Source organism: Tiliqua scincoides, chromosome 2 (assembly GCF_035046505.1).
Source record: "Tiliqua scincoides isolate rTilSci1 chromosome 2, rTilSci1.hap2, whole genome shotgun sequence".
Lineage (NCBI taxonomy): Eukaryota > Metazoa > Chordata > Lepidosauria > Squamata > Scincidae > Tiliqua > Tiliqua scincoides.
The window spans coordinates 179937286-180009374 of record NC_089822.1 but is presented as its reverse complement, the minus strand read 5'-3'; the positions used below and the strand labels follow the sequence as shown (position 1 = coordinate 180009374).

At 44.3% G+C, this 72089-nt stretch overlaps 1 pseudogene; it reads right to left on the bottom strand.

The window, feature by feature from the left end:
* Positions 1 to 47691: 47691 nt before the first annotated feature.
* LOC136642400 (5S ribosomal RNA) lies at positions 47692 to 47808 on the bottom strand (annotated as a pseudogene).
* Positions 47809 to 72089: the final 24281 nt, after the last annotated feature.

The following is a 72089-nucleotide window of genomic DNA, read 5'->3' as shown; positions in this document are numbered from 1 at the left end:
GCAGTACACCAACAGAAACTGTTCTATTCCACTTCCCTAGTCTCAGATGCAGGCTTTCAAAACCTAACAACTTCTGGGCAAAGCACGTGGCTGGGGTGGAGGTGGAGTTCCAAAAGACTTTTGCAAGTCCTCCTCCCCACTCGTGGCTGCTGCCTAACACTGAACCCTGCTGAAGAGAGCTGGGAAAGATTCACCACTCTCACCTAACCCAACCAGGTCTCAGGTCTCAGTAACGCAAGCCGGGTCAGCCCTGTCACTCAGGAGAAATGCTTTGAAAGACAGGAAAGAGTCTTCAATTTGTGCCTTCCCTGCCTCCCCTCCCTCAATTTCTTCTGGGGAATGGAGGAGGCACTTATGGAAAATGCAAGAAAAGGTAGAAGAATCCTTCTTCATCATGCCTGCCTACATCCTTTTCTTGCAATGCATACTCATGTGCATATGATACCAAAGAAAGTTGGGGATGGGTGCCTCTTCTCCTTCTACTTCCTGATTGAGAACGAGGGGAGCACGGTGGCAGAGCTAAGAGGACAAAGTTCCCTGAAAGTCAACAGTTGCTAAGCTATTATATTGTGGAGGAATTTAAATGTTGGAAAGAGTTGTGATTTCGGATTTCACTTTTCCCATCAAACAGGTTCCACCTATAGAAAATACTGACATCTAGAAAAGACTGTGAATTTGTGTTCTAACACAAATGGGACAAAGTCAGGGGTGCTTAAACTTTCAACTTTAGGGATGCTGGACCTTTAACAAGTGTATAGAAGCGAGAATTTCAGCAGGTGCAACTTGTCATCCCACAGATGACAAGCTGCACCTGCTGAAATTCTCTCTCCTACACAATTTTAAAGGTCCAGGATCCCTAAAGTTGAAAGTCTGAGCACCCCTGGACAAAGTGATTCGGAATCAATCCACTAAAACAGTGTTTCTCAAACTGTGGGTCGGGACCCACTAGGTGGGTTGCAAGCCAATTTCAGGTCGGTTCCCATTCATTTCAATATTTTATTTTTAATATATGATACTACCATGGGATGTGACTGCATTTGGGGAAATGCTACACACCTGTACTTTTAACAAGCTACGATGTACGAGCTCGTATAGTCTTTTAACAATGATAGGCAATGGGACTTACTCCTGGGTAAGTGTGGGTAAAATTGCAGCCTGGGATGGTTAAAAATTTTCCTGTTTGATGATGTCACTTTCGTTCATGACATCACTTCTGGTGGGTCCTGACAGATTCTCATTCTAAAAAGTGGGTCCTGGTGCTAAATGTGTGAGAACCACTGCTCAAAAAGTAACTACTTCACAGCCCAATCCTATGCATGTCTACTCAGAAGTAAGTACCATTTGAGTCAATGGGGCTTACTCCCAGGAAAGTGTCGATTGGATTGGACTGTCAGTTGACTCACAACTGTCTCTCTTTGGCTGGCAATTTCACAGCGGTAGCAGCATGAGAGGCCCCAATTTAGAAGAGGTTATTAAATGAAAGATATGTGTTTGATCATGACAAAAGAATCCAAAACCATAAATGCAGATAGAACTGTGACTGCCACTTCCTTAAAATTATCTCTGCCCCAGTGGCTTTTTTCCCAGCACCACTGCGAGATGCAGCCAATTTCACTCCAATGGGAGTTTTTAATGAGTGTTATCAAGTTTCAGTGTTGAATCTCTTCTCATCTCTGTGTTGTAATCGGTGGCACGGGCGAGAGATTCTCAGCAATAGGCAAAACCGGTTGGATATGTCCATATGCCTTAAGGCTCCAAAATAATACTTTAAAATGTCTCTGGCATTTCCCTTTAATCTCAGGATTATCTTTGCTCTCCTTCCTTCCCTGCTTCCCAGTTCACATCAGCAACCCACACCATATTCCTTAGGTTTGTTTACTGCTGTTATGCATGTCTTTTTATTGAAATAATTGCCTTAATTAACACTAATTGCTAATTATTAATCTCACAGTTATAAGCTTCCCTTGTGCACATATTTTGCATTATTCATTATGAAAAGCAAGACATGGGGCAAAATGTATAATTACGAGGCACAAAAGACCCAGAGCTAAAGCAATAAAAATCAAAGAGAGAGGGGTGGAAAAAAAATGCTTTCAGCATTCCTGTATAATAAGTAGGACTTCCTGTGTCACAAAGAACTTTATGAGAAGGCAGGGGTAGGATTCCTGACCCCCTATAGGGAGGAATGATGAAATTAAACGCTGCCTTCCAGCGAAGATGGCATTTGAAAACTTATCTACTACATGCCAAATGACTGTTTTCAACAAGCCAAGGAGACAAAGCGAAAGCTGACAGCTCACTTTTGAAGGTAATATATTTTAAAAGTCAAGACAGACTTTGAAAAGAGAGAGAAAAAATTACATAAAGAGATCTGCAAAGTCTATAAACATTCTTTTTCTCCTCCCTTGCCCCTCCAGATGTTTTAACAGTGTCAAATGAAATAAAATAAAATCAGATGGAACTCTTTTTTTATGGTTCCAGGTTGAACACCTGAAATCTAGTAGCACAGTTCTCACACATTTAGCACTAGGACCCACTTTTTAGAATGAGAATCTGCCAGGACCCACCAGAAGTGATATCATGACCGGAAGTGACATCATCAAGCAGGAAAATTTTTAACAATCCTAGGCTGCAATCCTACCCAAACTTACCCAGGAGTAATTGCCATTCACTATCATATACAAATACATAGGAATATACATAGTAGCTTGTTAAAAGTACAGGTCTGTAACATTTCCCCAAATGCAGTCACATCCCATGTCAATATATCAATATGTCAAGTCTAATATATTAAAAAATAAAATATTGAAATGAATGGGGACCCACATGAAATTGGCTTGCGACCCACCTAGTGGGTCCCGACCCACAGTTTGAGAAACACTGTACTAGCACATTGTGACATACTATAGGAAGAGCTGACCTGATATGGTCAGATGGTCTCTGGAGCATGGGGAATTGGTAGTGAGGGTTGAAAATAGGGCACTGGGTATAGTCTGGTGCAGGGAGGTCAGGAGTGAGCACTTGCAGAGATAAACTCATTCCTACAATATACACATTTGATTGATCATTGGTATCTATAGACATCTGTCCCACTGATCCCTACAAATCTTGCTCTGAACACTTATGGTTATCTCTTTCTGGAGAATATTAAGATTAAGTGTTAGGACTCAGTAAATCAAAGTGTTTGAAACCAGTGGCATAGCTGAGGCATCTGCTGCCTGGGATCACAGAAAATTTGGCACTCCCACACAACAAAATCATAATTAATTAATGTATATATACTTTATTAATATATCATTAATTCCAATATATTATTAAGAAGCAGTCATACATTATCAATCTCTTACTATGAAATTCAGCATGCTCTGACCTCACAATATAGACAACTGAGGGAAGAAGTGACATAATATCAACATGAAAATCAAACTGAAGTATGAAAGTTCATATGAAATAGGAAAGAAGATGAATAAATGAACAAATGGATAAAACTAGTAAATTAGGCAACTTGTTCAAAACAAAACTGAATAAATCTGGGCAGTGGGTTGTAAGCAATGAAATCAGCAATGACAAATATTAAACAATGGCGTGAAAAAATGCATAAAACAAAATGGGGGAACTTGCTAGACTCTAGTTACACATTGGAAAGGAGTTCGAGTATAACCAATTCAAAAATGAGTTACCAATGCAATGCTGTTGGGAAAACATTAACTGTCATTTGGGATTGCATTAGTAGACACACTGGCTACATGAAAAGGGATAATATTACCTGCCCCTCTTTTTTAAACACAGATTAAACCTCAATGCAAAGAATATCAACAATGCTTTTTACCAGGATTCCATCCAACGCCATGATTCTGTGTTGTGAAAAGCCAACTGCAGCAATAAAACTAGTTCACCAATGATTTTTTGTATGATTCAAATGAATTACCGTGACACAGTTATTTTCTGCATTAACTTTCCTATAATTTTAATGCTGCCATCATTCCAGTTCTTGGACAATGGGAATGAATGACTCTGGGGCACAAAGGGGTTTCATAAAGGGAAAGAATATGGAAATCCAGCACTTTATAAGAAAAGGAAACCAGTGAACCATTTGCCTGCCCCTTTTAATCTCATGTCGCATTCAAACTATTGGGCACGTAGCTGAATATCTCAACTGTACCTGAAGAAATAATGGAGTGTCCCTACAGTAAAATGAAATGGCAGTAAACTGATGAATTTAATTAAGCCATTTCTGCCCAGTGTTGCATATACGCAGCAGGGATCACATGTGTAGACCTGTGGGCTGGGCAGAAATGGGTTTTAACGCAGCAGAAAGAGCAACTATAAACATGACAATTGTCTGCTATTGGTTTCAGGTTTAATTGCTTTGCACACAGTACCACAGCACAGTGCAGCAGAAGAAAGGTAGGAGAAGGGTTAATGAGTTAAAGACAGAGGGTGCAATCCTAACCCCTTATGTCAGTGTTTTCCAGCACTGGCATAGTGGTACCAATGGGACATGTGCTGCATCCTGCAGTTGGGTGTCACTCACAGAGGTCTCCTCAAAGTAAGGGAATGTTTGTTCCCTTATCTCAGAGCTGCATTGCCCTTATGTCAAAAAGCACCGACATAAGGGGTTAGGATTTCACCCAGAGTGATCAGTAAAGCACAGGAACATGGACCTCTTAAGGGCCTCTATAGCGTTGTTTAAAACTTAGGAGGGCTCTGGGCAAGCACAGAGCAAACACAGAGATAGCAAAACATGATAAGAGGTGGGGTGGCTCTGTTGATGCTGCGGGTGAAGCACCTCCACCCCTGAAAGAGACGCTCGTTCTCACAGGATGCTCCTGACCCTGTGGGAGCTACACTAATATCTGAGACATGGTTCACACCTGCATGTACACCAATTTTCTCAACACTTGGTGACTGGCTCCTGAATGTGTGAACTGGCCTATTGAAAAATCTTGAGGTGGTGAAAGGTAAGATCTTTCTGGGGTATTATAACTGCAGTGGCCCACATGTAAGTCATTACTTGATGCCACAGTCATCAAAGGACAAATGTGAATGTGTAAACTTGACTAGAAAAAATGACTAGGTTCAAGAAACGGAGTACCTTACAATTGATACTTTCTACAAAGAAGCAAACCAAAGTTCCACTTATGCCAATTCTTCATACTTCACAGCAGTAGGGGATGATAAATTTATAGGGTAGTTTCCATTTTTGTAGCTAAGTATAAAGTTACAACAGGTGGCAACTCAATCTGGCCATTCATTTTTGCAGCCAGATGTTCAACCATGTAAATCACCATTGACTATATTAGTAAAATACTGCAAAAGATAATCTCAGGTGAACCCCTTCCTCAATTTCCCACAAAAAACAAAAAAAGCATGACAAGAAGCTTTTCGCTGACAAGAAGTGGTTTCACTGACTACAGAATGTAGCAAAATCAGGGCGCAATCCTGAGGCATCCTTGGGCCAGTGCATGTCCCTTGCCTCCTCATGAGTTGGTTAGACGAATGCACAGAGGCGCGCCAGCCCACGGAGGCTGAATTCAGCCGACGGAGGGACTGAGCCTTGCATCGGCCGATGCAAGACTCTTGGGTGGGTGGGGAGGAGGTGGGGAGGAGGCGGGAGGGAGGCATTCCGGGGTGGAGAGTGGGCAGGCGGGTGGGGAACGGGTGCGAGGGCTGGGATCTGGCAGTTATGCCGGATCCCCACCCCATTCCCTGAGCAGTGTGAAGTGGCTTCAAATTGCTCTGCTCTCCTCAGACTTGTGCCACCTCAGGAGGTGGTGCAAATCCGACAAGACCCATATGGGCTGCAGTGGTTTACCTGGGGTTAAGGGGAAGAGTTTTCCCTTACCTCTGGCTAAGCCACTGTGGTGCCCTATCTCATGTTGGATACAAGCGCAAGCCTCCTGGCTTGCCTGTTCCAGCACAAGATAGGATTGCGCCCTCAGTCACACAACACAGGAAGAAAAAGAGAGTTCAGTATAATTACACTACTAAGGCTGACAGAAAGTACTGCATTTTGTCCTACTGTTATATGTTTTGAGTGGAGGGGAATTGATCACTCACCCCTACACATGTGCTGCAGATTTTCAGATGCTCTCTAAGAGAAATAAGGAGCACTGTAACTTGCAATGTTCGCATGAAAGACTGCTTTATCACAGGAACAATGACAATGCTCCACACTCAGCAGCTCTGGGGATCAGAAGTTATGATTTCGGCACATCTCAACAATATAGTACAGATGTTATAGTAGTACACAACACTAGCAACAATATTTGACTGAATTGTTTCCTAACCCTGGTGTACTAGAAGAAGATCTACACATAGAAAAGCTCCCACCCTCCTCTCTACGGCAGCCTGATGGTCCCTGAAAATACACCCAAAAGAGACCACCAGCAGGGCAAGATGCAGCATGTGGGGTGTCCAAGGAAGGGGTAGATCAGTGAAAACTGTGGTCATCTCCCTCCTTATACAAACAGGAAATCCCTTCCATTTAGGAGGTTCCAGGTCAAGATAAAAGCCACTATGAGTGCAATCCTACCCTGCACTGGAACAGGCAAGCCAAGAGGCTTGCACTGTATCCAGCACAGGACAGGGGCCCAAAGTGACTCAGCCAGATGCAAGGGAAACTTGTCCCCTTATCTCCGGGTAAGGTGCCTTTGCCCCTATGGGTCTCCTTGGACTTGCACCACCTCCTGAGATGGCACAAGTCCAAGGAGAGTGGAGTGGCTTGAAGTTGCTCTGAACTTCCAGGGAACGGGGGTTGGGATCTAGCATAACTACTGGATCCCAGCCCCGCCTCCCGCTCCCTACCCGCCCGCCCCCAGGGCCACCTACCATCCATCCTCTCCCCGCTCAGGAATGCCTCCCTCCCTCCCCGCCCACCCTAGAACTTTGTGTCGACCCATCCGGGCCAATACAAGGCTCACCAAGGAAGTAAGTGCTGAGGCTTGTGTCAGCCAACACAGGCTAGTGCACCTCTGAGCGCCAGCCCAGTTTACTCCCGAGGAGGCACAAACTTGCTTTATGGTATGTTTGCAACCCTCCTCGGCCAGTATAAGGGACTTGTGCTAGCCCATGAAGGGCAGGATTGCGCCCTATGTTCCTTTATGGTGGAATGTGTGCCAGCCCACGAGGAAAAACAACACAGGCAATCCTAACTTGCGTTGGAACAGGCGGGCCTGCGCTGTATCCAGCACAAGTGTGAGGCTGACTGCAGGCCAGCCTGGGGCAAGGGGAAAAAATTTCCCTTACCCTAAGTAACACCGCAACAGCCCAGGCTGCCAAGAAACGGGGCTAGGATCCAGCATAAGTGCCTGATCCTGGCTCCACCTCCCACTTCCTGCCCGCCTGCCTGCCCATGGAACCATCCGCCACCCATCCTGAAACTCTCTGGTGTGCCTCCCTCCTGCTTCCTCCTGCCCTCCCCACGCCCTCCACAGACCCCCATGCCGGCCAAGCTCGGCCAGCACAATCTCACCCTGCCCCAAGGTCTGCGTTGGAATGGCAAAGCTGGCATACATCTGTGCACCTCCCCTGAGAGTGGTGTGAAAGTGCTTTACATCAATTTTGTGACACTCATTGGCCATCGCAGCCAGCTAATCGGACGCTTTGGATTGCGCCCTTAGTATATGTACAGCACTTTCTGTGAATGAAGTGCTGCACATATGTAGTTTTCATGTAGTCTTGACAACAACCTTGGAGGGTAAGCATTATATTGGTCTGCAAAATTGAAGGTCAGAAAAACTGGGTTTATTTTTTCAAAATTTAGGTGGTTTTATATGAATTGGGGGTATTGATTGTGAAAGTGGCGTCAGTTTTGCCCTATCACGTCTAGTTTTGGAGATATGGCATAGGGCGCAATCCTATCCTGCGCTGGAACAGGCAAGCCAAGAGGCTTGCGTTGTATCCAGTGCAGGATATGGGCTCAAAGCGGCTTAGCCAGAGGCATGAGGAAACTTTTCCCCTTACCTCTGAGTAAGCCCTCTTGCACCTATGGGTCTCCTCGGACTTGCACCACCTCCTGAGGTGGCACAAATCTGAGGTGAGCGGAAGTGGCTAGGAACTCCCCGGGAATGGAGGGGTGGGGTTGGGATCTAGCAATGGGGAGGGGTTGGGACTGTTTTTGTTATCAACTGTCATTGCATGGAAACAAAAGCAAGTCAGAAGCAGAACCATTTAGACTCTAAAGTATGGAAGATAGCAGGGCAAGGCGCTTTTGTTTTATATTGAAGAGATCAGCACATCACTATGGAAAGATACTGAGCTATCATCATACTGTCAGCATAAAAACCTGTAAACTGAAACGCTCATGTGCCTTTGTTATGCATTCTCTCATGCTTTGCTATAGGCAAATAGTCTAGCTCAGCTTCAATACATGATAGACAAGGGGAAAAGAAAAGGAAACAGAATAAAGGAAAGTGTCTGGGCACAGCCCCTTCGAAGGTCCCCACTTACAGGCTTAGCAAGAGTTTCTGGTTCATTCACTCAAGCTGGCTAATATCTACAATAATTTCTGCTGTTGGTGTCATGGGAAACAATGCCATACAAAAGCTCTGTGTGTTCACTCACAATAGCTTTTCATTCGCATGGCATCAATATTCTGCATGGAGTTTTTGCCTCTCGTAGTCTAAACGGAGGGAGACATTTTTTTTTTTTCCTGGTACAAGAAGATTTTGAATTGGCATAGCAGCTGAGGGCCAAACTAGATGGATGCCTAATTGTGCAATGTCAATGGGTGGGGTGGGGGGAGTAGCTTCATTTTCAAATAGCAAAGGATGGGCCACGAAATGTAGCAAACCATGTGCAGAGGGATAGGAGGGCATTACTATTTTGATCATGCTATGGTTGTGAAACTGATTGTGCTTCTCTAGCACACTATTTTTTAGTTTTTTCTTCAGCCTAAAAATAGCATGAAGGAAGCACATGATTGGAATAAAAACAGCAGTGGGGGCAAAATACTTCACTCCCTATCCCTGCCATATTTTTACCATATTTTGCAGCCCCTTCTTGCTATTTGAAAAGTTAACCCCCCCCCCCGCATCCAGTGACAACGCACAGTTCAGCACACACTTTCTTTGGTCCTGAGTAAAGCTGTAAATCAAGAAACTCCCAGCTTGAATATTTCTTGTATCTGCCAATACCACCCCTTCCCAGTCCACCCTCCTCCCACACCATCACCTGCCCCATTCTGCTCCCAGCCCCAATGTTGATTTTTTTCCTCTCATGATCCTTTCAGCTACTTGCCCTCATCAACATCTGACCTCTCCGTGTCATATCGACTATGTTGCTGCCTTGGGAGGCCTCTCCTTGCCCATATACTTTGCCCTAAAAGACTCACCAATGGCAGTGGTGTGGGCCTTCTCCTTTCCAAATCCTGCCAGCTCCTGCTGTGATATTGTTTGGTCCATATATGCCAACAGCAAAACAAAACACACACACACACACACCCAGACTGAAATAAAGCACAGCTAAAATGATCGGAGGCCACTATTACAGTAGCCTCAATGCCTTTCTTAATCAAACAGGCCCCAATGGCAACTTAAGGCAGATCATCACATGACTGACATTCTATACAAGGGAACGTCTAATTATGAACTTCAGCTCTATGCCCATTACCCTGACCCCAATAAGTGAAGCACGGGCAATGGGGGTAGTGGGAGGGCTCAGTCCTTGCTATTCAGGTTTCAACATCCCCAAGGTTAGGCCTGGTCCCTCCCCGCCACCCCAGCTTCCCTCACAAAACCTTGGCACAGGTTAACTAAATTTCACATGATGCCACACTGCTCAGGCATGCTCAGAGGCCTCCAGGCCCTGGCTCCACATAGGTGTCTGCATTAATTACAAATCAGAAGAGTAATTAATTTGAAGTGAATTAATTATGAAGTGGAGCCAGCAGGTTCCACCCATCGCTAAAAGGCCCTGCCGATGCTGAGTAAAGCAATACTATCAGTAGATGAGTCAGAAAATTGGCCTTCTGAACCAGAGGTGTACCAGCAGTTGAAAGCAAAGGAACCCGTGATACAGTGTTTACCAGTGTGCCAGCTTTGTGAGGAATATTCAAAGGGGTTGGAGACAGCCTTCCTTGCTAGGTGGGGCAGCCACATTCCTAGGTGGGGCCAGAGTGGCATCAGAACTTGGCCAGGTCAGACACTGGTAAAAGGTCATGCCCATTTGCTGAAGTCAGGCCCTCAATTCTCCAGTGCCAGTCATAGCAATGGCACAAGTCAGCTGAGAGACTCACAGCCCAATCCTAAGCTATCCAGCGCGTGGGGTTGCAGCAGTGCCGAAAATGGCTGCTGTGGCATCCTGCACACTCCAGGCAACCACTGGTGGTGAGCCCAGCATGGAGGCTCCACTGGTCCCGCCTGTCTCCTGCCCTGCTCCCTCCCCCAGAACACCTCCTCCCCACCCTCTCCCTGCCCTCCCTCCACCTCCCCTGTCCCTGGAACGCCTCCACCCTGCCTTCACCTACCTTTCTGCTGCTCAGCAGTCTGCATGACCACCAAGTGATGGAAGTCAGGCTCCCACCCAGTGCTAGCCCAGCGCCAACCAGAGCTGGGCTAGCACTGGTGGAGCACTGGTTCTAAGGCTAGCAATGCGCCAGTGGCAAGCCAGCACACTGAGATCAGGATTGGGCTCTCAGGCTGCCATCCTATCCACACTTTCCTGGAAGCAAGCCCCATTGACTATAATAGGACTTACTTCTGAGTAGACATGCTTAGGATTGGGCTTTCACCCACCACCTAGCACCACATCTACAAATGGAAGCATCTCCCATTGGCCCTTGGATTGGAGGACCTCCCTCTGCCACCAAAGTTTCCTCCCATTTGCTAATGGGGAGATGGGAGGAGCAGTTGCCTGCCCCCCCCCCCCAACCCCACCATCAATCTACTTTGGTTTTTGCTACCCTCAGTAGTTTGGTATCATCTGCAAACTTGGTCACCTTGCTATTTACTCCTAATTTAGAATCATTTCTGAAGAAGTTAAAAAAACAACTTGTCCCAATATAGATCCTAGAGCAGTGATAGCGACCTTATGGGCATGGTGTGCCAAAAATTTGGAAAATGCCTAACTTGACTCTGCTGGCATGTCACAGACATGCCCCAAATAAAAGAGAAACAATTATTTACGCAGCTGCTCTCTGAAATGAACAGGAACTGTGGGCACTGAGAAATACATGCTGCTCCTCACGTCAAAGAGAAGCCCTGGTAAAGAGAGGCTGTTCATAAAGCTCCCATACGTAGTGTTGGCAACCTTCAGTCTCGAAAGACTATGATATCGCGCTCTGAACCTCCCCCTCCGTCCCCCTGGATAGGTGGAAACCCTCCCCTGGCTAAGGATGGGAAACAGAGGCATCCCCACCTCCCTCTTCGTCTACTTACCGGAGTAAGTCTGCACTGCTTCTCTTTGCATTGCAGCAGGAACAGGGGCTGGGAGAGAAGAAGTGGGAAGCTTCTGGTGGGTTGGCAGCAGCAGGTTTTGCTGGCCAGATATGCAAGCATGTGTGCAGGAGAGGGTAGGAGAGCATGAAAGTGAAGGGGAGGAGGGAAACGTAAGAGACAGTCACACGCTGAACTTAAATAGTCTCTGGAGCAGACTCCAGGGCAGGCAAGCAATGTGCTAGAAATGCCAGTTAGCATCTTGTTGATTATCTCATATCATGATCCTAGAACAGAGCCCCAACAGGACGGGCCCCGATTTGGTACAATTGGCAAAATCAGCTTAAAATTGGCCCTGGGAGCAGGGTCACCTATTTCTTGAATTTTTCTTCATTCAGTTTCTTTGGCAGTTCAAACAGGGAGAATAGTTTTTGTCAGGTGTTGGTGAATGCTGCAGTGTCACCCAAAAAATCATAACATGTCACCTTTGACATGCATGTCATAGGTTTGCCATCACTGTCCTAGAAGGAGCTCCCCTTTACTGTGAAAACAACACATTTGTTCTCATTCTTCGGCTTCTGTTCTTTAACCAGTTACCAGTTTATAAAAGGACCTGTCTTCTTATTCCTTGGCTGCCAAGTTTACTCAAGAGACTTTGGTGAAGGGCAGGTTCTTGACTGAATATTAGGTTCAGCTCATGTGTTTGTAACACATTGTCTTAACAATCAAGTTGAGTCACCAGTACTGCAAAACTGTTTATCCTAGTACCTTAAGTTGTGTTTTTTTTCCCCCCACCACCATGATTTCATTTGTTTATCCTGGTGTGTTTAAGAGAAATCCTTAATATGGCAGTCTATGATGCAATTATTGTGTGAACAGAGCAAAATCATCGGTTAACCAAACTCAGCAAGGCTTGATGAGGTAGCTTTTTCTGTTAATGATTCAGTGATTTGGTCTTTTGTTTACGCAGAAAACCTTTGACCCTGTTTTGTTAGACATTACTTGCTTGGCTTGAAATGGAATTCAGTGTCATTTCAAAATATGTTTCAAGAGAACTTGCATCATGGATCCTTACACTGTCTGCTAAAAATTGGGGTTGAAATAGGGGGAATTTAAACAGTTCTGTTTTCCCAACATATCCAAGATGAGTGAACAAGTGTCAAGGGCTGACATTAGCCCTTTTCAACTGTTGTAATTGTGGGTACAGTGAACCCTGGTAGAGGAGGAGTGGGAGCATGTGAGCTAGCAATCCGTGCCCTCCCACTGCACTGATGTGTTCTGTGGGTTCCGTGCACAGCGAAAGTTTCTGTGCATCTAAACCTGGGGATGTTCAGGGGAATTGTAAGAAACACATCAGCATGGAAGGTGCAGTTTGTTGGTGCACTCCTGTTCTTTCTTCTACCCAGGTACAATGTACTCAATTTTAAGAATGTCTGAAGAGGGCTTTATATGCATGCAGTTGAATGTCCACACTGTGAGTACAATCACACAACACTTGCAAGTTTCTCTCCTCACTAGGAATCCTACTTTTCCAGGGTTCTACGCTGTTTGGAGCAAGTGCTACACACATATATATGCACAACTCATATGTGCATACATACTGACCATGCAGGCATTTGACTGAACATATATAGAGGGGGGAGCCTGTCACCATGATCCTCCTCCTTCCTGAACATACATTCACTCACATATATTGTGAGAACCAGGTTCAGATATCTCCACATCCTGGGGCCGGTTCAGACAACTGTCACCTGACCAGATGCCCCACACACAACAAGGAGCTGTATCGTGGAATAAGGGAAGAACTAAACCTTTGAGGATGTGCAGAATGCTTTTTCTTTACCACTGAAAGAGTACAGTATTTTGCTTTTTCCAACACTGAGCATTTAGGGGCAGCTTGCCTCTGAGCATATTTCTAGGCAGGGTTTTCAGTGTAAAACCTGAGCCCACAAGCTCCCCCTCTCAGTTTACTCCTGATTCCCTTCTTCCTTTCTTTCAGCAGCACAATTCAGGAAAGGATTCTTTAAAGGAACAGAAACAAACACTTAACAGTGTGCTGGAAGAGGGCATTTTAGTATTTATTTTAATGTAACAAATTAATTAAGGGAGAAGATGGAGGGCTGAATCAAGCACTTCCCTTGATCGGTTCCTTCTGCTCTCCATCCCCTATTCTCAAAAGTTGGTTTCAGCTCTTCTTACTGATTTTCTACTGGTCTCAGCAAAATGAGAATTAGCCAATAGTAAAAACATCTAATTTGCAATTTCTCCTTTTGGGAGTAAAGTTCAGAAAGTGCAAACAGCGATGTTGAGAATACATTTTATGCCAGTATTGTAATCTTGCCTGGGTGATAATTATATTTGATCGAAGACATGGAGATATCCACCACCTGTTCTTAACTCATGAAACAATACCCCAAAAGCAAGTGAAACAACAAACAAAAATGAATCTTTTAATTTGACCTCAGTAAACTCTTCTTCGTCTTGCAGATTCTGTGATCCAGCTTTAGCTGTGCTGACACAGACATGTGATATACAGTGGGGGAAAAAAAAAAGAAACTGGAAAAGAGTTGCTGGAATGATCAGAGGGTTTTGAAAACCAAAAAATCCCATGACTGTTCTGGCTGAATCATGACAATTGGAGAACAGAGGAGTGTACCAATGACATCACTGTCATGAGAAGCACTAAAGGCCACTGCATAGACTTTGATCCTGACTGTGATTTCCCCAAATGAGTTATTCGGTAGCATGCAGGGGGAGCTCAGTCATATGGTTCTTGGATGCCACCCAACTGCAGGATGCAGTACATGCCCCATTGGCACAGCTATGTCAGTGTGGGAAAGTTGGTTAGAATTTGGGCCTCAGCCTCTCTTGCCCACAAGCACACTATACAATATGGGAACTGTATGTATAGAAGACCCCTATATGTTTCCACATGTGTGCAGGGGCCGAACCCCCTGGGGGCTGGGGATAAGAATAGGCCCTCAGTTTGGCTGTACTTGTCGTAAGAGGTGACTAAACAGCCACTGGGTAGATGGGACTGGTCAGCCTGGGAAGGCAGCTCATCTGAGAGAAGGAAAACTCTGATCCCAAACCTCCACTGCCTTGTGGCTACATCCAGTTATGGAAAAGGCTTCAGGAGTCAACCTCGAGGCAAAATCAGGAGCCGGAGTCCCTGAGGCAGTTCATGGCTGAACACAGTCACATTCTGGCAACTCCTGTGACGCTGCTGGAACCAACCATATTGGCCTCTGCCTTTCCATTGGACCATTTCAGTGACGTGGAGAGGGGGGATTTGCTGCATGGGTAACAGCCTATCCTCTATACCTTCTTTACCCAGGCTTCGCGCACTGGAGAGGACACTGTTCCAGAACCACCATTCAGAGCGTGACACCATAGTCTTTCGAGACTGAAGGATGCCAACAACAAAGCAGGGGCCGAAAGGCTGCACTTGTGCTGGGGCCTGCCTAGGACCAATTAAATTCTATATGTATTCAGGGATAACTTTCTGCAGCAAGGTAAGGGTCCCAATGTACACTCTGCGGCACAATGTACACTCATATGTCCACATGCCAGTATGATACCTGATACTGGTCAAGAAGATCAAGCTGGGACAGGCAAACTTAGCAATGCCTGTTGAGACAAGGGAGCTCTTTGGAACAAAGTGGAGCCTGGAGTAGGTTTTATAAGTGCCTCGAAAAAATACGCAGCAGCACTTCTCCACATGGAAGCCCTAAGTCTAATTTTGCCTTCCACAGAACGTGACTGTGGCTTGAATGAAGTTAAATTTTAGCCAGACAGCTTAAATAAAAAAAAAAGGCCAGGCAACAAATAAACACACACATACATAGATAAATGTAAAAAAACAACAACTAACTATTCCTCAAAAACAAAGTGAGTGGAGTATTGCGATAGGTTGTCTATCCAACAATGAAACCACACTGGGAAAAGTTTACGTTACAAAAGAGTAGGGCTAGCACATATATTTTACTAAAAAGTAATCAGCTTAATTTGAACAGCACTTCAATGGGTGTGGGCGGATGCTAATCAATAGAAGTGATTTAGCTAAGCCCAGATAATGTTAAATTTTTTGGCTGCATTGAGGGTGGTTTTTCTTTTTTTTATGCTTGGTTTCTGCAATCATTATGCAATGGGAATTGAATATTAGGCCATCATGCTATTTTAGAATTTTTTTGTATACCTCCAGGCAATTATTGCAAAACAATCATTATATTGTGGGAATATTTGCCATCTGAATTCATTCTTGTTCCATGATATTCTTAAAGTAGCTTCCAGAGTTCAGACTTACGGGGTAACAGGAAGTGATTCATCCTTCCCGTTTTTGTGCTTTACTGTAGTATACTACTGTATAATGGGACCTCACACATTCCTCACAAAGAGATTTGTGAGCTGTCCCAGTATCAGACACATGTGCATCTCTCTTTCCATGGGGGTGATATGTGAGCTCCTGCGTTGAATAAAGTCTAAAAACAGACTGCAGGAAACTCAAGTTTTCTATTCCCTTTACAAGACTGAACCTCTGAAGCCTCTTCTGAAATTGTTAATGTCAACTATTAGAAATGTTGGACATCTGCCAGTGCAATGTTTTGTGGTCATGGGTTCACTTCTAAATTGCATACATAAGCACAAACACATGAAAAACTTTAGTGGGAACTGATTGATTGTGTTCACGTATTCCTTGTTGGGTTATGTTTACAGATTCAGGCCTATTTGAGGCATTTCCTACCCCCTAGCCATATCACTTATTAGAACTCACTGGAAGAGTTGGGGCTCTCATGTCACCAGCCTGCCACTGAATGATAGTGGAGAAACTGACCACGTGATGACCTGAATTCACACAATGAGTTCTAATAGATCTGGGGTGGCCAAACTTGTTTAACGTAAGAGCCATATACGCGCACAATAAACTTCATGCGTTTGAGAGCTGCAAGAGAGATGTTTGAGAGCCGCAATATTTAAGAAGCATTTAAATTCTTAAATATATTAACTCACCATGAACGATAAACTTGCATTTTAACCCAGTGGACTGTGAGTTTATACCCGGCATATAACTGGCATATAACTAACTGAAAGCTTGAAAATTTCTTATTTACCTTTTATATCAATTGTGATGCAAAAAGGTGCTCAACCAACATATTTCCACAAGTCGCACATTATATGTCAAAAGGCCACACATGGCTCATGAGCCACAGTTTGGCCATTGCTGTAATAGATGGTACAGCTGAGGAATAGGAACTTCATCATGGGAATGCTGATCCCCATGGCAAATATAACATGTAGACCTGTGTGGAACTGCAACTCAGTGAGCAACTGAAGAAGCCTATTGTGTTGCATCTTGAAGAAATAGGCTTGGAAATCACGCGATGAAACAATAATAATAATAATAATAATAACAACAACAACAACAACAACAAAACTTTATTTCTATCCCGCCCTTCTCCCCAAAGGGACCCAGGAGAAGGGTCCTGTGTGTTGGAACTGTCTTTGCTTACATTTTAAAGATTAGCTGCACAACTATGAAGATTAGAACCACTTGGAATGAGTTGGGGTTGGTTATCTGACTCTGTTTGCAAATATGCAAATTTCTCCAATTAAACCTACATGTGTGGAAATGGTCACATTTGAAGGGGTCCCAAGAAATCTATATTGTAAAGAAAGTTGAGATTCTTTTGGAAATTCTTGTCATGTATGACAGTTTGCCTTCTAAGAAGAAAAAGAGCAACCTATAAATCCTGCAGAGAAATAATCTATTTGTTCAGCAGTATCTCTTAAGCTGTTGATAAAGAAAATCAGTAGAAAATCAGGCACCAGAACTTCTAAAGATCCTATACTGGGCACCCTGTGACACCTATCCCCTGATGGTGCATTGGACACACCACCAGCCCTGACAGTTATGGGGACAGCCTAGTGAGGTGGGCTCTCTGATGGGTGCAGGCCCTCAGCCAGTGCTCAGCCCAGCCAATCTTTGATGCAACATCTGATCAGCAGAATGATGTGAACTTTTTTTTTTTTTTACATTCTTCACAGTTAAGGTTTCACAGTTAGGGCTACACACTGTTGCCTGAGCTATAGAAGAATGTGAGTTGTGTACAACAATGATCTAGTCAGTACCTCAACCAAATGAGATGACATGCAACTGTTAGGGGTGGCCAAGCTGTGACTCGCGAACCACATGCAGCTCTTTGACATATATTTTGTGGCTCACTGAAATATGTTCGCTGAGCTCATTTTTGCATGACAATTAATAGAAAAGAGCAAACAAGAATTTTTCAAGCTTTCTGATTACTTACCTGGTATAAACTGAAAGTCCACTGGCTTAAAACAGACATTTAATGTTCATGGTGAGTAAATATATTTAAGAAATGAAATGCTTTTAAAATACTGGTGCTCTCAAACATCTGACGTTTATTGTGTGTGGCTCTTATGTGAAGCAAGTTTGGCCACCTCTGCTGTATATTATACAAATGTACTGAAAGGAAGGGCTGTGGTTTGCTGGCAGAGCATATGTTTTGAATGCAAATGGCCCCATGTTCAATCCCTGGCATTTTCAGGTAGGGCACAGAAAAAATCCTGTCAAAGGCCCTGGTGAGTCACTGCTAGTTGAGTAGACAGTACTGATGTTCATGAGCCAATGCTCTGACTCAGTAAAAGGCGGCTTCCTGTATATGATGGTGTACCGATTAACTTTTCTTTAACAGGAAAAGTCACCTTGGAATGGACCATGAGAATGGAGAAGCAGTGTGGGGAAGGGATACTTAATTCTCTTCCTGTCCAATATTTCTCCACTGCTTCAGTACCTTTTCCCCCAGTGGGATTTCACAAATGCATACTTACAAAGGCTAATATGAGTTGGAAACCCCATGGAGAGGAGCTGTTCTTGGAAGGAAATTGGGAATAGAGATATGGCTTGCAAGAAAAGAATTAAGCAGTCCTCCTCCATCCCTACACACTGTTGTTCCACTTTCAGTGATCCCCTCCTCATTCAACTTTTCCAGGCCAATTTTTGGCCAACTTTTCCAGGCCAACTTTTCCAGGCCAATACTGGTGTAGTTATGCATGTTTTGATGTGATGTATCATTTTCCACTCAGTATGGCTCAGATTCACAACCTTACTGTGGAAGATTGATGCCATTGCAGGGAACACCCAAATATATACTGCTAAAATATTCTGGCAAACCTGAAATGACTTCTTGCTTGAGAACACATTAACCAAAACAGGCATAATCATTTTCATAAAGGCTGATGCAAAGTCAGGGCAGCGCTGTATGCTCCAATGATGAGAAAAGCTGGCTCTTATCTCTATTCATGTTTAATGTTAATGGCTGTTGATAGGAATTTGATTGCTTATGAAACCTGGCATGTTTCTTTTGATCTGCCTTAGTCCCAGGATAGCTTTGCATATATTGGAATGTTTTGATACTCAGTAGTACCAGCATGCAGTGCTGTCATTCAAAAATATTAAGGTGCGCTATCAGATAAAGATTTAAACATAGAATTCCAGAAGTTGCTGAATGATGCCAACATCTCAACCCGGAAGTCCTGCCCTCACCAGAAGTGACAGAGGCTGCACCCAGGTGCAAGGGGCTGCGCCCATCCCAAGAGCAGACTCACAAGGGAGAGGGTGGGTAGCCTGAGCAATGTGGTGGGTAGCCACTTCCACTTATAGCACCAGACCAACCAATTCATTTCATGGATTATACTCCACTACAGGTAACTTATGAACCATAGTCCATTACAGCTCAGGCTGAAATAAATTGGTTACCCTTTAAGGTTCCACAGGACTGTTTATTGGTTTTGCTGCAGCAGACTGAGGGCCCAATCCTATCCAACTTTCCAGCTCCAGTGTAGCCACAACGCAGTTCTGTGGTAAGGGAACACATGTTCCCACACCTTGAGAAGGTCCCAATGACTGCCCCTCCATCACAGGATGCAGCACAGACTCCACTGGTGCAATTGCACCACCACTGGAAAACTGGATAGAATTGGACTCTGAGAGCCCAACCCTGAGCTGTTCAGTAGGAGTGTATTGCCAGGAGTGTACAAATGAGCCATATGGCATGCCTGTGACACCCTGTACCAACTCAGGGCCAATGGCGGCCCAGCACTACTCGGCACCAAGCCCAGAGCTGGCCTGATGCCACCCAGAGCTAGGTAAGAGGTGAAGTCCTCGGGGATGGGGGGAGAGTGGGGTGGGAGCAGAACTCCACTGGATCCTGAATTCTGTGTCAGGCCAGAAGGGTGACATGGAGTCTCTCAAGTCTGCGCCAGCAAAATAGCAGGTGCAGACTAAAGGTGGAGTGTGTTCCAGGGCAGGGAGGAGCCAGGGTGCGACCAGCAGAGCAGAGCTCTGCCAGATCCTGAACTCTGTGTTGGGCCGGAAGGCCCGGCATGGAGGCTCTCAAGTCTGCGCCTGCAAAATAGCCGATGCAGACTTGAGAAGCTCCATTGCGGGGTTTGGGGCTTTCTCCAGGGAAGGGAACGAAAGTTCCCTTTCCCCAAGGAGGCTGCCATTGGGCCATAGGATGTAGCGATAGCCATTTTGGTGCCGCTGCACCCAGCGTTGGTGGTGCCTTTAGGATGCGGCTGTGACCTAGCTACCCCTCTCTGAGATATTTTTAAAATGTCTTTATTTTTATACTTAGAAATAATAATATTAGGTGTTTTTTTTTTTTTTAACCTTCTGGCGAATGATTGATGGTAAACTTTGTCTGAACATTGAAAACTAGTTTTTATTTAGTTTCTGAATTAGCTGCTTTAAAATTATACAGGATTAAAATAAAATACAACTTTAATCAGACAAGTGACCAAACAGCTCCTGTAGCACTATCAAATCTAAGAGGACCCAGTGAATCTAGGGGATGGCATTGAACAACTATTCCCCTTATACTGTTAGTAGTGTTCAGGAGGCATTGTCTCTAAATTATGAACTGTACCCACCATCCCATTTCATCTCAGATACCCCTGTGCAAATGATTAAGAGAGCTTGATCCCCACCAGTGAGCAACCTGCTCAAAGGTCAGATGTGTCCCTCAACACATATTCCCAGGCATGGGGCCAGGCAGGTTTGAAGGCCTCTAGGCCAAGATTCCATATTGATACCTGAATTAATTACAAATTTGAAGAGTAATTCATTTAAAAATGAATTAATTATCAAGCAGAACAGCCGGTTTCACCCACCCCTAAGGGATTATGCTGTGAATGGGATGACATAACTGCAACATATAGCCCATCAGATCTGGCGATGGGACAATGTCCGGGAGGAAAAATGAAACTGATGAAAAGGTCAATGCAAATTAATCGGAGAACATCTTTTTCAAGTAGTAATGAAAAATCGTCAAGTGAGGAGGAGCATTTCAATACTACTGAGAATATTCCCAAGAGACTGAGCTATTTTAGCTTACCCTGACTGTCAACACGAACTTGGGTTGAAGGCAACTGTCTTTCAAATTCTTGCATGTTAGCTGATTAGAATCAAAACTTGGGTAAGCAAAGCGTCCTTATTCTATTACTATGAATCTCCTTTTAATGACTGTCAGCATTAAATGGATTTTGTGCGGATATTATAAGAGCTTAACCCATCACTGAAGGCAGCAATTTAGACATATGAATAGTGAATACTATTGACAAACACCACACACTCATTGGTTAAGTCGTCAAATATTTTAATCCTCACAAGTAAACATACTTTAAATCACTGGTCAAATGAAATACACACACTTAGATTCTAAATAACGTGGATTATATTGTGGGGGTTGTGCATGCAATTATCTGACATCCACATACAGTGGGAGGGGCTGCTGCTCTGGGCAACAGCATTTGCCTTCCAAACAGCAGGTCCCAGGGTCAATCTCCTGATAGGCCAGAGGAAAAAAATTCCTGTCTGAACCCTTGGAAAGCCACTGCCCATCGGTCAACAATGCTAAGCGAAATCGAATAAATAAATCAGCTAGATGAACCGATGGACTGAGGGCCAAATCCTATTCAAATTTCCACTGCTGATGCAGCCACAAAGCAGTCCTGAGGTGAGGGAACAAATCTTTCCCGACCTTGAGGAGGCCTCCATGACTCCATATGCCCCATTGACATTGTTGCATGGAAAAATGGCACTGGAAAATTGGCACTGGAAAATTGGATAGGATTTGGCCCTAACTCAGTACATGGAAGATGAACACTACCTTCAAGTGCAAGGGGAAATAACGTCCAGTTTACTAGTTCCAGTTAATGAACCATGGATTCTAAAGTAGAAGTGCTCTACTTGTATACAGGAGAATGGACTTTGGTACATCTTTTAAAAGACACCCATTTGTAGCTCATTATGGAAGTACAAATTGGTCGTATTTGGCAAAAAAATTGAAGTGCTTTCACCTCAGAGAATATGTTGCCTTTTCATGGCACAATCATGCAAGTGATTATTGTTGACTGGTTACAAAAGCAGCATTTTTAATCAAGTTTCACCAAGCAACATAACCAGTATCAGAATGCAGTTCAGTGCAAAGTATAAAGTAAAAGGCTACCCCAAAGAATAAAACAACCAATGCAGTAAAACAGCCACGTTGAACTGGAATTAGAGATGGGCAGAACTGCATTCACATGATGACAAGAAGTTTATAAAATATTTCCCCTAGGTGTGGAGGAGAATTTCACAAAGCCGTTTGTGTGATAGAAATGAACACCCCCCTGTTTAAAAGCACCAGGCTCAATGCACCCTGAGCCAAAGCGCCTTTGAATTTCAGTCCAATTCGTCAATAAGCTGAGGCACATTTCAATTTGCCCAGTTCCCTTCCATTTGCCAAAACTTCCAGCGATGGAATGGGGGTGGATATGCAGGGGGGGGGGAAGTCTGCTCCTCAGATCTTCATTAGACACTCAAATGTTACAGTATTCCTTGAAACTGTAGTTTCTAAGGGATCAGAAATGATAGCAAACATGATTCCAAGGGATTGTTGCATTTTTCTTGGTAGACCTTCGGTTCCTAATGAAGACTACAGTTGCCAGTTTTCTAAACATGGCTCTGTCTCTCTGGATTTTTTCTTAGGTGCGTGGATAACAAAGGTCAGTTTTGGGATGATGCTGGGTTCCACCTTTCAAAGCCGAGTTTCACCCTGGTACCAGACCTCCCCTCATTTTTCAAGGGTTAGCAGTCTTATGTCATCAGCAGGACCGGACATTGAGACATCACCTAGCCTTACCCCACAAATTATTGTTGTTGTTGCTATTATTATTGCTATTGTTAAAAATATTTAAATATCACTTTTTGACAAAACATTCACAAAGTGGTCAACAGAGCAAAGTAAGTAAGTAAGTAAGTTAACGGTTGCCTGTACCCAAAGGGCTCACAATCTAAAAAGATGCAAACACCAGCAAGCAACCTTGAGAACAGACACTATGCTGGGTACTTGTCCTGTAGTACCTCCTTCTCACCTGGAGGCCAGGGCTGTTGCTCCCTCTATCTATTTCATTTGAATCTTAGTCAAGTGTAGGGAAAGGGGAGAGGTATACTGCACCTGCTACCACTTCTCAGAGAGGCACTGGCGTAGCAGTGCCAGAGGGGGGGCGGTGCACTAAGTTTTGCAGGGGGCCTCCATGCAGCGTGCAAGCGGCTCCTCCCCTCCCCTTTGGAGCCATGTGGGTGGGTGGGGGAACGGAGGTGAATGGCTCCCAAGGGGAGGGGAAGGAGCTGCTTGCACGCTGTAGAGAGGCTCCCTGAAAAACTTAGTGCGCCCCCCTCTAGCTATGCCAGTGCAGAGAGGGCTTCCCAGGACTCTGCCTTCCTCTCCATTGGCTTCCATAGATCCTTCAGCCATACATTATCCCTCCACTCACCATAGGTACAGGCCTCTAAATCTCTCTTGGCTCTCATCACATGTGCTCTGAGAACCTCTCTCCTCCCTGCCACCCATATCAGGTGCCTCTGTTGCTCCAGAAATTAGGGAAGCTAGCCTTATATGCCTTGAGAGAGGTAGAGATTCCTTTTGCTCTTTTGCTCTGCTGAGCCTCTTGCACTGCTCCTTTCCACCAACAGTGGGATTCTTACCCAGAGTGGGGAACAATTGGTGATGCTCCAGGCTCAGATATTAGTGATGGTGGCAGCATTTGATATACTGGGAGTTTGGTTGGCTGTGGCCGTGATGGTGGCCAAGATGTCCAGGGCTATTCTGGCCGTGGGGCAAGGATACCAGGCAGATGAATAGAGACAATTCCTCTTCCCCAGATAGATAGATAGATAGATAGATAGATAGATAGATAGATAGATAGATAGATAGATAGATAGATAGATAGATAGATAGATAGATAGATAGATAGATAGATAGATATTTATAAGCCGCCTTTCTGGTCACCAGATTACTCCTCTGACTTTATTCAAGGCGGTTTACATAGGCAGGCATTTCTAAATCCCTCAAGGGGATTTTTACAATCATAGAGGTTCTCTCTTTCAAGAACCAACAACATTTCAGAATGGATCTTCCTGGTTTGGTCTCACTTCTGGCCTCCAGTTCTCCCACGCAGGCTGGCAAGCAGCTCCATCTCTCACATGGAGGGCAGCCAAGACGCTTCCTGCTCACACCAAGAGCAGGTGGAATCACTCAGTTCGGCTTGTCAGCTGTTTCAAGGTCTTGCCATTCTCAGCCGTTCAGGGAGCTGCCGGTGTCCTCGAACTGGCAACCTTCTGTTGTTATATTTGGGCTAACAGAGGCTCTATCCTCTAGACCAGATCTCCTGCCCTTGCATCACTTGCATTTGCCCAGTTTGTAGAGGGCACTTTAACTGCCTTTTAGGGGGAAAATATAAATCTTTTAAATAAGTAAAATATTTCAGAAATATAAACTTTTTGGAAAGCATTTTGACCCGGCAATCTTCTCTTTTCCTCCGCCCATTCTTGCTGATACAAGGCAGGGATGTGCCAGAGTCACTTTGCCCGAGTCTCAAGTCAAGTCTCAAATCAATGACCCCATGACGCATGTCCATCGTGACTACTCCTGAGTGGCTTACTGAATCATTTTGACTTGAGTTTGAATCGTTTTGAGAAACAAGTTGAGTTCTGGAAGTGTTGGAAAAAAGCAAGCAAGCACACAGACACAAAAAACAGAGTTGCAAGCACACACAAAAGTGAGTCTTGACTCCAGTCTATTCAAGTCATGACTCTTTTCTGAGTCACTGCCATGGGTCACAAGTCACCCCAAGTCATTGGTATGCAGGACTCCAGTTTCCCACAAGTCGCAAAAAACCCATTTTTTCTGTGACTCGAGTCTGAGTCTCAGACTTGAGTTCCCAGCCCTGCTAGAAGGTAAGCTTGGAGGAAAGGCAGAAGGAGGGAGGGGTTCATAAGTGAATTGAGGAGGTCTTCAGACCTCTTCTTCTTCTTAATGACACTGTCAGGAGTACAACAGGAGTTCAGAACAGGTGAACTTTACAATGAGCTCTTTCAGGCCTAACTAAAATCAAGCCCAACTTTAGCTCATTTCAGCAGAACTCCTTTGGAAGCAAGACAGACAGATCTTGCCCATCACCAGTTCCCCATTGCTGATCTGTGATTGGTGTTTTGCTAGCATGGACATTTGCCGTTTTTTAATGAGAATAATGACCGTGTGATTGAGACCAAATTGCTTTCTGTTTTGCTCTTTCAAATCCCATTCTATTCGGAGTATCATCCTGGAGCTCCACAACAGGATACAGAGGATTATGATCTGATTAAGCTTATATGTTGTTGCCTTGAACTGTAACCTCAGCAACAACAAGAAAGAATACACACACACACACACACACACAAACCTCACTGGAAGAATAATCTCTTTCCCCTTTCACTGGCAGCTGATCTGTTGTCACAAATTCCAACCACAATAATTTTTTAATGGTGTGGGGCTGGGGAGCAGGAGCCAGCCGTGTGTAGCACATGTGGATTTGTGCTTGTTCTACTGTCTGGCCTTCCAGAGTGCTGGGATGATAGGACAAATATCTGAAGGCAGGTTTACAGACATTGTGTCTAGACCTTTAATTAACAGTAGGAGAGCGACTATATAATACAAACAAACAAGACGCATCATCGTCAGGTGTCTGACAAAACAAGAATTTTGCAATTAGGGGCACTGAGAAAACGATGCCAGAAAAGAAGTAGCAGTTATTCATTGTGATGTTAATCAGGAGTTCTCCGTCAGTGGTCACCACATAAACAAACATTCTGGTTTTAAAGAAAATCCAGAAATTGAGCAAATGTGTTTACTCCCCGGGTCACAGCAGAGGTTCAGCAAAAATTTGTTTTAAGAAACCAGAAGAACACACACCATATGATTCACAAAGCTGCACACCACATTGTGTTAAAAGTAGTAGAGCAAAAACTGGGTGTTTCTGTGTTTGTGTCATTTTTGCTTTGAAGTGGGACAGGGTGCAAGTATAGCAGCACTTGTGTTGGTTGGGAGCTTTCGGAACCATTCTTGCCCATCAGTGATCTTGGGGAGGGGCTTTGCATCTGAGCGGGCCATTTTGGAGACAGATTTCATGCTGTTTGTGGTGACAGATGAGCCATCCCAGAAAACATCCGATTTGCTTCTCAGCAGTCAGCTCAAATGTTTATCTAGTGAAAATTGCACACAATACCCTGCTGGAGATTGGATTTGATTCTGGCAACCACATTATAAGAATTGATTGAAGAGGAATCAGAGAAGAGCAAAGATGATCATGGGTTCAGAATTTAAGACATATGTTAAGTGATAGGAAAGAGCAGCATAAGTTTATTTCAGCAAAAGAAGATTAATGTGATTAATCATATGTATTTCCATTTCAGTGCTATTTCTCCTATATGGGATATATGTTTGCAACTTTGTTTCATTCAAGAGATTGATGGTATACTCAATCTGTAGCTTTAGGTTTAGGTCTAATGAAAGGTAGTCAGATTTAGTTTAGTTGAATAAAAGTGGTGGTTCCTGGGAAGAAGTATGTTGTTTAGATGAAATGCACTGCCATACAGAAGATGAATAACAGCTTTCCATGCCACAGAGAAAGAGATAGGAGACAACAAACAAGACGTTGAATGGAAGGGTCATAGCTCAGAGGAAGGGCAGTTGCTTTACATACGTAAAGTTTAACCTCTGGTATCTCTAGACAGGGTGGAAAAGACCTCCATCTTTCCTCTGACCACCCAGCAGCAGGGAGAGCTGCTGCCAGTTGGTGTTGATAATACCCAGCTAGATGGACCAATGGTCTGTCTTAATATAAGGCAGTTTCATAGGTGCAAAATAAAGTATCAGGAGCAACTGAGTAGCATTAGGAATACAGTCGATTCTTGTTATTCACTGGAATTAGATTCCTGGAAAATCCTGGGGATGCAGAATCAGCAGATACAGAATCATGGATTCTATGGGATCAGTTGGGTTAGGGAGAGGGGTAGCTAACCTGGTTAGGAATGCCAGCAGTGGATAGCTTCAGAATGGTGCAGGTGGCTTCAAAATGGCCACCACAGATAGCTTCAGGAGATCTGCGGATGCTTAAAAATAGCTTCAGAATGGCAAGAATAGGCTTCAGAATATCCAGGATAGCTTCAAAATGGCCACTAAGAATAGCTGCAGGATGGCTGTGGATGCTGCAGATAGTTCCAGAATGGCCAGGTATAGATGAGAACAGGCAGAAGTTGGCACAACAGTAAATAATTATTGTGTTCCCACAGATAAATGAATCCATGGGAACTGAGTGCCCAGTTACTGGGGACTGACTCTGCAGTACATTGTTTTAGGATGGTTGTGGAGTCCTGGAATGTGCTGGATTCCCTAGCATGTATGCACTGCTGAAACAGAGACGCCTGCGTTGGCTCGGTCGTGTCGTGAGAATGGATGATGGCCGGATCCCAAAGGATCTCCTCTATGGAGAACTCGTGCAAGGAAAGCGCCCTACAGGTAGACCACAGCTGCGATACAAGGACATCTGCAAGAGGGATCTGAAGGCCTTAAGAGTGGACCTCAACAAGTGGGAAACCCTGGCCTCTGAGCGGCCCGCTTGGAGGCAGGCTGTGCAGCATGGCCTTTTCCAGTTTGAAGAGACACTTGGCCGAGGCAAAGAGGCAAAGAAGGAAGGTCCATAGCCAGGGAGACAGACCAGGGACAGACTGCACTTGCTCCCAGTGTGGAGGGGATTATTACTCCCCAATTGGCCTTTTCAACCACACTAGATGCTGTTCCAGAACCACCATTCAGAGCGCGATACCAGAGTCTTTCGAGACTGAAGGTTGCCAACATGAAGGAGGCTGGTATAACTCCTGGAGGAAAAAAGGATGCATAAATCTCACTCTCATGGCTCCTTCAGACTATACCGTAAGAACAACATGGGCCCAGGCCATAGGGAGGTGTCTCCCAGGTTGCTACCGTAACCTACGGTCACCTCATACAGGGTGCACCTCATATGGATCAGTTTCACTTTCCAACTTTAACAAAGAAACAACTTCCTGAGTCCTCAGACTAGATCTGTATTCTGGACATCTGTAGTTCCCAGGCTTCAGGAAACAGGTATTGTTGAAGGGTCCCAAAAAGTGCAAGCTGGTACAGTCAGCATAGGATGGCCTTGTAGATACAACAATCTCTCTAGTCTAGTGACTATTCGTACTTTTACTGGAGCTTCCAGTGCTTGATTACCCCCAGCTTATTCCATTACATAGTCAAAAATATGAGGCGGATTGTTGGGCACAAAGCAAAGGGCTGACTGAAGATTTGGCTGGGGTTGGAGTTTTAGCTCAGTGTAGAAGTTTTGCATGCAATAGATCTCAGTTCAGCTACCAGCGTCTCCCAGCCAGATATCCAAGCCTTGTATATACATTTTTTTAAAAAAGAATGAGAAGCTTGCTACTGCCTTCAGGAGGTCATTGCTCCCAATTGTCTCCCTTTCTTCCCTGCCTGAGGAAGCAGCTCATCTCCTTTCTCTTTTAGAAACATGGCATCTGCTCAAAGCTCTCCCAGTGCAGATTGGTTTCGTTTGTTGCCTTACCTTGCATTTCCAATGCAACTGGAATATTCTGTTAATTGACCATAATAACTGTGTGGGTGATGCGACGACACAGCCGAACGCATGAGTCAGCTGCCTTATCTGTGTTTTAACTTCTCACTCACCGGGTGCAACAGCATGGGCTAATTAAGCAGGTTCAAGAAGTACACTATGGAGCAGGCTCAGATCTCCAGGGGAGATAATTGGGCCTCTTATTTGTCTGCCTTTGTTCTCCTTTGTAGGTAGATTAAAATGGCAGTGTGCGCCTTCACTTTTCCAAGGTAAAGAGACATCAGGGAGCGGTTCCTTAATAGTTTTGCGCAAAATAGCCAGAGAACATAAGAAGTACCCTAATCAGGCCAAAGATCCATTCAGTCCAAACTCTTGTTTTCCAGATGCCTCAAGAGAAAAAATATTGCACAAAGGCAATATTCCCCCCTTGCCCCTCAGCAATTGGGATGCAAGGATATAGAGAAGCTATTTTTCAACTACTGTGCCACAAATGATCTGGAAGTGTGCCATGGGAGTTTGGAGAAGGTCGTTTATTGGTAGGGGTATTTGGGAATGTGAGCCCCCCATCGGCAGTGCAATATGCCTTGTCAATTGTCATAAGACTGATGGTGTGCCCTGAAAATTTTAGCACCTTGTCAGTGTGCCATGAGATGAAAAAGGTTGAAAATCGCTGGTATAGAGCCATCACAACAAATAACCATTGACAGATTCATCATTTTATTTTGTGACACTCCAGACATTTTGTTAATTCATTATACATTGTGAGAAGTACTTTTGTCTATCAGAAACCTGCTGCCAATCATTTTCATAGGATGACTTTAAGTTCTAGTGTTATGCGGAAGAAGAACTTCACTTTCTCCAAACTATGCATGATTTTGTATACCTCTGTCAAGTGTCCCCTTAGTCACCTTTTTCCTAAACTGAAAACACTCTAAATGTAGTAGCTTTTTTCATAGGGAAGATGGTCCACCCTCTATGTCTCGGTAAATTTTTTTGTGACACCTGATAAAAAGTGTTTAGATCCTAAAATAGATTAAGCTTCACTGGCCACAGGACTTTTACAGTGAGGTTTGGTTTTGATTTGGCAGTTCAGGTAAGCTGCTGCCTGAGAAACAGAAAGTACATTGTGTAATCCAATGGCACTTTTCCCAAGTATGGAAGTATGGGTTTCATCCAAATTACATCTGTTAATGGAAGCTGCATCTCATTCAGACCTTGTCTCAGAACAAAATCCACAAGCATTAGTTGATTCATCAGGATTAGCACTTGGACTTCTGCCACATGAAAATCTGAAGGGTGTTGTCAGATTTGTGAATCAGGCTTACTGTTAATTTATATTTCATCCCTTATTTGTTAGATGTGTAAATTTGTTAATCACAATTGTATGTTTTATTTATTTGATGTAAATGCAAATAGCATAAAAGGCACCAATTAGTTACTGGGACAAACTGGGTAATAAGGAATGTAATTAGTACCATTAGTAAATGTTTTTACAGTGTTCTGAAGTGTTAGCAAAATTAGCTGCAAAGATGTGAACAAATGTACTAAGGTTCCCAAACTTTTTAGCATCGGGACTCACTTTTTAAAATGACACACTTATCAGGACCCACCTGGGTTTACGAGACTTTAGGAAAAGATCCTGAAAAAAATAACATTTTTATTTATTTACTTACAAGTAATATTTTGTTTGTTTCTTTATTTACAAAAAAATTGATCCATTTCTCATTACAAAGTAACCCTAATTAACTTTAATGAATGCTCTCCTTTCCCACATTTCTCCCCATGTTTTTTTTCCTCAGTTAAGTCACATTTATCTCCCTAAATTTACAAATTTGTCTCCCTAAATTTACAAATGCTAGCAAATTGCAAGAGCTCAGCTCCTTGCGTACCCCAGGAGCTGAGTTCTTTGCAGGGCAATTAGCAGCTATCTTGCAAACTCCAGAAGCTGAGCTGTTTGCAGGGTAATTGGCAGCTATCTGATTGAATAAACTGAGGGTCTGAGGCAATTAGTTATCTGATCTTGCCATTACCTGTGTGTTGGAGGCTCTGCCCAGCCCTTTACGACCCACCAAAAATCAGGTCCCGATCCATCAGTGGGTCCCCACCAACAGTGTGGGAACCACTGTACTAAGGATATACTGACTTTTTTGCAGTCTTCTAGTCTGCGCCGTTTCACAGAAGCAATACTGGGTTTGCCTTTCGGTATACTCTTGCTAGGCAGCTGTGGTCACAGCTCTCTGATTAGTGTAACTGGATGATGCCTCTATTATTTCGATTAGTTACAGTTAACATCTAAATGATGGTAGATGGCATTTTCTAAATATCAAATCCTTCCCAATGACCTAAGATATTTAGAGGTATTTGCATAAAATATACGCAGTTCTAAGTAGAGCTGATTTTTTCAGTTCATATATTGTACTTTCTTTTACACCTAAGGTATAAAGTTTTTTGATATGGTGCCTAAAGCACCTACTACAGTTGGTACAATTTTCACCTTTCTTTGCCAAAGTAATTCTATCTCAATCTGAAGGTATTTGATTATTTTTCATGTTCTTTATCTTCAGTGCGCTCATCCCCAGGTGTTGCCACATCTATAATCCAGACAATTTTTTCTTCCACTAAAGCTGGTGTATTATGCACCAGATGTTTATCTGTTTGGATTCAACAGACTGAAGAGAGCAAATAATAATTGTTCCCAAAGCTCAAGAAGCAGAAGTGTGAGTGGTTTAATCAGGTTACCATAATTTTGGGATCACTGATACTCAAAGCGGAGAGTGTGTTCATGGTTGGTCTGTCACTGGCAACATCGCTTGCTTGCTTCACAAGCAGCATAAGTTATTTTCATTATTTCATCCAAATCCATTATGGGTGCACCCAATAAAACATTATTACTGGTGTCTCCAACAAGTACTTAAATCATCACCCCGAATTTAACTCTGGCCACATTCATGTTTGTGGTTCTATTATGCAAAGAGAAATTTGCTCTTACACAATTCAGAGATAGATATTTCAGATAGTCTTCAGGTAGTTTGATTTCCTGGGCTGCATTTTTGAACTGCAAAAGCCATCTCATTTGTTTTTCAGGATGTTGTTTGTTACCGGATAACTCTTTTAAAGAATCACAGTGCAATATTATAAAGTCCCACTGAGTTAAATGAAGCTCATTCCCAGGTAAGTGTGTATATGTTAACAGTTCAACAGCACAATCCTGTCATCAGGCTGCGCTGCCAAAACTCCGACAGAACAACCCGACTTATGGCATCACAAAACGTAATGCTGTACAGTGCATGACCAGGCCACTGTTAGAAATAGCAATTGGCATGAGCCATGTGGGAGTGGCTTCTCTAGAGCCCCCAGCGGGGAGGGTAGGCCATGGGAAAGGAATGGGAATACTGGGGGTGTTTCTGGGCAGAGATGGTAGAAGAACTGGGGGCAAGAAGGAGGCTGGAGGGGTAGATTTGGCAACAATGGTACATACCAGATCTTATCCCCTCTTTTAAAACTTCCTGTCCCTTTTCTCTCCTTGAACTTACAGTGCTAAAATAGGAGGAATGTGTCCAAGGAGACCCACTGGTGATTGGGCAGCCTACCATGAAGGAAATGCAAAATGTTTTCACTGGCCTCCTGCAGGCTGCCCGATCACCAATGCCTGATCAATACCATAATTTGCAGCATGTGCCTTTTTGGCATGGCTACATTGGTGGTGGTGGCAGGGGATAGGATTGGGCTGTACATTTTTGAAAATCACAGCCTAAAAGACATTTTAGATCATGATAAACTGACAATTTGGATTGGTCAGCACAAATGTGTTATTATAAACATGCACCCCTTTGGATTTTGCTTGTCAGGGTGTGCCCACTGCTGCTTTGTTAACATGATGACTATTCACACAAGCTGTATGCCTTGAAGCATATCTCTGGAGTGTTAAATGGCCCCTCATGCTTTAACCCATGAAAAAGTAATGTTAAAATCCAGATTTTTGAGATTTGTGGGAGCCAAACTGTCTGACTCAGTCCTGATAAGTTGTACCATGAATAGTTGGGTCGGACATCCTTGTCTGATAAGAAAAAGGAAGAAAAAGGAGCCTCAGGAAGGTTTAGAGCTAAGGTTCCCAACCCATGGTCTGCGGACCACTGGTGGTCTGCAGCGTCCCCCCAGGTGGTCCCAGGATGTCTCTGGTGAAAAAAGAAAAAAAATGCCCTTCAGGCAGAATAAAAGCCTCTGCAGTGCCAGCAGCTGCTCAGAGCCAATCAGAGCATAGCCTTTCTCCATCTCCTGCCTCCCCCCTCCACCTCCCTTCCCTCCTTGTCTGTGAGTGCCCAGACAAGCAAAAAAGTGAAGCGCAGGCGCCTTGTAAGTTGCGCACGTTTGTGCAGCCTCGTGGCTCAGCTGCATGCAGAGGAGAGGTGCCCTGCCGCCCACTGCTTCCAGCCTGCTGCCTCCATTCCTTGATCCTGTGCCTTCAGGTGAGCCCTGGCAGCCTGGTTTCTCAGGAGTCAGATCAGCAGCCAGCCTGGAAAGTCACTTTTGCAGGTGGGCGGGGGGTGCCTGAGGAGGAGGGGGGGCCAGAGGGGGGCCTGAGAAGGGGGAGGAATGGGAGTAATGAGGAAGAGGAGGAGAAATAGCAGGCTCCCAAAGGCATTGCTGGCTGGCTGACTGGGGGGGTTTTCCTGGGAGTGGGTTTCTCTGGATGTGATTTCCCTGGGAGTGCAGACTCCAGTGAAGAGAGGCTCCCCCCCCCCTAAAGACCTTGCAGTGCACACCAAAAGGACTTTTCTTCCTGAGACATGCAGCAGCCATTCTGAGATGTCGCTCTGAGCTGGTGCTTCTCCTTCAGGACCGAACTGCCTAAATTGTGTTGAACACTTTCCTAAGGACTCTGGACTCACAAGTGGAGGGAGCAGGGCCAGGGCTGTGTAACAAAAGGAACTGTGGAGGGATGTGTGTGCTTTTTGTTGGCTCATTTAACTACCTTGCATGACTTGTCTATAATCTCCTTGTGCTTACCCTTTCCCTTTTTGAGGTGTTTTTCCACACTTAAAAGAGGCAAGGGCTGTGCGTAATGTGGTCTGGTGTGGGGGAAAAGAGACTGGATTGAATTGGGTGGGTATGAAAACCTCTGAGCTGGGGGGGAATTATTTTGTGTTCCATGTATTCCATGTAAACCCAAGACTTTCACAGCTAGTGAAGCAAATGCAAGCACAACCATCACATTAATTATTAAATAATCTTCTTATGTATTACAAATTTAATTGCATTTTTTTTGTGCGAGGGTGGGGGGGTTGCATGTGGTCCCCGCCGTCTCCAAATTTTGCCTTAGTGGTCCCTGAGCATCTAAAGGTTGGGAACCGCTGGTTTAGAGCTGTATCAGATGCAAACTAAGCTACCTGGCTCACACTTAAGGAAAGACGTGGTGGCCCTTGATCCACTTGGGGGTGGAGGAAAGCAGTGCTTTAGAAGTCAGAACTCTTGGTGCTCCATAAGAATGGAGAAGCATTTTGGAACTGGAGCAGGAGCCAGAAATGAATTTTTCCAGTTTGCAAATTCCTTAGGCATTGCAAGCGAAGTCCAGACCTCCATTTGAAATCTGCCCTGACTCATAAACCTTGGCACTAGTCCTGCTGTCTGCCAGTTTCCCTTTCCCCCCTTTTCCACGTTTCTCAACGTTTCCACCAAGTTGTGAAGGGTAGAAGCAGCAGTGGAGGCTAAAGCCAAAGGCTTCTCCTGAGTTTTGAAAACATGAACTCTGGGAAGTGTGCCGTTTAAAAAAAAAAATCCTCTTAACTCATCCATCAGGGGAAATTAAAAATTATGGTTCCAAGACTTAACACTGAAAATTGTTCTTTGTCACCTCGGATAGGGTCATTGCTCAGTAGTTCTGAATAGCCACAGTTCTGCTTTGCACGCTGAAGATTCCAGCTTCAATCCTTGATACCGCCAAGTATCTGGGAAAAGACCCCTCTTTGAAACACTAGACAGCCCCTGCCAGTCAAACAATACTGACCTGGATGGACCAACTGAATGATGCAGCATAAGGCAGCTTTGTACATATGTAAGCAGTTCCCTATGCTGTGTTAAGACCTTCTGAATGTAGACATTGAATTTCTGTTTCTGAGGAATACGATTCTTTATTCCTCCAGGTTCATTTATCAGGGCAAATGTTAAAAGAACCTACAACTTTCTGAGCAAATTCAGAAAACTTTATTGCAGGGAAACCTTTGATGCAAGGAGAACTCTTCGCTTTTTCATGCTTCTCAGCAACATCTATATTGGGTAAAATATGGGAATGAAGGGTAGCTAGACACCAAAAGCAATGCTAACAGTAGCAGAACTCTCTTATGCTAGTTCCCCCCCCCCCCAGCTTCAAGGAATTTTTGTCCTGGGAATAAAAATGCTCTAAAAAGGAATTCTCTGAAACAGATCTACCCCTTTCCAAATTAAGATGGGTAGTTTTGCCCACCTATTGTGGGGATTAGTGGAAATTTATTCATTTCAGCAGCTTTATTTCATGTCTTTTGTTGTTGTTGTTGTTATTGTTAAAATATTCGTACTGCAGTCAGAAATCCTTGCCAATCTCCTGACAATCACACAGAAATCTACCAGGAGGGCCCAATCGATGTTCTGCCTGTTGTGTACTGTGCCTTTAAGAGCCAGGCCAGACCACAACATGGCCCATCCCTGCTTTACATCAAATGACTCAAGACTCCTCTGACCCAAGCTGATTGAAGCCCAAGGCCCCCTGACATCTGAGGCAGCATGCCAAATGTTGCTCCCCCTTATTCCATGAAGTGCCAGCCTCTGCTTCTCCCACTCTCCAGTGTTCTAGCTCAGCACTCTCCTCCACATTTCCTATTCCTCTCTGCCCCCTTCTTCCTTCTTAATCCAGAGAGTGATCTAACATTAGCAGCAACTGTTACCCTGCACATGCCCGATCTCGTCTGATCTCGGAAGCTAAGCAGGGCCAGGCCTGGTTAAGAACATAAGAACATAAGAACAGCCCCACTGGATCAGGCCATAGGCCCATCTAGTCCAGCTTCCTGTATCTCACAGCGGCCCACCAAATGCCCCAGGGAGCACACCAGATAACAAGAGACCTCATCCTGGTGCTCTCCCCTACATCTGGCATTCTGACTTAACCCATTCCTAAAATCAGGAGGTTGCGCATACACATCATGGCTTGTACCCCATAATGGATTTTTCCTCCAGAAACTCGTCCAATCCCCTTTTAAAGGCGTCTAGGCTAGACGCCAGCACCACATCCTGTGGCAAGGAGTTCCACAGACCGACCACGCGCTGAGTAAAGAAATATTTTCTTTTGTCTGTCCTAACCCGCCCAACACTCAATTTTAGTGGATGTCCCCTGGTTCTGGTATTATGTGAGAGTGTAAAGAGCATCTCCCTATCCACTCTGTCCATCCCCTGCATAATTTTGTATGTCTCAATCATGTCCCCCCTCAGGCGTCTCTTTTCTAGGCTGAAGAGGCCCAAACGCCGTAGCCTTTCCTCATAAGGAAGGTGCCCCAGCCCCGTAATCATCTTAGTCGCTCTCTTTTGCACCTTTTCCATTTCCACTATGTCTTTTTTGAGATGCGGCGACCAGAACTGGACACAATACTCCAGGTGTGGCCTTACCATCGATTTGTACAACGGCATTATAATACTAGCCGTTTTGTTCTCAATACCCTTCCTAATGATCCCAAGCATAGAATTGGCCTTCTTCACTGCCACCGCACATTGGGTCGACACTTTCATCGACCTGTCCACCACCACCCCAAGATCTCTCTCCTGATCTGTCACAGACAGCTCAGAACCCATCAGCCTATATCTAAAGTTTTGATTTTTTGCCCCAATGTGCATGACTTTACACTTACTGACATTGAAGCGCATCTGCCATTTTGCTGCCCATTCTGCCAGTCTGGAGAGATCCTTCTGGAGCTCCTCACAATCACTTCTGGTCTTTACCACTCGGAAAAGTTTGGTGTCGTCTGCAAACTTAGCCACTTCACTGCTCAACCCTGTCTCCAGGTCATTTATGAAGAGGTTGAAAAGCACCGGTCCCAGGACAGATCCTTGGGGCACACCGCTTTTCACCTCTCTCCATTGTGAAAATTGCCCATTGACACCCACTCTCTGCTTCCTGGCCTCCAACCAGTTCTCAATCCACGAGAGGACCTGTCCTCTAATTCCCTGACTGTGGAGTTTTTTCAGTAGCCTTTGGTGAGGGACCGTGTCAAACGCCTTCTGAAAGTCCAGATATATAATGTCCACGGGTTCTCCCGCATCCACATGCCTGTTGACCTTTTCAAAGAATTCTATAAGGTTCGTGAGGCAAGACTTACCCTTACAGAAGCCATGCTGACTCTCCCTCAGCAAGGCCTGTTCGTCTATGTGTTTTGAGATCCTATCTTTGATGAGGCATTCCACCATCTTACCCGGTATGGATGTTAGGCTGACCGGCCTATAGTTTCCCGGGTCCCCCCTCTTTCCCTTTTTAAAAATAGGCGTGACATTTGCTATCCTCCAATCTTCTGGCACCGTGGCCGTTTTGAGGGACAAGTTGCATACCTTAGTCAAGAGATCTGCAACTTCATTCTTCAATTCCTTAATAACCCTTGGGTGGATGCCATCAGGGCCCGGTGACTTATTGATCTTTAATTTATCAATGAGGTCTGAAACATCTTCTCTTTTAACCTCTATCTGACTTAACTCCTCGGTTAGGAGGGGTCGTTCGGGTAGCGGTATCTGCCCGAGGTCTTCTGCCGTGAAGACAGATGCAAAGAACTCATTTAATTTCTCTGCCATCTCTAAGTCTCCTTTTATCTCCCCTTTCCCTCCCTCACCATCCAGAGGGCCAACCGCTTCTCTGGCGGGTTTCCTGCTTCTAACATATTTGAAGAAGCTTTTATTATTCCCCTTAATGTTGCCGGCCATGCGTTCCTCATAGTCTCGCTTGGCCTCCCCTATCACCTTCTTACATTTCTTTTGCCACAGTTTATGTTCCTTTTTATTCTCTTCATTAGGGCAAGACTTCCATTTACGGAAGGAAGCTTCCTTGCCCTTCACAGCCTCTCTAACTTGGCTGGTTAGCCATGTGGGCACCCTCCTGGATTTAGTGGAACCCTTCTTTCTTTGCGGTATACACCTCTGCTGGGCCTCTATTACTGTTGTTTTAAGCAGCCTCCATGCATTCTGGAGAGACTGGACTCTTTTTACCCTCCCTTTCAACCTCCTTCTAATCAGCCTCCTCATTTGAGGGAAGTCCGCCCGTCGGAAGTCAAGGGTTTTTGTTAGAGATTTGCCTGGTATTCTTCCCCCAACGTGCACGTCAAAACAGATCGCAGCATGATCACTGTTCCCCAACGGCTCAGTAACATTTACATCTCTAACCAGGTCCTGCGTACCGCACAATATTAAATCCAGAGTCACCTGTCCTCTGGTGGGCTCTGTGACTAGCTGATCTAAGCCACAGTCATTCAGCACGTCAAGAAATCCGGTTTCCTTATCGTGACCAGAACACAAATTGACCCAGTCAATATGAGGATAATTGAAGTCCCCCATGATTACAACCCTGTCCTTCCTTGTCACCTCCCTGATCTGTTTCCTCATTTCAAGGTCCCCATCAGATTTCTGGTCTGGAGGACGATAGCACGCCCCCAGTATTACATCGCTGCACAAGCCTGGTAATTTAACCCACAGAGATTCTACGGTGGAGTGGGACCCACCTTCAATCTCTACTTTGCTGGATTCTATCCCTTCCTTAACATAAAGGGCCACCCCACCTCCAACACGCCCCTGCCTGTCCCTTCTGTAGAGTTTATAGCCCTGGATTGCGGTATCCCACTGATTCTCCGCATTCCACCAGGTTTCCGTTATGCCCACTATGTCAATATTTTCCCTTGTCACCAGACATTCCAGTTCTCCCACCTTTGCTCGTAGACTTCGGGCATTCGCATAAAAGCATTTATACACGGAGTGCCCCAGGATGGGCTGCTTATTCACTCCTTTGTCCCCGCATCCTCTCATTGTGCCAAACCGTCTATCACATCCCATCTCCCTACCTTTCCCAATTTCTTCTCCTACCCTGCCTTTGTCTTGTTGTTCTCTAACCTCCCCATCCTCATCCCATAGGGATGAGGAGTCCCGAACCGGATGCCCCTCGGCTCCTGTCGGCCTTCCCCCAGGGATCAGTTTAAAAGCTGCTCTGCCACCTTTTTAATGTTATGCGCCAGCAGTTAGTACTTGGATGGGAGACTGCCTGGGAATACTGGGTGCTGTAGGCTTATACCATAGTCTTCCGAGACTGAAGGTTGCCAACCAGATCTAATGTTACACAACAACGATGTGTAACCCCGGCTAATTGGGTAAGAGGCACTTTTTCAAGCGGGTGCTCCTTTTTTTAGCAGGGGGAGAGTAACTGGCCCACCTCCCCCCAGCACTGTGTGTTCTAGTGGCTGTCTGCTGGTATTCATTTGCATCTTTTAGATTGTGAGCCCTTTTGGGACAGGGAGCCATTTAGTTATTTGATTTTTCTCTGTAAACCGCTTTGTGAACTTTTAGTTGAAAAGCGGTATATAAAGAATAATAATAATAATAATAATAATAATAATAATAATAATAATAACGATACCTGCTGGCATCCCTGACCAATGTAGTGCACTGCTACTAGGCTATTCTGTAGCAACAGAATTAGCTCTATAAGGTTGTGGTGAGGGTAGGTCAAGAGCGGAAGTGCAGAAAAAACCTCTTTGATATCTGGAAACAATTCTGACCATCACTAAGCCAGCTGCACCAGGGCAACCCTGTGTGCCCAGAGTTTGATAGCCATCTTTTATAGTGGGATTGCTCCTGCTTAACAGGATGGACTTGCTCTGCTTGTAGCTATTTGGACACAAGCTACTCTGTGCCATCAGAAGTATGTTTATCGAGATACAGAGATATCAGTTGATGAGCACTTTGAGACTGTAATCTGAAGCAATGGGCTTCAGGTCTCTCTGAAATCGAGTGGAGTTGCTTCTGAGGAAACGTGCAAAGGGTAGGTTGTTCCTATAAGCCAGCCATTTTTAACCACTGTGCGGTGGCACACTGGTGTGCCGTGGATGGTCTGCAGGGGTGCTGCAGGAATTTGGGAGAGGATCATTTGTTACTAGGGCCACTGGGGGATGTGAGTCACTATTGTCAGTACAGTGTGCCTTGTCAATTGCCAAAAAACCAATGGTGTGCCTTGACAATTTTAGTGCCTTGTCAGTGTGCTGTGAGATTTAAAGGGTTGAAAGCACTGCTATAATCAGACAGCATACTCTTGTGTCTTATTGATCTTAGTTATTGGCATCATTGGAAGGTGTAGGGGGTGTGGGCCGCACCAGGTGATACGTACGGGGGGGGGTGCGTGACACCATTACTGGTCAAAATTTAAAAAATCTTGGTATTTTAAATAATACCATCATGTTATATATGATGCATAATTTCATGCAGAATGCAATGAAACAAACCATGTTGAAATATCCCTATTCTACCAAAAGTTATAGCCAGAACCCCAGTGGGGGCAGGGCGGTGGTACATCATGCCCACCGCCCAGAGCATTGCCCCGCCCACTGCATGGGAGGAGATCCATTGTAGGAGTGATGCGCTGGCCTCCTACACCAGGTAGTGGAGACCCTAGTGACACTTCTGCTCTTAGGACCCACTTATCACTTTTCCAGCACCAATTCAGCTGCAATGCAGCTCCTAGGTAAGAGAACAAAAGTTGCCTTACCTTTGAGAAGGCCTCCGTGACTGCCCCGCTCGCTGTAGGATGCAGCACTGCCCCATTGGTGTGGTGCATCAGTGCTGGGAAGTTGGATAGGATTAGGCCTTTAGACGCACACACGTACAAAGAGAAATATTTGCCCAACTTTCAGCGCCCTCCACCGCCCCCCAAAATAGGCAATTCTGCCCAATTTCCCAAAGTGGGAGCTCCACTTTCTATAATCTGCCTTGGCATTATTGCTTTGCTCATTATTATATTATCACTTTACTCAGCTCAGATTATGTGAAACTATACGTTGCCAGACTATAATTATTACAGCCCAGCTTCTCCTTTTTCATTTTGATCCTTTGAAAACCTAGTCATTATCCTGCATCAGACTGGCTTCCCGAGATGTCAAGATGAAAATGGGCCATGAAAGCTTATGCAACGGTGAGTCACTGGAGCAATTTGAACCAATAAATATCAAAGCAGTTTCTAAGAAGCAAGCAATTCATTTGATACCGCATCTTTCAACAAGCCTTTAGAGGATTTTCCTCTGTAGGGTTACGCCCTGATATTTACATCCTGATCTCTCCCACTGCGCTGAAGCAGTCGCTTGCCTTGTTAATATAATGCTTTGTCAAGCAGGCATTTCTTCCTGTACAACATACCAAATTGTCTTCTCCTGCTGGTGCTCAGCAAATGATATGAAAGTCACCCACGGTCAAAATCTATATTCCCAAAACTTCAGCTTATATGTAGTGCTTCACCAATTAGTAATATATTTTAGTTGCTGGTGTGGACCCCGATCAAAGAAAGAAAGTATGGAACTTTCCCCCTGCTTATGTCATTATAGGCAAGTGAATTATCAAAACAAAAAATGTCACATATATATGAAGCAGTTAATATGAATTACTTTTGGCCATGAAGATAGGAATTACAATAAACAATGAGAACTTTGTCATGGGCTGGAAAGGTACTGCTCTCCTGGCTGCTTGCAGTTGTCTCACCAGCTCATTGATGTCATCAGCGCCCCAGCCAATGGTCTACAACAGTGGTTCTCAAAACCTCTGAGAGGCCCTAGAGGCTGCTGCCTGATTTATAAATGCTAAAGGGTGTGGCTGTAATGGGAATTGGGCAGCTCCACCCCATAGCAGCTTATTTAAGCCTTGATGCACATAGCCTAATCTGCCCTGGCAGTTTCACGAACTAAGAAAAATTGGGTCATGACCCACTGGCAGGACCTAGACCCACAATCTGGGAAGTGCTGGTCTGCAAGCATTTTCCCCAGCCTTCACCAGGGTTGTTTCTTGTCCATCCCTTTTTGTTATCTAATTGCAATTGTATTGGGTGGGAGGTGTCTTGTTAAGTTAATCAGTTAAAACACACACACACACACACACACACACACACACACACACACACACAGAGTCCCAGGCCAACATGGAAATGCACAAGTGGGCATTGGGGCATGCCTATGCGCTCAACAGGGCTGTTAGTAACTTGGGGCCCACCCATTTCCCCAGGTTTCAGTGAAGAACTAAGTGGCCACTTTTAGGGATCAAATAGGAATGTTTGTTTCCTTTTACATGCATTTTCAAGCATTTGAGGTCTTTTTCTTTAGGGATGGTGTGGGTTGACCTGCTCTGCACTGTCTCCCCAGAAGGGGTTTGTAATGGTTCTGGGGAAAGTTCCTATACAAGTGCTGTGAGGAGGAAAGAGCAGTCACTGATGAAGCGTTGATTAGGTCCTGAGGCACCAGGAGGACCTCAGGACCTGTGGGTCTGGAAATAGAACCCCTTTGGGTTACTTGGGAGATGGCGGCTTAGGGGGACCTCTGAAGATAGTTAGTTACATGGTGGTGCTGAGGCAGGAGCAGTGTAGTGACTACAACTGGACTCAGAGCCGTGGAAGAGCTCTGCCTCAGAGGAGGCAGCTGGTCACCTGGCAGGCACTGCTGCAGCACAAGAAGTGTTACCTGCACTAGAGCTGAGCTAGTGAGTTGCAGTCTGTTAAATACTTAATAAAGCAATGGCCTGAGTTTAACCCAACTGAATGTGACTCACTTCTCGTCTCCAGGTAGGACTGCAACAGTCTGCGATGTGATATCTGCCCTTTTCAGGAGCAGTCAGAGCATTCTCACACAAACGATCTGGATTTTATGAGCCAGACTTTCACCTCTGACTCTGGAGTGTAATGCATGAAGTGGAACGCAAGATCTTGATATATTATTGAGACGTGATGACCTGCTTTAATGCAAGATGATCAGCTATAACTGGAATGTGTGTTTTCCTCCACTGACATTCTTCCATTGATGCTTCAAGGATGCGGTCACCGCACATCCATCTGCAAAAAAATAGATAATTTCTGGAACCTGAAGACATCTGAGAAACCTTTTTACAAATTAAGCAATAAAGAAACACAAGTGCTGACAGAGCCTTCAAAGCCCTCAGTGGTTTTGTCTCTGGGACACCTCAAAGGTTGACACCTCCCAGGCAAACTTCCCATGTTTTCAGGTCTTAGGCAAAGGCTCTGCTGCCATCCCACCTTATCTTTTGAAGTCAGCTGGAGCAGGCCTTCTCAAGTGTAGTTTTCACAAATAGTAAGTGAGGTGCGAACCCTACTCTGGCCCATACCACTTCTGGCTGCAGGTGGGGGGAGGAATGACATGATGAATGCTTTTGTCTGCACAGAACTAGCATGCGCAGGGAATGTTATTGTACAGAGTTTTAATTGTTGGAATCTGGTCTCAGTTGTAATGCTCTCTTTGGAAATTCCCTCCCATCTAATTAGCATTTGTTTAAGATTTAATAGAATGAATGAGGTTATATATATATTTTTAGTAATTTCAAAAGCCCTTTGAGATGAGTGCATTGGATGAATTTTATTGCTACTATTTTTTTCTAAATCACGATGAGTGCTATGCTGTTTTATAAGATCCTGTGATTTTAATGTTGTTTTGTGAGTTGCCTTGAGGGCCCCGAGACAATGAGGTGAGATAAAATTTTAAAATACTTAAATGCGGAAATGTGTTTAACTGTTCTTTGACGTGCCAACTGAAAACTAATTATCACTTATCACTCCCATTGCACAAACTTCCAAATTTGGATCTGAAATGTTATTTGAATTAAGCTCCTAATTTACACCATCTGGGAGTGGCTCTGCATCGGAACCAACACTTGGTTCAAGTTCATGAATTTATGAAAATTCTGGGCCATGTTATCTCTGCAGGGTACCCAACAGATCCACCAAATAATCATTCTCACCGTCCTCAAGATTCCTGACATTTTGCCAAATGACTATGTAATCCTTTGAGATAAGCCTCAAGTCAGACCTGTTGAATCAGGCATGCAAACCCTGAGAAGATCAGTTGCACAATCCTGGGATTTCTGTTTAAGAACATAAGTAGAGAAATTATCATTTCCTGCAATTTAAAAACAAAAAAAAGAGCCGTGAAGTGGAAGACGTTAGACATGCTGCTTGTTGGTAATATGACCTCCATGAGCTTCTATCTTAAATATACTTGATGTCATTGTGGTCTGTGAACTCATAATGTAATCCTGAGACATTCCATTTAAGGAAACAAAAGGAAGTCACTTCCTAGGCCTCATGGGCACAAAGATAAAAGTAAAACAGTGTTTGTATAACTGGAAGGGTGAGAAACAAAGAGGCAAAACAACTCTTGCTTTTAAAGAATGGTTCTAATTGTTTTAAAAATATGGGCTGCAACCCTACATGTATTAATTTTATATTCTTATTTATTCTGTTTGTAGCTGCTCTATTCCAGATATTCAGTGGAAAATTCCATAGATTTTTACATACTGTACAAGTACATATTTCTGTCCCTAAGGGGCTCATAGTCTGCTTACAGATGAGTAAGCCCTAGTGCACCCAGGGTACTTGCTTTTGAGTAAATGTGCATAAAGCAGGGGCACAGGAGGCATAGTCAAAAGCAGGCTGTTCCTGTAATACAGGAGTGTCAAACATGTGGCCCACAGGCCAGAAATGGCCTGCGGAAGATCTTTATCTGGCCCACGTGATAGTTGGGCTCTTCCTGTGCTGCCCTTTCATCAGTACTGCTTCTGCTGAGGCTCTGGGACAGAGAAATGGAAGGAGGCCTCAGAAGGCAAGGAACACTATGGGGGAAGAGGCAGACCAAGGGGGGTGAGAGAGGGAGTGGCTGCCAAGGCACTAAGAAAGCCCAGTTATCATATGGTCTGCCCTTTCAGCAGCATCACTTTGGCTGATGTGTCATTTTTCAGAGCGTCACTCAGCTGTTGAGCTGCAAAGTTATGCCTTGCCAGAAGCAGCACTGCTGAAAGGGTGGCTGGTGTGATAACTGGGTTCTCCCGTATCTTGAAAATCTGATCACGATTTGCACATTTTCTCTTCTGTCATTTGCAGCTAATGAGTACCCATCATCCTGGCCATCATTTGCTTAATGACATCACTCCCTGATTAATGATGTCACTTCCTGTCCTTGGCAGGCACCATGAATGCTATTCGTCCCACTCTATGAAATGAGTTTGACACCCCTGGTGTAGTACAGTGAAGACAGGTTTATTAAGAAGTTGGTTTTCAAAATGTGTTTTCCCAACCTAAATGTCCTTAATCTTTCCAGGTTTCTCTAGAATAAGTGCAAAATTGTACAATTACTAAATACAAAATTTACTGAGCCATCCAGGCTTCTTGTGACCGAGAACTTGCTATTTCCACATCTAACTAGCCAGTTACCCATTAACTCTGGAAGAAAGTGAAGGAGATTAACAGACCAATCCTGTCTGGGCCTTACACTGGTGCAACTCATTGTTGTTGTTGGCATCCTTCAGTCTCGGAAGACTATGGTATCGCGCTCTGAATGGTGGTTCTGGAACAGAGTGTCCTCTCCAGTGCGCGAAGCCTGGGTAAATATACTTGATGTCATTGTGGTCTGTGAACTCATAATGTAATCCTGAGACATTCCATTTAAGGAAACAAAAGGAAGTCACTTCCTAGGCCTCATGGGCACAAAGATAAAAGTAAAACAGTGTTTGTATAACTGGAAGGGTGAGAAACAAAGAGGCAAAACAACTCTTGCTTTTAAAGAATGGTTCTAATTGTTTTAAAAATATGGGCTGCAACCCTACATGTATTAATTTGAGGCGAACTGCCTCAGGGACTCGGCTCCTGATTTTGCCTCGAGGTTGACTCCTGAAGCCTTTTCCATAACTGGATGTAGCCACAAGGCAGTGGAGGTTTGGGGTCGGAGTTTTCCTTCTCTCAGATGAGCTGCCTTCCCAGGCTGACAGTCCCATCAACCTAGTCGCCTCTTACAACAAGTACAGCCTAAATGAGGGCCTATTCTTATCCCCAGCCCCCAGGGGAACTCATAATGCAACTCATTATCTACCACCATATGGCCCAGACCACTGGTGCTGCAAGTGCTCAGCTGTTCCATAGGCTTCTGCAGCCAGCACAAAGCCCCAGAGGCCATGCAGAGGTGTTACTGACCTGTAGATACTCCACCATCACCAGTAAGTTGGCAGCAAGGGTGGATCAGGAATGAATTGGGGCAGGGATGGGATGGGATGGGCTGGGCCAGGCCAGGGGTGGGGGAGATCTTGATAGCAGCCATGCATCCCACATTCTATCCCCCACTTTCCAGCACAGATCTGTCTCTGATTCTCTTCAACTTTTATCAGCTAATGAACTAGCATAGTTCTCATGAAACCCACAGGAAAAATGTTCTTCGCTTACCTCTCCTGGGCTGTCATGTCCCCTGCCAGCCCACAGCATGCAAAGGGTGCTCCATCAGTGGCGCTGTATATGCTGGGCCAGTGAGGGATAGGATTATGTGGTAAGAAGTCTGTATTCTGATTATATTCAATTAATGCACTGTATAATTCTTTTCCTTTGAGGGAAAACACAGTATATTTGAATTGTGTTGGAAAATTTGGAAATCACCGAGGTAAGAAACCTAACTTGTACTCACAGGTTTCCCGGTATCTTCATTCTGCTGTGGGGTGCCACCCACTTTCTAGGTGCTGCTGGTGAGAGAATTCAGTGGCAGAGGAAGGGATCACAGTCAGAATTCTGTTTGTCAACGTTGCTGTAGCCACTGAAGGATGGCAACTGCCAGCGGCAAAGGGAGGGGCCAGCACTAAATGTTTAACTGGATTATTGTGACATAACATTCTTGTCTTTACTAGGATAAAGTTGTATTGATTAGTATGGATGTTTTATCTAATATTGATTTGGATACCAGCTTTGAGTATGCCAGTGGAAAGGTGAAACCTTTCGTTTAAGATATAAACACAAAGCAGGGCTAGACCAAGACCTCATGACACTTGAGCCTGCGTCCCAAATGCTGCTTCCCTTACCTGATGATGCACCAGCATCTGTTCCTCCCACTCGCCAATGTTTTAGCTCAGCACTTCCCCTCTCCACATTTCCTCTTCCTCTGACCCCCCTCTTTTTTTTTCCAATCCAGAGACTAAAAGGAGAAAGAGGGGCAGTGAAGACAAGTAGGTAGACAGACATGGGCACCCTCCACTAGCTGCTGCCTGATGCAACTGTTTCAGTTGGCCCTGCACCAACCCTTTCGAGAAAGGTTCAGCTCATATGAAGAACTCATCTCTTGCCATAATAATAATAATTGTTGCTGAAAATTATTTCTAGCTACAAATATAGTCATTTCTTAAGACTAGACATTTTTATTTCCAAACCTTAAAAACATTCAGAGATCTCAATTATCTGTGATTATATCTTATTTAAGAACTGCCAGTTCTCTCAACTTGAACAGAGCCCAAGCGGCATCCCAGAAGTACATTTAATCCACTGTGCTCTCGTATGAAATACACGTTATCACAATAATTTAAGAAAGAAAGAAAGATTTATTAATCTTATTTAAAGATTTTATTAAAAGAATAATTTAAGAAAGAAAGAAAGAAAATTAACAGCAGCTTTCTGTGTGTGCGTTGTGATGGGGAAAACGTTTACAGAAAACATTCTCTCTCTCTCTCTCTCTCTCACACACACACACACACACACACACACACACACACAGAGAGAGAGAGAGTTTTGCATTTTGATCCAGCTCTGCTCCTAAGGCTCTTGCTTGACTTTTTACTCCCGAGAACTGAAGAGGGGACAATTCTGTGTCAGGAAAGTTGTGGTAGATTCATCTGAGGCAGAGGATGAGACTAGACACCCTGATATTGCCAACATCAAATATCCAGTTAGAAAGGCATCTAGTTCATAAGACTGACTTAAAAAAACAACACAAAAAACTTTGCATTTAGAATACTATGGTCACTTTGTGCAGAGTTTACCTGTTCCTATGGGCGACTGAGGTGATCACCTGTCTTTGCTCATCTCCATCACTTCTCCTCCTTCTCGCAGGAGCAATTTTCAGTGAGTGTGCCACAGCACATTGGTGTGCCACGAATGGTCTGCAGGAGTGCTGCGGGTGTTTGGGGGAGGGTTCATCTATTAGTAGAGCCATTTGGGGATGTGAGCCCCTGGCCAGCAGTGCAGTGAGCCTTGCTAATTGTCCAAGAACTGATGGTGTGCCTTGACAATGTTGGTTGGCAACCTTCAGTCTCGAAAGACTATGGTATAAGCCTACAGCACCTGGTATTCCCAAGCGGTCTCCCATCCAAGTACTAACCAGGCCTGACCCTGCTTAGCTTCTGAGATCAGACAAGATCAGGCATGTGCAGGGTAACAGTTGCTTGACAATGTTAGCATCTTGTCAATGCGCCGCAAGATGAAAAAGATTGAAAATTGCTGGGTTAGCGTGTCAGAGTTGCTTTGGCATGCTACTCTCCTGTCTGCCACATTTCATTTCTGGTCCTCTCTTCTTTTTCAAATCCAGAGAGTAGACAGTGATTGGCATGCTGCTGGATAAGAGGGGTGGCATTCTTAGTGGCAAGGCACCACATGGGGAGGGGAAGGACAGAAGCATTTGATGTGCAACCTCAAGCACCTGAAGTCACTCACATGCCATCATCACAATAAAATTTCTCTTTCCACAGCCACAAAGGCAAACACTTTCATCTGAATTAACCTGAGTGGAGTGAGGGCTAATTAAACATTACCCCTCACTCCACACAAACTCTTCCATTCTATCTCATCCCCAGTTTTGTGGTGGTGCATAAATCCAGGAGGCATGCCTTGTAGGGAGTTTCCCAGTCTCAGAATCTATAGGCTGGATGACAAGCTCTTTTTCTTCTCATTTGTGAAACAGGCTCCCTGACAATTTATAATCCACTAATTAGTTGGGAATAAAGATGATGTGGGAGGTCTTTCCTTTCATGGCCTGTCAACACTGTAAATCAGCTAGCGTGCACTTTTCTTAATAGTCCTGATATTTTATGTTTTTTTCTGGAGAGATGCTGACCTGGGTCCTAGGTAATCCCAACTGTCTCATTTTTATTTCTTTTTAAATATACATACTCCACCCTTCTACCAACACCGCTACTCAAAATGTCTCCAAGCAATTCCCCCCCTCCCCACATATTTTTTTCTCATTATTTCATGGGAGGATTTTTTTTTTAACCAGCAGACACAGTAATGGAAGGGGTGGAGGGAGAAACAAATGCGTAAGATTAGTAAGGAAAGTGCTGTGCCATTTTACAGTGAATACTTTGTTCTGTATACTTTATACAGGTTGACTATCCTTTATCTGGGCTGCTTGGGAGGGGAAGGTGATATTACCTGGTCAGCATGGGAGTTGCTGCAGTCAGTGTGCTTCCTTTCTGAAATGCGGATGATACTGCATGACTTCCTGTGATGCATGGCACTGCATGGCATCCTGGCACTGGGAGGGGTCATGGAAAATAAGTTTTATGTTTATCTGTTTGTGGTGTATGGGGGGGTGTATGGGGGGTGTATGGGGGGGTTTGATGGGGGGGAGGTCCTGGAATCTGTGAAGAGCTCCTAAGGGGAGCCGAAAAAGAATTCTGCAGAGGGAATCGTGCCATCCTTCCAAACACAAGACATCTCTCATCTCCGCTGAGAATTTTAGATGCAACTGCTGCGTTTGAGAAGCTGAAAGAGGATTGTCGTTATGGTAAAACAAAATGTTTTTGAATTAGATTTTGAATGGCACCCAGTGAGAGCTTTTCTACTGAGCCCAGAAAGAAGTTAAATTAATATAAACTTGCAAAGACAGCAAAGAAACCAGGCGCTTGTGGTTGAAAAGGTCAAGTGAAATGTATGGCAAATATCCCAGCACACATAAATTGTAGTGTGTGTGTGTGTGTGTGTGTGTGTACACAAATGTAATTAGGGCAAAGCTCCTTTTTCAAGTTGGGTATGAATCACTCGTGAATAGTATGACCTCAGTCTATGTCAGAACATTAGTATAAAATTATTCATTAATAAATCACTTGGCAAATAAATCTCCTGTTTCCCTGGTATCCTGATTCTTAATAGCAGTGTTCCCATTTATTTTCCCGTGGCAACTGTATACTGAATCAGTTGCAAGACAAGTTGCCTGACAAAACCACCCAGGGAAGGAGATGGCAAGAAATGGAAAGTCTTAGAAACAGACAAAAAAGAAGAAGGAGGAGAATGCAGGAGAAGGAGGGAGAGGGAAGGAATGACTGGGTAAGCCTATGCATATCTACTCTGAAGTAAATCCTATTGAGTTAAATTGGATTTACTCCCAGGTAAGTGTGTAGAGCAGTGGTTCTCACACATTTAGCACAGGGACCCACTTTTTAGAATGAGAATCTGTCAGGACCCACCGGAAGTGATGTCATGACTGGAAGTGACATCATCAAGCTGGAACATTTTTAACAATCCTAGGCTCAAATCCTACCCACACTTACCCAGGCATAACTCCCATTGACTATCATTGTTCAAAGAATATACACAGTAGCTTGTTAAAAGTACAGGTCTGTAACATTTCCCCAAATACAGTCACATGCCATGGTAGCATCAAGTCTAATATATTAAAAATAAAATATTGCAATGAATGGGGACCCATCTGAAATTGGCTCGCGACCCACCTAGTGGGTCCCAACCCACAGTTTGAGAAACACTGGTATAGCAGATTGCAGCCTGACTTAAGGAGACTTCAAAGGATTTAAGTTGGGCTGCTCAATCCAAATGAACAAAATAGCAGAGTAGAAATAACTGTGGTCGATGGAGCAGTTATTTTCTAAAATTGGGGGAATTAGGAACTGGCGATGGAACATATGTATACTCAGGCTCAAACTACATGTTACACAGAGTTGCTTATTTTTTCTCTACATTAAAAAACAAAACCAGACTAACAGGCTGCAGGATAGAGAAGAAGAAGGGTGGGAAGAGTCTGCTTAATGCTTTTCCCTCTAGTCATTGTTCAGCTCAAAGCTGTGCCCCATCAGTGCTGACGCCAAGTTTCTGAGGGCCCTGGAGCAAAGCTCTGCATTGCCCCCCCCAGCTTACAGGTGGCAGAGGCTCCTCCCACTCTACCATCCCACCTTTCTTCTTCTATTCACGGCAGTTCACAGCATAGCCTCAAATGTAATAAGATACAAAAAATTAAATATAGAGAGCAAAACACAAATACAAAAATCTCTCAAATGTTAGATCAGCAGCATCAGATTGCATGAAGGAGGAGACAAAAACAGCAGTCAGGAATTATTGGGGAAGGCCATCTGAAGCAGATGTATTTTTAGCTGTCCCTGAAAGAATGAGAGGGAAAGAGCAAAACAAACCTCCCACAAGAGGGAGTTCTAAAAGGAGGGGGCCACTATCAAGACGACCCTATTGCTTCTCCCAACAAGCTGCACCTTGCTATAGAAAGCAGCAGGACATGCAAAAAGATCTCCCTGGCAACTCTCAGAGCTCAGGAAGATCCATGTGAAGAGCAGCATGCTATCAGGTATCATAGTCCCAAGTTTTTTTTAGGGTTTTAAAGGTCATAACTAGCATCTTGAATTGTGTCTGAAAGAAAACCGGCAAGTGGAACAACACAGGTGAAATATCATCAGAATATCTTCCCCATCAGTATTTTCACAGCTGCATTGTGTACTACTTGAAGCTTCTGAAGGGTGATCAAGGGCAGTCCTTGAATGTAGAGTGTGTTACAGTATTCCAATCAAGAGGTGACGGGCAGCCCAATCCTAACCGGCTGGCTCAGCCTAGTGCAAGGGGAGTTCATTCCCCTTGCCACAGATAGCATAGCAGCAGCCCCCAATGGGTTTACTTGGATCTGCACCACCTAAAGAGGTGGCACAGTTCCGAGCAGCCTGGTGCTGTGCTGAGTTGCCAGGGTGTGGGGTCAGGATCTGGTGGATCCTGTGTCAGCCTCTCTCAGTGGCACCAAAGCGTTTTATGGCACTTTTGCGATACCTCCGGACCAGCTTGCGCTGGCCCAAGGACCGTTCTGGATTGCACCCTAAGGCATGAACGGGGGGGGGGGATTTGGGGCAGCTGAGCAACTGACAAATATTGGAGGGTTCAAGGGGTCAGCCCAACTGGATGGATGGATGTAGGCCAACTTCTGATGCCACTCCTACCTCTAAACATGACTGGAGGAGAAAGGGTTATGCAGCCTTTCTCTGCCCATCCTTCCTGTACTCTGACTCATGACTTGCCCATGCAATAAATAATTTTTTTTAACTACAAGACCATGGGGAAACCATGGAACTACACGTAGTTTGAGCATTGTGACAGCTTGCACGTGATCACCCACACAGTGCTATGCATATCTACTTCGTACGAGTAAGTTCTGTTGTGCTCAATAGGGCTTATTTCTAAGAAAGTGCATATAGGATTGCAGCCTTAGCTTTGCCTTTGAGATGTACTGTACTGTATTATGCATGCAGATAACCCACGTCAAACTGTTAAAGGTCATGCTCCTAGTCTCTCTAACATGTTTCTGGATATTGTATCAGCAAAAAAATTAGTAAGGATTTTTTTTTTTTTTTAAAACAGCCTCAGAGAAATATTACCAGTAATGGGTACCAGTAATGGGTATGAAGTATGCAGCAGCAAAAGGACCCAAAAAAATGGCAAAGGTCTTCATGAGAAGACCTGTACTGCTTGGATGTAGGGCCAGCCTAGCCATGAGGCTGACTGAAATGCTAATTCAAGAGATGAATTAGGTGAAGTGGCAAAGGGTGTCCACACCCTGTGTCCTACTGTGTTCTGGCTCTCTGTACATCGAGCCACTTCAGCTGAGCCTCCTGATCACCCCTTTTGCCAGTGCCTGCCCAGCCCTTGACATCTTGCCCAATATTATCCTCTTTGTCACGTAGTGATCTTTTCAGTCACTGCCAACCTGTTCCTTTTCACTGGCAATGCCAGGGACTGAACTTGAGGCCTTCTCCATGCAAAGTTTATATTTACCACTGAGCTGTTGTTTTTAACAGTGTGTGAGAACCTTTAATTTCCTTTCAGCTTTTGTACAGATGTTTCATCTGCATTTTAAATATTGGCCTCATTGTTTTTTATGTATTGCCTTTATGGTCTTAGATAGTTCCCCCCCCCCCCAAGTTTCCATTTTTGTCAGTTAAAATACTTTTCGTTTCTTCTTTACTCCTTTTTCAACTGATACCAATTGTTGCTTATATTTTTCTCACCCCAGAAAGTCCAGCATCCAAAACTACTTTTGGTCCCCTGTGTACAATCAAAGGGAAGCAGAGGTCAGGGACATGCATGATGAATCCTCTGATTCTTTAATTTAGTTTCTATATAAAGCCAGTCAACTTGTGTTTTTCAACAACTGTTCTGTTTCTGCTGTCTTGCACTGGTCGATCAACAGTAGCAAGAATGAAGCCTAATTCATCACTGATGACATTTCATTGGCCAGTAAACTGACACAACAAAGGACACTTGGTCCTTGTGCTCTTGCAAGTTCTTCTCACTTGTCCCACTCTGTGTGACTCATGTTCTCTGGTGGCTTGGTAACGGCATCATAAGTAGACTTTCCAAAAGATAGAAACACGCATGGGGAGCAACCAATCAGCATCCTAATGCATGTCTTCTTGTCTTAAAGATCACAGTGCTTCTGCAGGAATGTTTTTGCTTTCAATTAAATATATGTGAAATGGTTTGGTTTGACTACTGACAAAGGGTACTCAGAACCAAGATTAGCATTTGGGTTCCCAAGTCAGTGTCTCTCACATTTTCTACTTTGGAATAACGCTTTGCACATGGACTTGTCTGCTGAAAAACCCCAGCATCTTTGCTGGGAACCCCTATGTGTTGTAGAGGATTCTGGGTATGTTTTTGGAAGAACACTCACAGCCCAATCCTACCTAAATCTCTGTGCGGAAGTGGAATAGCACCAGCATGGCTTCTGCTGTATCCTGGGGGGGTGGGTGGGATTTTGGCTACTGGAAGTCTCCTCGGGGGACCCATGTTGATTCCTTGTCAATGAGAGTCACCAGCTGAGAGTCAGCAGCCACCCAGCTTAAGGGTTAAAAGGCAGGTTTGCCTTTATTGCAAGAGTACCTTCCGCTGTGGATAGATACATAAATAACAGACATGATCCTTCCTGAATCATGCAAATTGCTTATATGAAACTACTGCTCCTCTTGGGAAGACTGAGCATGTGATGGAAACTGACAGTAAGACAGAACACAAGGTCTAGTATGGTGGGACTTTACATTGATACTATTATATATTACTATTACATAAGTAGTGAACTGAGTGGCCATATCGTGTGGTTAGGCCACACCTGGAACATTGTGTCTAGTTCTGGTTGCCTCATCTCAAAAAGGATATAGGGGAATTGGAAACTGGAACTGGAACAGGTGCAGAAGAGAGAGACCAAAATGACTGGTGGGCTGAGGCACCTCCCTTACCAGGAAAGGCTACAACATTTGGAGCCTTTTGGTCTTAAAAGAAGGCACCTGAAGGGGGACATGTTCGAGACATATAAAGTTATGAATGAGATGGATAGAATACATAGAGAGAAATTCTTTTCCTTCTCACAGTGTCAGAACCAGGGGTCATTCACTAAAATTGACTGGCAGGAGAGTCAGAACAGAAAAGGAAATATTTCTTTATCCTGAGTGTAACTAGTCTGTGGAACTCCTTACCCCAGGATGTTGTGATAGCACCTGACCTAGATGCATTTTAAAAGGAGATCACACAGATTTATGGAGGAAAAGTCAATCACAGGTGCAAGCCATGATGAATGTACACAACCTCTGGGTTTTAGAGGTAGTCTATCTCTGAATGCCAGATGCAAGGAAGTGGCAAGAGAATACAGGTATTTTGTTGTGTGATCCCTGAGGCATCTGATGGGCCTCTGTGAGATATAGGAAGATAGAATAGATGGGCCCTTGGCCTGATTCATCAAGGGTCTTTTATGTTTTTACGAGAAAGGAGGATAGGGAAAACCATCATTAGCTGAGCCCAAATCAGCCACAATTAAAAAAAAAATCTCTACGATGCCTTCCAGGTTCCTTTCATTTCTTAGGCACCTTTCTACATCACTTTGACTTGGCAAAGGCATCAGATATCTCTGTCATGTGGCTGTAAGCCGGCAGGTCAGAGCTTACACAATTTGTGGCGCCTACTTAAAGTGTCTGAAAGTCTTACCAATCAGTCTGGCCTGAGGCAAAGTGTAATTTTCCCTCTCCCTTTCCTATAAAATATGAGAGAGTCAAAAAATGTACTAAACCACACGCCCACACAAAGTCATCGAATGCGCTGGTATGTTAACTCTGCTTTGTGTTTCTTTATGTTACTAAAAACAAGAATCGAAAAGATTTATGCCTCATTTTAAACACAATTTAATGCCTGCTCTACAATAGTGGCACAAAGCAGCATTGACAAAGACATCTAAAAAGCACAGGTGGAAAAAAGCCAGATTCATAAAGCAAAGTCTGAAAGTCTATGGGGTCAGAGAAACCTCAGACCTGTTAGATAATCCTTTCTCCAAACCAGGGTGTGATTTTCCACCCTGCAGAATTTTTATTTCCACTAGGCATTGTTCCTGAATGGAATTCATGGGAAAGCCCCAACCTAGGATCCACCAACTCAAGGAACTCATGCTCATAACACTTAAAGGCTGTTCACACATTGCAATGTACCCATGCACACTACAGATTGTGTGTTCTGTCTATGATCTTGACCTGTATATTCATGTTACATTCAACACACATATAATCAGCATTCAGCATGACATAGTATGGACAATGTGTCCACCAGTACGTGCTAATCATATGGGGGAGAGGTTTGGGTGCACACATCATCTCCCGACACATGGTCTTATCGTTTGCTAATCACCAGCGCTTTTTTTCTAATGGAACGCGGGGGGACGGAGTTCCGGCACCTTTTTGCAGGGGCCCCTCCCCTTTGGAGGCATTCCAGGAGGGGGGGGAGCAAAATAGAGGCATTTGCTGGGTGGGTGCTGGGGGGTGCAGGGTGGGCGGGCGCCTGGCCCCTGCCTGACCGCACAACGACCCCCTCCTGCCCCATCTCCAAGCTCTCGCCTGAGCCCAGCCTGCCTCCCCTCCCCCCGCGCTCTGCTTCTCAGCGCAGCTTCGAAGCCGGTGGAGGGCATGGGGGGCACGCGCCGACGCCTAGGAGGGGGACGGACAGCCAGCCCGCCAGCCAGCCAAGGAGACGGGCTGCGGCACCCACGGAACGCCCAGATACTGGCTTGGCGGAGGAGGAGGGGAAGGAAGCTGGCTGGTGCAGCCCCGTGCCAATCTGCAGCACGAGCCTAGGCGTGTCTACTCAGAAGTATGTCTCATTGTGCTCAATGGGGCTTGCTCCTGGGAAAGGGTGCATAGCCTTGCAGCCTGAGAGCCCAAGCATGTCTACTCAGAAGTAAGTTCCATTGTGTTCAATGGGACTTACTCCCAGGAAAGTGTCATAGCCTTGCGGCCTGAGTAGACAGGCAGAGGAGGGGCTCTGAGGCTGCAGTCCTCTCCACACTTTCCTGGGAGGAAGCCCCACTGCCTCTAATGGGACTGACTTCTGAGTAGACAGGCACAGGATTGGGCCCTGAGGCTGCCATCCTATCCACAGTAAACCCCATTCACTAAAGTGGACTTCTGAGTAGACATGCATAGGATTGGGCTCTTAGGCTGCAATCCTAGGCACTTTCCTGGGAGTAAGCTCCATTGACTAGAAAGAGACTTACTTCAGAGTAGACATACCTAGGATTGGGCTCTTAATCCTGGCAGAGATATATATCTGCACCCATTTTCACATGCTAAGGGCAGGTGAAAAGGGATTCTACGTGTGTACAACGTGCTGTCCAGCCTTGCCAGAGATCCTTCTCATCCTTTCCCCACAAGCATGCCCTCCACCAGCCAGCATTTGCAGCTCCTCTCCAGCAATGCACAGCAGCTGCTCAGGGCAGCAGAGAACATACAATTGCATGCCCAGTTCCTTCCCAAAGTCACAGAGTATTCTGATACCCGAATTAAGCCATATTTTAATATTTCACATATTTTTAGATTGTGAGCCCTTTTGGGACAGGGAGCCATTTAGTTATTTGATTTTTCTCTGTAAACCGCTTTGTGAACATTTAGTTGAAAAGCGGTATATAAATACTGTTATTATTATTGTTGTTATTATTGTATTTAATTGCTTGTTTGCAAACGTACCTGTTTCTATGTGCACCTAAGGACCCCTCTCGTGTAAGAATTCCTTTTTTGTTCTTACTCCCACAGTTGCTTAGAGTAATTTTATTACATGGAACTCATGTAAGCCATTTTTCGGAATCCATTCACTCCTTCCTCTCCTCAAAGTAGTGCCACACTACATGCTACACGCTACAAGTGCACCTGTACAGTATTTTCCCCCATGTGTAGAAAAAATAGCTAGGGGGAAGGGGATGTGGAGATTGACAGCCCAATCCTATGCATGTCTTCTCAGAAGTACATTCATCTTTAGGGGGGAAGCACATAAAAATATTTTATTTCTCCAATAAAAAAATGGTTTATAAATAAATAAATAAATAAATAAATAAATAAATAAATAAATAAATAAAATAAAAGATTAGCAAGTTGTGAGTTCCTGCACCTTTTTATTTACAAAAAAGCACTGCTAATCACATGGAGGTGTTTGTCCAAACCACTCTTCAACGTATGGATTAAATACTAGTAGGACTTCACCCATGCACTTGGGTCATTTGAACAAAAGTCTCCTGCACAATTAAATGATGGAGGGATGGGGGAATATGTATGCTCTTCTCTTCCCCCGTATTGTTACAATGGGTCAGCTGAAGTATTATCCAAACTAGCCCACTGTTGATCTATAACAGCCATTTTCAACCATTGTGCCATGACACATTGGTGTGCCGCAAGTGGTCCGTAGGTCTGCCACATGAATTTGGGGGAAGGTCATTTATTAGTAGGGCCAATGGGGAATGTGAACCCCCCACTGGCAGCATGGTGTGCCTTGTTAATTGTCAAAAACCTGATGGTGTGCCTTGACAGTGTGCCATGAGATGAAAAAGGTTGAAAATCCCTCATCTATACACTTGTGCAGTTATTCATTATATATGAATAATGGAGGGTGCACATTTTTCTTTGGAGCCTGACAACCAACGTATGGGAAATGTGAGGAAGTGTGTCAATGGGATGGGAATGGTCAGTGCAGTCATGATGCCCCCCAAATATGCGCAAGTAGAAATGTTCAGTCAGGTTCCCATGTCCCTTTATCCAGTGTATATACTCCACCCTTTCTTCCTCCACCCAAAAACTCAGTGCCTAGGATTACTGCCCAAATGCTTCTTTGAAAAAAAAAAAAAAAACAAGACTATGAAATGTTAACAGTTAAAATGTACCAGATGGCATTTGGTAATGCATGTGCAAATATGGGACTACAACAAATCATGGCTTGCCCTCATCTCATTAAAAGGTGCAGCTAGTTCAGCCTATTCAGAAGGCCAGAGAAATGAGTAAGAGTCCAAAAGCTTTGGCTTCTATGGCTAATGAATGTGTTCTCGAGATCTCCTTAGTAGTTTGACTCCAGTGAAAAATATATTGCTAGTTAAAAATGTGATGCACAGAAAATACTGTGGTTCAGAATAACAGGATGAAGCTGGAAGCCCAGTAGCAGTTCATGTCCTATCCAAACATCCAGGTGTCACATACTCCCCTCTAAAACATCCACTGAACCTATGCTTCTCTTCCACTTTCTGTCAGCATTTTCAGAAAATGAAATTTATGTGCAATTGGTGCTGGAAGAAATATAGGAAGAGGTTTCTTTGTTAGGCCACAACACGTGCTGGAAAGCCCATAGAAGCTAAAATTGCAATAATTTGGTTCTGGACTTTACTAAACCAGCCACCCAGTAAAATCTTCCATCCCTGGGATGTTCTCAAGTGCCCAAAATCATATGTGAAACCAATGGCATTTTTAAAAAAAAATAGAATTCTGGAATCTAAACAAGCCAACGTGCTTTGGAGAATATATACTGGAGATGGTGTACTGGGAAGCTGGTCTCCTTACTGTATTAACTTACAAAAAAGCACACCGCCTTTTTAGACTACACAGTGTATCAGAACATCATCAGGAGGAAGGCACAACACAGAATTTGGTCCATATACTGTATTCCCCTGTGTCAGCTCAAATCAGATGGTAGAACATTTCCCCTCCACTGTTAAGTGAACATCTGGTCTGAACTCAGCACATTATGTAAACATCTGATTATGTGAAATCCAGTTCAAGTTATATCCCTCTTTTTGAGGGGGAAAAATCACAGGGATTTGTCTACTCTGTGATCTGGTTTCCAGACATTCCATGTAAGACCAGATATCGGCCCTGGTCAGGTGTTCTGAAACTGTTTCCCTAACCAATGCACTCCGCCTAGCAAGGATGTGCTGAAGTCACTGAACCCAAGTTGCAAGTTGAGTCACATGTTAACAACCCTGTGGCTCAACTTGTGAGTTGTGGCTGCTACGAATCACCTTGAGAAAACTTTCAAGTCTTTCAAGTCCTGAGTCAGTCATTTCAAGAAATGAGTTGAGTTGCAAGTCAAGGACTTCCCTGAGAAAAACTTCACAGCGAAGCAAACAAAAAACAAACAAAAAAGACCTTATGCCTTCCTCCTCAATCCCCCAGCCCCCACCTCTGGAACCAACCTACCTTCCACCACATCTGCTGCTGCCATCCTTCTGAATGCTAGCTTCTGGATCATGTAAGAGGTCTTTTGGTGCAATGCAGAAATGATGAAGGAAAAAAGTAAGCAAGAACACACACACACAGATACACACACTAAAGAGAGTTGGAACTCAAGTCATTTTGAGTCCTGACTTTTTTTGCGTCACTGGCCCTGAGTTGCAGGTCGAGTCAGGGTCAATGATACCCATGATTCAAGTAATCAAAAGCAGCCATTTAGTGCAACTTGAGTCGAGTCAATCAAAGTTGAGTGCCCATCCCTGCATTCTAGTGATGGTGCTCAACTTGTCCCAAATGGGGTTACACTTTGCCTTAAGGATCAAGTTCATATTTTGGGGTACTGTTAGGTCTGGTCCTTACTTTGTAGGCTCTTGTAGATCTTATGGCATGAAACAACTTTCACCAAACCATAGAGCAATCCTATGCCTGTGTACTCAGAAGTAAGTCCCATTGTGACCAGTGGGGTTTACTCCCAGAAAAATGTGTATAGCCTTAGGTTACACCAGATATAACCACAAGACACTTTGAGGACAGGTATCCATGCTGCAGTAATATCCAGATTTAACTATTGTAATATGTTACATGTGGGGCTGCAACCAAAGACTGTTCAAAAACGATCATAGATCCTGAATGCAATGGGCGGATTCTTATCTGGAATGAGCTAATGGGATCATATTTTACCACTACTGAAAGATCTTCACTGACTCGCAGTTTATTTCCTGACACAATTCAAGCTGTGGATTTTAATATATAAACCTCTTTACAACTTGGGACCACCTGTTCCCCAATAACCTTTGTTGGCTCTATAACCTTTGTAGATTCCCTAACGCCTTTGCTGAAGGCTGTTTTTGGACAAGATCCATGGGGCCAACCTAGGTGACATATTGATGTGGGGCGTCCACCACCCACTTCTGATATTATTCATGTTCTCTGGATTCAGAAAGAAAGGGGGGAATGCAATGTAAAATGAAATGAGGAAGTGTGGAGTAGGAGTGCTGATTTAGAGCAGGGGTGCCCGAATCCTAGCCTGGGGGCCATTTGCAGCCATTGGGGACTCCCAATCTGGCCCACAGGGAGCCCCCAGTCTCCAATGAACCTCTAGCCCTCTGGAGACTTGCTGGAGCCCACGCTGGCCCAACGTGACTTTTCTCAGTGTGAGGGCCAACTGTTTGTCCCCTTGCGTGAGCTGAAGGCCGAGGGCTCTCTCCGCTGCTTACTGTTTCATGTCTGTGATGGAAAGTCCGGCCTTTCTTTTTGCAAGGTCTTTTATAGGCCTTGAACAACCTTCATTCATATAAGTTCCATCTCTAATATATTTATTTATGTAAATTTATGTAAATTTATGTAAATTTATTCAAATTTTAAATGTAAATTTTTTTTCCCCCTGGGCACCAAGGCAGGGTCAGAAAGATGATGTGGCCCTCCTGCCCAAAAGTTTGGACACCCCTGTTTTAGAGCATCTTCAATAGCAAGAGCTCCTGCCATCCATCATACAGATAACACTTAGCATGAACCAAAGCTTCGTTTATTTGTTTTCCATAACAAAAAGGAAACAAGGATGCACATTTTCACTAGTGAACTAGAATTTGGGTTGTGGGAGTGAAGGAAGGAGGTGAGAGAGAGAGAATGTGGGTCAAGCCACATACCAGAAGCAGCCTACTGGTTTTCTCATGCCCATTCATATTGCTGCACAGTACATGCAATAACATTTGATTATGGGCTATGAGGCATGTCTTAACTGATCTGTCAAATAGAGATGTCACAAAATCAGATGAAGCACTTGATAAACAGGGTGGTTACATTATTGACCCAAGACACCCCTTGACATAATTTCAGAATGACAACACAGGCCTAAAAGAGTAGTTATTGCAGTCACCTCAAGGAGTAAGTGCTTTACAACATTATTGAATCAAACTGTAGTAATGTCATGTTTATCAGTCCTAAAGGCATGAGGTGCAATCCAAAGGCAGCTAGGATATTAATAGTACCTGAATGTACTGTACAGTTAAGTGCTTAAGGGCACAATCCTAACCAGGTCTACTCAGAAGTAACTCCTATTTTTTTCAGTGGGGCTTACTCTCAGGAAAGTGTGGTCAGGACTGCAAAGTTTACATTCCATTTATCTTAATGCGATTTTAACATGCCTTTAATATGTCCTCCCACTTCTACCTCCTTTTCTCAGAATTCAATACACCCTGATCCTTAATGCTGCTTCTCAATGTTGTGCCTTCTAGAACAGAGATCTTCAACCTTTTCCATACCATGACCCCAATAAATAAATAAAGTACAGGACTGGGGACCCACTGCCGATCCTGGGACCCAATCCTCCCATCCCCGCTGCCACCTGCCCCCACCTACCCCTTCACCCTACCTCTTGTGTTTTCACAACAACCCTGTGAGGTAGCAGGGTTGGCTTTATGAGCTGCAGGGCAAGACAGCAAGAAATGGCTATGTAGGATTTTATCACAAACTCAGTTTTGATACTGATAAACTCAGTATCATTATTGGATCCAAATCCTCTCTTGCACAGGCTTTGAAAGGTTGCCATGACATCCCCCCCCCACGAAGAAGGCTTCACAACCCCATTGGGTTCGCAGTCCACAAGTTGAAGAACACTGTTCTAGAGGTGTTTTTTTTTTAATCACCTTTGTGAATCACAGAAGCCATATAGAGTAAGGAAATAGTGTTCTGGAGGAAGTCTTTGTTCTCATACCACAAAAGACACAAGACAAGGCAATTAGATTATAAAACAATTTTAATAACATCAAAAATTTTACAGTGGGTTCTAACCTACTAAGAATTCCAGTTCTTCCAGTGAGGGTTTCTGCTTCAAATGAGAGAGTGAGGATCAAATATTTTGTCTTCCTCTTTTAGGTGGCATCAACCTGACTTGAAGCAACAAATCATGCAAAATGGAATCTCATCACCAACATCACCACTGATTCCAGTAAAAGAACTAAGAAACTCGGAGTTGCATCACTCCTCCCTTTCAAGCCATTCAACCTTTGTGGTTAGCCTTGCATTCATTGCTCAATGGGGTCTCATCCCTCCGTCTCTAAAACACTGGGAACTGGTTTGACACTTCCCTGACGAAACAACTTGCCTCAGAGTGCTCACCAAAAACATCCAACCGCACACTGCTCTTAACATCCCAATGCACACTGAACCTGCCAGTTATGACCAAAACTTAAACCTCAAAACCACCACACACCAATTGAACAGTATGGGATAAGTGGGAGTGAGGGAGATCCAACCATAGGCAGCAAAAATGTCCTGAGTGTCACCATAAAGCATCCAGCCAATCCTGTATTGTTCTTCTGGGTACGTGGGCAGGGCCATCTCACCTCTCTGAGACAAACTGATATGCTGAGTGGGAGAAGCAATGCCAACATCTGCACAGATTCTCCCTAGCTAGTGCCCCAGCCCATCATGAACCTCACATTTCCCACCTTGCCTCCCCCCATACAAATTTCTGAGCACTTTGTCCTACTCTTTTCTATTTGCACTCTTCTAGGAATCTGGATTCTACATTCACAATGCAGCAGAGTGAATGGGTGTGCCTTTCACAAAACACCAGTGCTCTCAACAATGGCAACAACCCAGAACATGTTCCTGAGTGACCTTAAAAAACAAGGTTTGATTATATCATATGGCTGTCTAACAGCAGGAATAGGAACCAACTGCGCATTCAATTCCACTATTTAAGTAGGGGACTTGGCTGTCCAATCAGTGGATACATGCTAATCTGAGCAGGAGAGTTGAATAGCTTCCTTTGTTTGTGGGACAGCCCAGTCATGAAGACAGCAAAACCACATGCTATCTCTCTGGGATGTCATGTGGCTCTTCTGTTATGGTGCTGGATTCTAAAAAGGACATGACTTCCTGCAAGATGACTCAGCTGCTGTTATGATACTGGGGCATCACAGAAGCATCTGGGGTTTAGAAAAGTCCAAAAATGGGCCCCCCAAAAAAGGCCCCCAAAAGAGGAAACTCATGGATTTTTGTCACAGCCTCTGACCCTACATCTTCCAAGTCTATGGGTCACTACCAAGACCAGGGATGTATCAATGCCATTTTTATGGCATTGTTTATGTCTGGGCCACTGGTTGAGGTCATGACACCAAGAGCATTTATCAGGATCAAAAGATGCAATTAGATTATATACTAAAATACCAAGGGCCCAATTCTATCCAACCTTTCAGTGCCAATGCAGCCATACCAACAGGGCATGAGCTGCATCCTGTAGAGTGGGTGGGGGGCAGTCACAGACGCCTCCTCAGGTAAGAGATTGTTTCCTTACCTTGGGTTTGCACTGTGGCTGCATCTGTGCTGGAAAGTTGAATAAGATAGGCCCTTCAGTCAGTTAACACCTACTGCAAGGTTCATATGGGTTGATTAAAATAATAGTTGATTAAAATAATTACTATGATTGCTTACCATATTAACAGAGTGAGGGTTCAATCCTATCTAACTTTCCAGAGCCAATGCAGCCACAATGCAGCCTTGAGGAAAGAGGATGCCTCTGTGACTGCCCCCCACTAAAGTATGCAGTGCACTCCCCATTGGCACAGCTGCATCAGAGATGGAAAGTTGGATAGGATCGGGCCCTAGGAACACAATCCCAAGAGCTCTATTGGCTGGCACAAGTCCCTTGCACTGACCGAGGAATGTCGCAAATATGCCGTCAGGCACGTCTGCAACGACTTAGGAATCAGGAGGCTGGCACAAGGATGTGGCCAGCCTCCCCATGCCAGAGCAAGCCCTGAGCCTCATGCCAGCCGACTCAGGCCAGCGTGGGGGTCTGAGGAGGGGAAGGATAGAACGGAACAGGGGTATTCCTGGCAGGGGGAGGGTAGGCAGTGGGCAGGTCTGGCTCAGGAAGGGGGTGGTGCCAGGATCTGGCACTTAGGCTGGATCCTAACCTCTCTCTCTGGAGGCACAGATTCAAGTAGCCCCATTCGGGCTGCTGCCACGTCGCCTGGGGTAAGGGGAATCGACTCACCTTGCCCTGGGTTGCGCTGCAGCCAGCACGAGCCCCATGCTGGATACTGGGCAGGCCACGTGGCCTGCCTGTTTCAGCATGGGTTACGCTTGGGCTGTAAGTCTGTTAATGATCGCACTGTTGCTGCCCCCCATCCCCTCCCCTGCCAAGACTTATGGGGTTTCCAGCTCCCATGTAAGATTATGGGAATCACTGTTCTAAGTTACAACCTCAGCTTTCTGCTCAAAAAGATAGGTCATATGGTGGCAATTTTTGCTGCTCCTCTCTCTCTGGCTTTCTTCGCCAGCATATTTGTTTGTTTTTGTCTTCCAAATGGCAGAATTCTTGAATTGCATTCTTGATTTTCAAAGAGACTGTGAGGAAGGTGAATGACTAACCACTGCTTAAGCTGGTTTTTCATTCTGCTTGTATGAACACTTTTCTTAACATTCTAGCCATTTCTAGCTGAATGGTTTGCTAGGTTTTTATTCTTCTGCTGTTTTATCATAGTTTGAATGGTTTTATTGCTACTGAATACTGATTATATTGATACTGATTTCTTTTGTTTCTTAATATTTTTCTAGGTCACTCTACGAGTAGTAACACTGAAAGCCAAGATATCAATGTCTTTAATTATTGATTTAAAAAAAAAACACTTATAATTTTCCCCAACAACAAACAGATAGCATGTATGGAAAAACATGAGTAGTTGTAGACAGAATAAATGATCAAGTATGCACTAATAATAATAATAATAATAATAATAATAATAATAATAATAATAATTACTGTGGGCTTATTATGTACTATGATGTAATGTTGCAGATGTGAATGCTGTCTAAAACAGAAAGAGGAATGTGCATGAACTAAGCTTCTGCATCAAACACTGGTAAATAATTGCCTGAATAAGGTAAGCTCATCAGAACCTCATTTTAAAATACGGAAGTAGGAAGGATAATCTACTGATTAGGTCATTTGAATAGGTAGTTACAATTTTATTTTTCAAAATAAGTAATTTTAAGAAGTGATTTAGCAGCAGTCCCATTACAAACCTTCCCTCTGTTGTATTTTATGTGCCTTATCAATCCAACAAATGGCAACAACTATTATCGGAAGCAGCGTAACCTCATCTTCTTTTGAATGGGATCATTGTGGAAATGATTTTCTTTGACTTCTAGTATGGAATCTGATGTATAGGGCAGATTCCTAGAGCAATAACGTCTATATCAGATTATAATTAAAAACAGGAGCAGTAAGCAGTCCAAGATTTGAACTGTGAACCTCACAGAACTACAGACAAAATTGAAAAACAAGACTTTAAGGGTTCATAGAAGGTTAAACATCACATATCTAATCATGACTGGTCTCTAGGGGTGTCACAGAATAAAAATGCTTATGTATACACTAATAGTGTGATCTGATCCAAGTCATTTCAGAGGAATCTTTACGGAATGTAGAAGTACATGCAAACTCTTAATACCATCAAAATAGAGTGAAAACCTACGGTTGATTTCACTAGATTTCATAATGCATGTGTAATTATGCTTCATTTACAGTCCAAACAGAGTGTTCAGGGGGTATGTAAAGATGGGCTGAACAAGAAGTGATTTAATTGACCTGCATAATTCAATTGATCAATTAATCAGACATTGAAAGTGTGGCTTTGCAGTTAAGTCTACTGTGAAAATAAAGCACACTGTGCTATACCATGGAGAGTGAACTGTTGGTTTGCACTAATAGCTTCATTGTAAATCAGTGGCGTAGCTAGCAGGGGCAGGGGGGCGGTCTGCCCCAGATATCACCCTTGGGGGGTGTAACACCATAAATGCCCCAACTTTTCTAACATTGCAAAGGTTAGGGGTAACCCCATCATGCTATATGCTCCAGCGGGAGCCCTCCGTAGAGCCGCTGGGTCCCGCAGCTCCAGGCAGCTCAGGATTGGGCTGTTATTTTGCTGGATGATGTCACTTCCAGCTATGACATCACTTCCAGTGGTTCCTGGACAGATTGTCATTCTAAAAAGTGGGTCCCAGTGTTTGAGAACCACTGCCTTAACTCAAAACGGGCTGATGAGACATCTGGGGGTTGGTGACACCATAGTGACCAAAATTCTGGAAATCATGGTTTTTAGAATAATACCATCATATTATATACCATTTGATGCAGAATTTCATCCATTGCTTGTGAGGAAATATTCACTGCATTTACTTTTCTGGTCATTCATTCCATGTCATGACTATTACTATCTCTGTCTCACCTACCTCACAGGGTTGTTGTGAGGACAAAATAAGGGGAGGAACCATGTACACCACCCTGAGCTGCTTAGAGGAAGGGTGGTATAAAAAGCAAATTAATTAATTAAACGATATAATGAATAATTAATTAATAATAATTAATAATTAATTAAGTCATATGGGGTGACAAAAATTTATGGGCCCCAGGTGTCAAATGACCTAGCTACGCCTCTGTTGTAAATAGTCTGGATTTCTTGAAAAAGGCAATAGAAACGCTTTGATACCATCTATAAATATTTGCTCTTCAGTATTTTAAATCTAGAAATCTGATTTCACAATTCATTGGTTGTCAACCTTCAGTCTCGAAAGACCATGGTATAAGCCTACAGCACCTGGTATTCCCAGGCGGTCTCCCATCCAAGTACTATCCAGGCCTGACCATGCTTAGCTTCTGAGATCAGACAAGATTGGGCATGTGTTCTTTTCAGTTAGGTAAAATCAAGACCTCCTGATGCTTGAGGCAACATGCCAAGTGCTGCTCCCCTGACCTGATAATGTACCAGCTTCTCCTCTCCCACTCTCCAGTTTTCTAGCCCAGTACTCCCCTCCACATTTCATCTTCCTCTCTGTCCGCGTATTCTAATGGTTCCCAAATAGTGAGTCATGGCTCCCCAGGGAGCCACAGAAACCAGTCAGGGGAGCCACAAAATCCTCACAAAAACCCCGCCGCTCTATATAATGTGTAGGGTTGAAGTTCTAATAGGGAGCTGCAACCAATGGCCCAGTAGGTCAACAGAGCTGCCAGTCGAACAATTTTGGGAACCACTGCCCTATTCCTTTTCAATTCAGAGAGTTGAAAGAGGAGCAGTAGAGCCAAGTAGCCGCCCTGAGTCCCTTTTAGGGAGAAGGGCGGGATATAAATAAAGTTTATTACTATTATTATTATTATTATTATTATTATTATTATTATTATTATTATTATTATTATTATTATTATTATTATAGGAGGAGAGAGATTGATGCCTCCCCACACCAGTCTGCTGCCTGAGGTGACCACTTCAGTTGGCCTTGAGGATGGGCCGGCCCTGGGGAAAATAAGAAAATATAATATTTAACATTTATAGTATTTCCAGAGTGGGAAAAGTGCTTCAAGTGTATTGCCTTGAAATCCTGACAACAACCCTGTTAGTTGCATAAGTATTATTGTCCTTCTGAGGTGAAGTAGCCAAAGGCCACCAAATGAATGCATTTCATTGCGAGATTCAGCCCAGGTTAGTCCTGAGTCACAGTCTTGATGTGCCACAAGAGTTTGGGGGAGTCGTACATTAGTAGGACCATTGGGGGATGTGAGCCCCCTGCTGGAAGTGCAGTGTGCTTTGTCAATTGTCAAAAAACAGATGGTATGCCTTGACAATTCTAGTGCTTTCTCAGTATGCCATGAGATGGAGAAGGTTGACAATCATTGTGCTAGCTGTTATTCTTAGAAGTGCAGTACTTTAAACTTCATTTCTCTGAACTGTAACATTGTGTGCAATGAGCACCTTTGCCTTAGCTCTACCAGCATTAAGAAGGGATGCATTACTAATCACTAACACATTCATTACTCTCACCACACAGCAGTATGAAAAATCTGCAGAAAATGAGATGGATTTCTCCCATGCCGTTTTATTAGGAAGGGTATTGAGAACAAAACGGTTAGTATTATAATGCCGTTGTACAAATCGATGGTAAGGCCACACCTGGAGTATTGTGTCCAGTTCTGGTCGCCGCATCTCAAAAAAGACATAGTGGAAATGGAAAAGGTGCAAAAGAGAGCAACTAAGATGATTACGGGGCTGGGGCACCTTCCTTATGAGGAAAGGCTACGGCGTTTGGGCCTCTTCAGCCTAGAAAAGAGACGCTTGAGGGGGGACATGATTGAGACATACAAAATTATGCAGGGGATGGACAGAGTGGATAGGGAGATGTCTTTACACTCTCACATAATACCAGAACCAGGGGACATCCACTAAAATTGAGTGTTGGGCGGGTTAGGACAGACAAGAAAATATTTCTTTACTCAGCGCGTGGTCAGTCTGTGGAACTCCTTGCCACAGGATGTGGTGCTGGCGTCTAGCCTAGACGCCTTTAAAAGGGGATTGGACAAGTTTCTGGAGGAAAAATCCATTATGGGGTACAAGCCATGATGTGTATGCGCAACCTCCTGATTTTAGGAATGGGTTAAGTCAGAATGCCAGATGTGGGGGAGGGCACCAGGATGAGGTCTCTTGTTATCAGGTGTGCTCCCTGGGGCATTTGGTGGGCCGCTGTGAGATACAGGAAGCTGGACTAGATGGGCCTATGGCCTGATCCAGTGGGGCTGTTCTTATGTTCTTATGTTCTTATGTTCTTATTCTTTTTTCATTCAAAGCTTAAATTACAGCATTACGTTGTGATTGTTTCTTGCTGCTTCAGTTCCCGCTCTCATACAGTCCGTCTCACCCCCTCACACCTTGTTTACAGATGGGATGGGAACAGCAGGGGAGTGTTTAAAGAGAACTCCAACACACACACACACACACACACACACACAACCTGGAAGCAGCTTCATTTGTTTTTTCCCCTGCAAAGCCATGCCTGTCTTTTTAAAGGAGAAGACTTGTTACTCGAGTCTTTTCGAGTTGTGAAAATGCTCTGGGTGACTCAGAAAATCTGCCCATAATGCCTCGTCTTTGAGTCGAGTCGCAGGGGTGGAGACTTGTGACTCAACTCAAGCCGCACTGGACTAGCTCATCCCTAAGAACCATTGCAATAAGGAATAGAGTTGTGGAAAGGGAATGGAAGAAAGGAAACAGGAGTGGAGGCAAAGCAGGTTCAAGAGTGCAAACCACAAATGCAAGAGAAGGAGGCCCTTGAAAGAATAGCTAAGGGAGAAAGAAAATGGTTCCTGTGGGATCTCACGCAGTACTGTACTAATAGTGGAGTCCTGAAACTGCAAGAAGAAAATCACCATGCCTCCTGAAGTGATTAGCAGTACAAACCTTCGCCATCACATCATGAGAGTTTACATCATGAGGTCAGCATCTTGTCTCTAGTAGCTCCAAGTCAAACTGTAAGGAGCAGTTGGAATCCAAAGCTTGTAGAGCTCATATCGGTTTGTTCATCATGTGTAAATTGCTCTGACTGTAATTTTCAGTCATTACTGCATTTTTCCTCCTTTCGGCTATCGTGTCATGTACCTTAGGTACAATCCCAACCAACTTTCCAGTACTAGCATAGCTGTGCCAATGAAGCATGTGTTGCATTCTGCAGTCAGGGGGTAGTCATGGAGGCCCCCTCAAGGTAAAGCAATGTTTGTTCCCTTACCTCAGAGTTGCACTGCCCTTATGTCAGTGCTGGAAAGTTGGTTAGGATTGTAGCCTTAGTTTTATAGCTTATTATTCCTGAACTGCAAAGCAAACTGTCATTATAGAAATTTTTTTTAAAAAAACACACCTTTAATTAAACCAATTAAATGATGTTAATCTCAGCAAGTTTGTTAAATTCCTAACACGGTTGTTTAATAAAGAAAATCTGGGGTATCAAACTTGTTTGATTGCAGCTCTAATAATAGATTATTATAAATTAACGATAGATAATTAATTGCAAACTGGGCTGTACACAGTGAAGTATGCTGCATTGTACAATTGATTTATATTGTATTATTCATACTGTCTCCATCTCGTTTGGAAATGTCCATATTGCTTAATCCACTTACCTTCAATGTTACTAGTTGGTGTCTTCCCTTGAGGGCTTGCAGAAATTCCGCATTGGGCTGTACTTCCAAAGAGAATGAATCAGGTCTAAGCACCATGGAAATCAGTGAGACAAATTAGTTGTGATTAATTTCAGTCCCACTAATTTCAGTGGTGGTTATTCAGGATTCACAGCAACCCATTCCTGTCTTCTGTTAAACCAGAGACACAACCTGTAATATAAATGAAATGCTTGTCTTCCTTATTATGATGAGTCATCTCTTTAATCTAAAAAGGAAGCAAATGGTTTGATTAATTTCAAACACCATTTTAATATGTGATCAGTAGCATTATTTGAACTGTGGCATTTTTCCACGATTTTTCTAAAAACTCTGTGCGTGTATGTGGTTGTGGGTGTGTGCATGCATTTCATTCAGGAAGTTGCTTAGAAGAGGGCACAAATGCCTATCTCAGTGTGTAGCTACCTCTGCAACCTGATATTATGCACATTTCATCCCAAATAGGCCAGCCTCAGAGAGGCTTAGCTTCCAAATAATCTAGAGAAAGGGCAGCACATGACACAGTGGTCAGTGCAGGAATCTGTACTTGTACTGAAACAAAACAGGATCCACATGTTGTTCTTCCGCTATTCCTAATTAACAGAAATGAACATCAATAGGGAGTCACATTCTTTTTCAAGCACTGATGAAAGCAGCCTTCGTGTCTGAGTGCAGATCTGAGAAGGGAGGGCAGGGGGGCAAAATTTCCAGGGCCCAGGTCTCCAGGGGGCCCAGGTCATGACAGAAACTACACAGCACAAAACAAATTTATTCAGAGTTTTAATCCAATGCACTTCTATTACCCCAATGCATTCTGGAGGTTGTAGTTCTACATGGTAGCTCTAACAACTATCAGATACCTTAACCCTGCGGTTTCCAAACTCTCCCAGACTTCGAAACCTGCAGTAAATCCTTGCAGGGGTGGGGAGGAGGTGGTGGGGGTGGGGGGAAGGCAGCCATGCAACTCCCAGGATTGCGCCACTTAGGGGGCTACAGGGACTGCCAAACCAGAAGTGGAGCACGATCACTCCACTTTCACTTCTGCTGACCTGGGAAGCCCTGCAGACCCTCGTGCAGGGCTCCCCGCACCCAGGGAAGGCTGCTGCGGGGACTGATGAGTACACCCCGGTCCCTGCAGCCCCGTTAAAAGTGAAAGTAGAGTGATTGCGCTCCACTTCCAGTTTAGCAGAGGCGGGGCGCGATTGCCCCACTTTCACTTCTTTAGTTTCAGGGAGCCTTGCAGATGGTCGCATAGGGCTCCCCACACCCCCAGGAGGCTGCAGGAGGCTCTGGTAAGTACTGCCAAGTCCCTGCAGCCCCCTGAGTGGTGTGATCCTGGGGATTGCGCCACTGCCTCCTCCCTGCCTCCTTGCTGCCCCTGCCCTTAAGGGCAAAGAGGCCAGGACCCTCAAGCTGGGGCCCAGTCTGAAAACCTCTGCCTTAACCCATTTCTGCCCAGCCCACAGGTGTACACATCTGATCCCTCTTGCGTGTATGCAACATTGGGCAGAAATGGCTCAATTACAGTCCCCCTAGAGTGCACTGAAAGTGGATAAAGCTGTAGTGAAAACACAGCCCATGTCTTCTCCATAAGGACCAACATCTAAACACCGGAAAGTGTAACTTACATCTTCTGACCAGAACTACTAAGCTCCAGTAGCAGCCAGCTTTGGCAGCTGTCATCCAATTCAGCTCACAGAATTCATAGGTCCCAATAGTAAGCTCTAGCCCAGAGGTCTCCAAACCCTGGCCTGGGGGCCAGATGCGGACCGTGGCAAGCCTCAATTCGGCCCGCGGCCAGCCTCTTGTTCTCTGAAAGCCTCTCGCCCACTTGGCCAAATGTGACAGGAACTATGCTCTGGTTATGTCTGGTGGGTGTTCTAAGGGCCAAAGAGGTTGATTGAATGAGCCCATTCATTTATTAACTCATCTAAGTTCCATCT